The sequence below is a fragment of the Chelmon rostratus genome, chromosome 15 (assembly GCF_017976325.1).
Source record: "Chelmon rostratus isolate fCheRos1 chromosome 15, fCheRos1.pri, whole genome shotgun sequence".
Classification (NCBI taxonomy): domain Eukaryota; kingdom Metazoa; phylum Chordata; class Actinopteri; order Chaetodontiformes; family Chaetodontidae; genus Chelmon; species Chelmon rostratus.
In genome coordinates this window covers 1,874,895-1,938,261 of record NC_055672.1, presented here as the reverse complement: position 1 = coordinate 1,938,261, position 63,367 = coordinate 1,874,895, and the positions used below count along the sequence as shown (strand labels likewise).

The following is a 63,367-nucleotide window of genomic DNA, read 5'->3' as shown; positions in this document are numbered from 1 at the left end:
ACACATGGCTGACTGCTCGCTGCCACCGTTTCATGAAGCGCAGCGAGCAGCGCTTTCATGCCGGTTTGCATCTTCTCTCAACAACACTGCTGTTTACATGGTGTTTATTTTCAGGATCACGTTCTCGTGACTTCCTGATGTTTTCAGGGTACAGGGGTGAGGCCTAAAGCCCCAGTCACACCAGCGTTAAAAGCAACACAGCCTTATGGGAAAATCAGTTCATGTCAATGGGATCAGTGCGATCAGCGGATTCAGCTTTGGTGACCAGCGACACCACTTTGCTGTTTGCCAGCATGTTCCCAGTTAGCTAGCACGCTAGCAGTTAGCTCACCGGCTTGCCCTGTGAGTAGTCACTACATCACCTCTAGAAACACAAACTTCATAACATTCGCAGCTCAGTGACGTTGAGTTGAAGCATGTGTCCATCAAATACTCTGATCTCTTGTGCCAACATCAGGCCAGTGTTTTCATTCGGTTTGAGGTGGACTGTCAAACCTTTTGCAAATTCATATAAATGCACATGCAATTATAAGTAGAATTTTAAAATTAGAGCTGAAACAATTAGTCAGTCAGTTTCTAACGTTGTAAACAGAATGACTTCATTTCCAGAATAGCTAAAAAGCCAAAATAAGCTATTTGAAGAAATTACTTTGTATCTTATGAACATTGTTAGTCATTATTTTTGCCATTTTTTAGATTAATGAACACATAAAAATACAGATGAATTGATCATTAATAACAAATAGCTGCAGCTCTAACTCAGTCAATGACGTTTTATCTTAATTTGAATAGAAATCACTGAACTGACGTTTTGACTGAAGTCTTCATCGTCAATCCGAACGCCATCAGTGTGAATGTCTGTACATGAAGCAACCACAGTGCGGGGGTTCATGCAATGAGTCCAGAAACGTTTGTACTTTGAGAAGAGAATTTAAAAGCTGTTTTATTCCGTATTTTATAAAAATCGAAACATTTTTAGCCTCTTTGAGCTCATAGTTTTGGTTTCTCTGAACACTTCCTGTTAAAACAAACCCACCACAGTGCGGACACGCCCAGCAGCAAACAGCAGACGACACAGTTAGAGACTGTCCTCTCCCATCCACCAGTTCCACCTTTCCCAGTCACCTGATCCCCCACCTGCCTGCTTTTGCCCCTGGGCTTGTTTACCTTTGTGATCTTGCCTACTGTCAGACCTCGTGTCAGCTTCCGACCAGCACACCTCGTCTTAATCCCACCTGACCCGTCTGCCGAGTTTCCTCTCAGGTTCACGCCTTGGTGAAGTGGCCACAGGCAGACTAACCCCACCACGAGTTATTCAAAATCTTACTTAAAGAGCCGTCATCATGACATAACCCTGAGTCTGAGAAAATAACCCCTGATGATGTCATAGTTTTGTAATCAGTGTCTCTCTCACACTACACGACTGATTCACACATCATGCTTTTTTACGTATATAATTTGGTTACTTTTGTTAAATAAATGCTTTTATCTGATCCTTCCTTCCTCCACAGTTACGCTGTGACCTGAGTTAATAAAACAACAGTCCAGATGTTTGCAGTGGCAGCTTTGATTCAAGTGTCCAATAGAATCTTCACACACATCAATGAAAGGTAAAGACTGCTTGGAAATGGTGCTACAGGTGTGTGTCGGGTCTCATACATCTTGCAGGACAGACGGCGTCTTCAGAATCAGTGAGGACAGGTATTCCGGTCGTCATGAAGCCAATAACAGCTGGGTGTCCATCACAGCATGCATGAGCATTCATTACACAGGATTCCCAAACATACGTAAGGTGCTGCTAATGTTGACATAACACTTCCCAGTTGTGTTAAACCCTCCAGCAGACAAACTGACAGGACGCTTTTATTGTGAAAACCCTGCAGGCATGCTATAGGCTGCCACTGAGTTAGCAAAGCCTCAGTACAGGTGACAATACCTGACACGAGCTACTTCATGGTTAGCTCAACCACAAAACACGAACATGGTAAGTCAGGTGAGCCTCCGTGAATAGTTAACCAGATAATTAGCACAGTGATCACGTGGCGAGAACTTAAGCTCCTAATTCTCATCCACGTTAGCTAACAGCGTGCTGGTGTTGTTCCAACCACATCATAATTATGTTGCTGCAGGACCGACTGACCAATCACACTGTTTAAACACCTTAACTTTGTCAAGCATTTGATTAGTTCTGATGCCTAAACATGGCCAGACACTGACTGAAAGCTGGAAAAAAAAATATATGAACTCAGTCTAAAAACAATATGACAACAATTTAAACCCCCGTTTCCTGGGTGACCGCTTCCTCAATCATCCACCATGACCTGCTCCCTGTGGGGGCTTTGCTCAGCAGCGATGATGGTCCTGTAGAACAACACCATGACGAGGTTTTCCTGCTGTGACCAGCGCTCTAAACTTCATGGAAGTTCAATAAATAACTTTTATTAATTTTAATCACTTGTGCAGAATGGCCCCCTTCATTATCATTGGATTATTATTGGATGAATGTGTCAGCAGCACCTGAACGCAGCAGCTTCTCAGGGTGGAGCTCATTCAAATGACTTTATAAGCTGCTGGGTCGTTTCATCTCTAAGGATGTAATTTATTCTAAAAGTCATTAAATGTTTTCGAGGTAAAATCTTCATCTGTAAAGTAACGATGTGTCAGATAAAGGGAGTAAAAAGAAGCAGAAAGTGGAAATACTCGCGTACCGAGAATTCGTACTTAAGTAAACGTACTTCGTGACATCCACGTCATTCATTAATAAAGTGATTAATGAGCGGGAGATGAGCAGAAGGCGGAAGGCGCAGACGTTGCGTTCAGGACGCTCCGCTCGCGCTGCTCTGCGCGCTCAGGTCCAGGTGCGGCAGCGGGACTCGAGCCCACTCTGACGGCTTCGGGGCTCCGCTGACTCGGGTGACGGTGTCAGTGTGACGGCTGAGGACCGGGACAGTGCCTACCGACAGGATCTGAAAGTTGACATCTGAAGGATTTAAAGAGGGACGGAGAGACCCCGCTACAGGACGACGCTGGAAAACGGAACCGGATGAAAACGCAAAACTCGAAGGATCGTGAATAATAATTTATGAACCACGGGGACAGAAGAAAGAGAAGATTCAACTTACTCAACGTCTCATCGCCCAGATGTGGGGGCATTCATGCAGGAGCGGCCTGGAGTTCCGGAAGAAGAGGTTTGTTACATGAACTAGTTCCAGACCCGAAGTCTCGGAAAACTGGACGGTTCCAGTTTCTGTGAGCGATCACCAGCGTCTGACACTGAGGGAACAAAGACTCCATCCTCAGGTCGACAACAGGTGCGGCGAAGGTGAGGGCCTGACGTCACCGATCAGTGCGCTTCGGGATTGGTTTGAAAAGTTTGTTCCTATAGCGTCTCCATGGTGACGGAACCATATGATGAAACTGTCAAACTGGTTGATGTTGAGGATGACTTAACTGTTTTTTTTTTCATTAACTTCATGTCAGTCTGTCCGTTGCTGGAGGCTGAGTTTACACCGGTTATCATCACTGTCATTGTTATTAAAGTGACAGAGGACAGGTAACAGGTGTGTGTGCGCGCGCGTGTGTGTGTGTGTGTGTGTGTGTGTGTGTGTGTGTGGAGGACAGAGCGGGACGATCTCACACACACGCACTTTGACACGTTATCAGTGAAGAAGAAGCGCTCTTCATTGTGATCTGGACCTTTAGATCTTTTATTAATTCTTTAATGAGCTGCAGGATTTTGATGATGATGTGTGACTTTAACTTTGCTTTGAAGAGAATCCTCCAGTTAACAGTCACCATCATCATCATCATCATCCCTGTTGAAGATTTAGAGTCATGGTAGTCATTGATATTCGTAGCTTTAAAAACTCATGTCTGATTACAGTTGTAGATACTTTGGAGAACCCAAAATCAGGCCAGTACACTCAATTCCTTTCATTTCTTTTCCTCTCTAGAGAGGCTTGAAGTCGGGGACATGCAGGCAACAACTCCAGTGTTTGCAGATGACACCAGTTTCCTCATGAGTCCAAACTGGTCTCCAACTCTTAAACTCTTCTTGAACTTTTGGGAGTCTTTTATAAAGCATTCTGGTTTTAAAGCAAATGATAAAAAAAGTGTAATCTGCAGAACTGTGGGAATGTCAGTCACAAATTATAAAATATCACATAAACTAATGATTATCCTAATAATTAATATTTTAGGTGTTGTGATTCCAGAGAGCTCAGAGGACCTTTGTACAATGAATGATGATAATAGGCTGAGAAGGATGGATAGGACAACCACGGAAGGAGGAGGCATTCAGCTCATCAGTTAATTTCTTGGTAGTACCACAATTTATTTATCAGTCCTCCTTTGAGTGCTTTTTTAATGGGGTAACAAACCAGAGATCTAAAGAGGAGTTCTCTGTAATAATTCTGAACATGGTGGGTTAAAACTAGAACATCTGGAGGCTTTGTGCTTCTTTTTGAAGGCCTCCTTTGCCCAGAAACGATCACCTACTGGATTAAAGACTGGTGCTGGTCTACAGTTACTGGAGAGCACCGATGTATTGTTTCCAGAAGATGATGAATAATGCTAAACGCAGGGAACCACAGGGTGTCTTTAAACTCATCATGGAGTTACCACAGGCTCTCAGTGGGCCTCTGTTATAAAACAGCACAGCACAGGAAAAAACGGCAGATCACCATCATCACTGTGATGAGCTGCACAAAGAATTTCATCCCGGGCAGGAACACCTTCTGTTTTGGTACAGGAGACACAAAAATAGGTTTCCATGAAGTGGCCATGATGAGGCAACTATGAACTCTCCAGCCAGCACCACCATCCACCCTGCAGGAATACTGAAGGGACATCAGACAGATGTGTTCACTGGACACCGATAAAGGCCCTAAAATATCAATAAAATGGCTAAAATACAGAGCAGCAGCGGTGTTGGGTAAAAAGAGAATGAACTGGCCTACACATCCTGCCGCTCTCTGTGAGCCAAACCCCAAAACAGAGAGCAGGAGAGAGCCTGCAAACAGCATCCATCACCAGCACTGACACGGGAAAACCAGCGCCAGAGGCGGGCACAGGGGGACGAGACGGTCGTACTTACTGTCCGAGGCCATGGCTGCGGCGGTCTCCCTCACTCACAGCGGAACCGAGTGCACTACCAGCGGAGCAGAGGCAGCAGCGTCCCCGCCGCTCCTCATCCTCCAGACCCGCAAATCCGCAGCCACACAGCGGCGAGCGAAGACCCCTTCACGGACCGTGGGAGATATTTACAATCTCCGGCTTCATGCGCAAATCGTTTTCCAAATTTGATCACTTAATTTTTAATTTGATCACTGAATTAGTCGTTTGTGGCCCGAATTCTCAAAATCATTTGTCCAAATTGACTAAATTCAAGAAGGAATGGGCAAACATTTAGCTCCTCACATAGCCCACGGTCTTTGAACGTACCATGCATCCATCATCCATCCCTGCAAAACCAAAAGCAGCAACTGATAAATGCATAAGGTTCAATAAAACATTATACAAAAAAACAGTCAGATCCAGTTGACAGTAGCTGGTGAGGTTGCCACAGCTAGCCTTGGCTAATTAGGATGGATGTAATTGCATGCTACTTTTCATTCCTGGCTGCTTCCTGTAACCAAAACACATTGTGATGAACTCACGTTGGCATTTTATCCCACATGCGGAGTAATTTAGTCATGGAGAATAGAAATAACTAAAGCAGTCAGTTAAAGGCTACAGTTTGGCTCGTAAATGAGCTCGACGAGGTTAGCGGAGCTTTAGACTCCAGTGGAAATCACAATCTGACAGTTAAACTACTTTTAAATCAAATATTTAAATGAACTGCAATTGTCTACTTTGGTGTATCACAATAAAAAAAACAGAAGCAAATGTGAGTGAAAATAAGAACTGAAATCATAAAACAGACACAACAAATACAACCACGGAGCGATGAAACCAGGTTAACATTAACATTTCACTTCGGTTGTTAAATCTGAATCAAACGCCACACGAGAAAGAGACGCAGAACACAGCAACTGTAAAACCAGGTTTTATATAAAACAGTGAAACTTAAGATTTAAACAGTGAAACAAGAACAGAAATCCAGTTTCTACTTTTACACAGAAGACAGTGCACAGAGCGAAACATGTCACGTTTGGAGTCATTTTCTCTGCTAAACAGACACGAGTGATGTTTCCTTCACTGCACAGGACACGAGAGTCCGGCACAGACGCATTTTCAACAAGCGAAGGCTGTAAAACTGCACAAAGAAAGCTGCTCGTGTCTGCAGCTTTGAGGAGAAGCAGAATATTTTTTCTTTAACAGTTTAAGACTCATTAAAAAATAAAACCTTTTCACATGTAAAAACATTTTTTCCGACAAAGAACCGAAACAGAAACATTCAGGATCGCAGAAAATTCCCGACAATCATAAAAGCCACATGAACATTTTAAAACAGATTCAATGTGCTGAACAGCAGCTCCGGTCGGGATGCAGGTGGACTCCTGCGCCGTCTTCATCACCTCTTGGATTTTCTGTATATTCTTGGTTTGTCTGTGTGGAGGAAAAGGAAAGAACATAAATGTGGTGGCTGTTGAGTTGGCGTAAAGAGGAAAATCATCATCCGGTTGATGTTTTATGGCTGAAAGGCAGCGTGGCTCTGCAGGAAATCCAGAGTGAACTCACAACTATCAGAAATGTTGTCATGAAATGTGAGACGTTCAGGGCCCGCGTGCATGCTGACGCAGCATGTAAACCACAGCGGAGCTCCTCAGGAAAACGGAGCAGAGAACAGGGAGCAGTGTGACAGAGCTGCGTACCTTCAGGAACGAAGTCCAGCGAGGTGAGACGATTGATGTGAGTGGTCGCCACGGCTTCTTTCCACGCGTCACCTGACGAGACGGAGGTTTCAGTCAGACATGATCATTTCACAAAACATTCACGCTAATAGAAAAACTCCATCCTCGTCCCTCAGCCGGCCTGAGAGTCTCACACCTGCTTTATTTCTGTTTTCATTTCATTCTAACTGATGATAATAAACCGCTAACTGGTGTGGATGGATGTTTGTCAAAGCGTTTTTAAGGGGAAACATTCAGAAACTGATCTTTTTCATGCTGTTTGGTCACCTGGGAGGACGTCAGTGAGGAGGAACAGACGTAACCGTCCGGCTTTATTATAATTTTGATGGTAAATGATTCAAACGTGAATCCAGCGGCGCTGCCGTCGTCAGAAACTGACTGACTGAGTGGATTAATATTAACAGATAATTTAGAGATGTGAACAACCAAAAAATAAAAGCTGCCTTGTTGACAGCTGGTTGGCATTCAGGTCTGATTTCCCTCTGCTGTCAATGTCGATATTTCAACTGTGGTAGTTTATTTTTTGGGATTAAAGGACGGTTGAAGACAGGATTTACCTGAGATCTGTACACTCTTGCTGGATCTGGCTTTGAGTGATGGTTTATTTGTTCTGGAGTAAGCTGGCGAGTGGGAGGGTCCGGGCTCGGTGGAATCCACCTCCACCTGACGATGACGCCGGGACTTGGAGGCCTGACAGACGCATATACGCAACGATGATTTGAAGGAAACACATTCACCACATTGGCTTCATTTTTTAAGAAAACTACGGATCCTCCAAAGAAAATGTTCATTCGTGACACATTTAAAGAAAACATGAGTAAATATGAAAGCAAAAGAAAACCCCAGAAACAGGAAACACAAACCTCCGCTGCCTGTCCGTAAGCTTTTGATTTGATGGAGGCGAGGCGCTCGGCCCTCTGGGAGCACTGAGGACACAAAAGAGACAGACGGTCAACATCGGAGCCCTCTGGACAAGCTCGTTACGGTGGTCCTGGAGCTGCAGCAGCGATGCGTAACTCACCTCCACCTGAGACGACGCTTCCTCACCGCTGTCCTCACCCTCATCAGTCCCATCCTGACGAGACATGACAGCATCTCATCACACCGAAAGTGGACAATAATGTATAAAGAAGACAGACGTTTTGTCCAAGTCTCACCTTCCTCTGCTGCCACTTGTAGAAGTCCACCACAGTGCCGCGCAGCTGAGGGACCAGGTCTTTACGGATCAGGCTGGTGGACGAAGCCGCCTCTTCTGTCGTGGACAGGACAGAAGTCTTCAGCTTCTCGTAGATCTCATGGATGTTGGACAATTCCTGCGAGGGGACAAATGGCACGATGTCACACTTCTCAGTAAGTCTGCCGTGAAGGCGCTGGGGGTCGAGTCTCCGCTCACCTCCAGCAGCTCCACGCTGATTAGCTCCTGTGGACGAGACGCTCGCTCCATGAACTTCTCACACAGCACCGTCCTCTCCACCTTCCTCTTCTTCTTGTAGGTGAGCTGGCAGGAGAGGAAGAGGAAGAGAAGGAGGAGGAGGAGGAGACAAGGGTTAGGGTTAGCTCAGATAAAAACAATGTTTTCCACTGTCGTCTATTTACAATTTAATTATCCGCTTGATGAATGTGCCTGATATATGTACGCAGTACTGCTGTGGAAACAACAGAACATGATATTAAAGTTACTGCATGACTGAAGCATGACTGAAGCACTGCAGCTTCGGTCACCCACTCCTGGAAAAAGGATTATTGACACCTGCTGCACTCTAATGTATTAATGTTTAATGTTAAAAGGATCTTTCCTCCATCTTTTCTTATGTTTCAGTGCAGGTGCATCCAGGATCGCTCTGGTTTGTCCTCCACTTCATTATCAGCCCTGTTATAACCAGCCTGAGCAGGAGAAGGACAGACCGTACCTGCTGCCTTTCACAAGCAAGATATCGATGTTATTAAGAACATGTATTTTTACTGTGCAAGCTGTGCAAGCTCTGCTCTTTCAATAATACATTAAGATGTAAAATCAATCATATTCCTGCAATCAGTGGTGGAAGAAGAACTCAGATCTTTTACTTCAGTAAACTTTCTGCATGCAAAAAAGTTGCAAGTACCACAAGTACACATTATACAGAAAAATATCTGCATTACAGGATAATATATAATAATTTAGTGACTCGTTAATGTGGAAAAATGACTGATGTTGCAGCTGGAAATCACCCATAATAATACAACATCATTTATTAGTTGATTTATATTTTGTATTAATGCTCTGACTCTGCAAATAAACTCGCAATTAAAGCTGTCAAATATGTATTTAATATATTTAGATCATGCAATACAGTGGACTAGAAATATTAAGTGGCCTGAAATGTACCTCAACATTGTACTTAAGTAGATGTAATTAGTTCCATCCTGTTTCCAAAGCAGCTGGGACGCTGTTTAAAACATCACTCAAACAGAATGTGAAAACCTGTTCATCCTGTTTGACATAAACTGAACTGAAAACAGCACAAAGACCAAATATTTAAAGTTTGAGCTCATCAGGTTCATTGACCTTTGTAAATATCTGCTGATGTTTGTGTGATGAATCTGATGCAGCAGCACGTTTCGAACAGGTTGGGACGGGAGCAGAATGCAAATCACACATGAACGAAGTGGCTGCTGTTCCCCTTAATGCTGCTGCCAGGAGGAGACGTGGAGGGAGCCGAACAAACCACAGTCTGATCCCACTCCAGACTCCGGGTCAGAGCTCACCTTGTTTTAATGGCCTCTCAGTAACTGAATCTCCACTGTACACACATAATACTCCTCCATTAAATGGTATTTAGGGTTTTCAGTGAATATCAGTGTGAATGTGGATGTGAGGCAGGCGGCTCACCGGTGTCGGCATGGCGGTGAAGTGGAAAGCTTTGTGGAACATCAGCTGCCGCAGGATGTAAACGACATCGAGGTGCTTAGCGTCCACGGCGTCCCTCTCAAACTTCTTCACGTCCTCCCAGTCCTTCAGCGCCAGACGGATCTGCAGCCGGAAGCACAGGAAGAAGTCACCATCCGCCTCAGATCGAGCAGGACTTTATTTAAACGTGTGACCCCTTCACGTGTTGCGTTCCTGACCTGCTCTGAGGGCAACGCGGTCTGACACTGATACAGGCTGTACAGCAGGTAAAGTCCTCCGACCCTGATCTGGAAGCTGAACGGAGGCAGGAAGAAGCAGGAGGTGGTGTCAAGGATCAGACGACTGAACGCTCGCTTCTCCCGCTTCACGGTGCCGCTGCAAGACAATGACAACATGGAGCACGCTGTGTTAAACACTGACGATGATTCTGCTCAATTCTCTGCATTTAACTCATCCCCAGTGTTACCTCTGAGCCATGAACCATTACTAACCTCAACATATAGAAGCTTATGTGCACCGTGTGTTGAAGAGGAACTGGGTGTTCTGAGACTGATTATTATTTATTGTCTCATAACTATGTGAACTTTCTCAAATGTGTACTAAGTTAAAAATAATGAGAAATTTTCAAACAAATATGAGGTAATATCTGAGCTCATTGAATCCTAAATCACAATTATGAGACAAACATGTTGTTTAATGATTAAAATAATAATAACTATAATTTCTGTGTCAGATCTGTTTAACAGTAGAGAAAGTGGCCTCTGAGCCATCTGTCAAAGCTGAGTGGCAACACATTTAAAGAGAGAATAAATGAATGAAAATGAATAAATAACAACAGGACAAACACCTGAAAAAGATTGTAAAACGATTAGTCCTTTAACGATTAATGATTGGGGGAAAAAATCATAATCAACAATTGTGATATTCAATAAACTGTTTATGACAGTTCTGAAGGAAAAATGGCCTAAACGAGTATAACATCACTGTAAACTGAGTGTTTTGGGGTTTTTAAGTGTCATTATTAGACATTTGAGGACATCAGCTTGGGCCCTGGGAAACTGTGCAGGGCATTTTGTTGAATTGATAAATAGAGTCAATTGATTAATCACAAAAATCGGCTAATCGATCATGAAAGTATTCATTAATTCATTAATTATTAATGTAAAGATGTCAGTTTGCATTTATTTACAAAATGTCAAATTTCAAGACATTTTCTTCCCACTGCAACATCAACAATGTTTTCTCTGTTTCATTAATTGTTAATTTAACATTTCTTGAGCTGTTTTCTGTGTGTTTTATTAAGTTCATTAAGCATTTTTCCTGCTCACCACACATGAAACGCTGCTTACATAACAGTAGATAATAAAAGCGTCAGAGAATTTGTTTGAGTTAATAACAAAGCAGAAATGTAGAATATAATATTAATGCGTATGTGGTTTTATTTTGTCTTGAATTTCAAAAAATACAATTTGCAGTCACTTCACGCCACCAATGACTTGACTTATATCGTAAAATAACTAACATTTTGACTGATAGTATTTTTAAGGTGAAACCTACTAGAAAATCTGTGAGAACTTCATTTCCTTCCATATCTGGGAGAAAACCTCGAAGCGGACCGAGTCTGTTTGCTGGAAGCGGTCCAGCAGCTCCTCACAGTCCGATTTCACCTGTTTCACAAATGAATCCATCTTACTGCCGCTTCCAAGACACCCGAGCGTTAAAACACGTTTAAAACTGACTATCAGTGGTTCAATTTAAGACATTTTCTAGCAGAAAATGAGCTACAAAGAGACAGGTCCACAGTGTAAACACACGACTCCGCAACGACTGTCGACGGTTTTCTGCGTCATCAGTACCAGACGTCGTCGCCAGCGCTGGTGATGCCTTCAAATGTAATGGTGAATTGTAGCACTTACTCTCCATTATACGTGTTTACTTTTCTTTTATGCCAGACGTGTGTGTCGAAATTCTATTTTAATCTAATTATAATAGTATAAAGATGTATTTAAGATGCACGAGGGCAAAAAAATAACTTTATTAATGTCAAAGAAAAAATCTCTTTGGAAGGAAAACATTTGGATCTGATAACCCATTTGAAATAAAATATTGTCCTCAAATCACCATAATGTTAAGAGTGTGTCTGTGTTAAAATAAAAATGAACCATTATACCTTGATGAACAACTGTAATGAATGACTAACCTTAGGATTATCACCAACGGAGTTTAGTGAGTGTATGTGAACGCACCACCCGGATGTACGTGACTCACGTCCTGCGGAAGTAAACAATCCTCAGCTGACGTGGAGGAGCAGACTCTCGCCAGCAGCCGGACAGACTGGACCAACTGGAACTGAATTAAGTGGTTCAGAGGAACGTTTGCCGCCTCGGTCGGTGTCTTGTTTTAAAACGTATTACATGGGCTCCGTTTGTGTCGTCTAAACTCTCCAGTTATTTAACGGCTCTCGTTAAACTTTTCGCTCCAAAGTAAAATGGCGGCAGCGGAGGAGGCCAGCAGGCCGTTCGCCGGGCTGTCAGATGTCTCCATCTCCGAGGACATCCCGGTAGAGGGAGACATCTCTGTGCCCGTCGGCTCCTCCAGGCGGGATGATGAGTTCTCCACGCTGGACGAGCCAGTGAAGGAGACCATCTTGCGGGACCTGCGGGCGGTGGGGAACAAGTTCATCCACGTCCTGTACCCGAAGCGCAGCTCGGCTCTGCTGCGGGACTGGGACCTGTGGGGCCCGCTGCTGCTCTGCGTGACGCTGGCCCTGCTGCTGCAGGGCGGCGCGGCTGACAGCGACGACCAGGGGGGGCCGCAGTTCGCTGAGGTACCGCCGCTGTTCTACTCTCTGAGGGTTTAGGGTGGAGGCTGGACTGGGGCTGGATTACCAACTGGGCTAAATAGAGTAGGCAGCTGTCCAGAGACCCCCAGGAGCCCCAGATTCACTCACAATGTTTACTTTTATGTAGATTTGTTTTGCAATTAATTGATATGTAATTGACTACTAGCCATGTTAATGTGTTTCAGTTGATCAGCTCTTCATTAGGTCCTTATATTAGCTTCTATCTGTCAAGCTAATCTGAAGCTAATTTCAATGGTTGCTTATATTTCTGTATCTTATTTAAAATGATAAATTTGTCCTCTGACATGGTGAAATACATTTTTTTTCATTCAGGTCTTCGTCATCATCTGGTTTGGCTCCATCATCATCACCCTCAACTCCAAGCTGCTGGGCGGCACCATCTCCTTCTTCCAGAGCCTGTGTGTGCTGGGCTACTGCATCATGCCTCTGACGGTGGCCATGGCCGTGTGCCGGATCGTCCTGGTCGGCGGCTCGGGGACGGTCAGCTTCGCCGTGCGGCTGGTGGTGGTGACGGCGTCCTTCGGCTGGTCCACCTTCGCCTCCACGGCCTTCCTCGCCGACAGCCAGCCGCCCAACCGCAAGGCGCTGGTGGTGTACCCGGTGTTCCTCTTCTACTTCGTGATCGGGTGGATGATCCTGACGTTCTCGCCGTCGCAGTAGAGGAGAAACGAAAGGAACGGATCCGAGTTGAACTGACAAGGATGAGGGAGGTTTTTGTGGAGTGAAGGAACTCAAACAAACACCGGTGTCTGCCTTTGAGCGAAGACGAATGACTACTGAACTGACTGTGGGTGTTTCTGGGGCTCTGATGCGGTATTTAGACTCGAGAAACACCAAAACAGACTCTTTGAGGTGAAGCAACGGCTCGAGCTGTGATCCAGAGAGGTCCAGAGGACGCTGCGCTGCAGATGGAGAGTTAACAAGCTGATGAATATGTTCATATTTTCCAGGTCGTCTCCCAGGCATGTTTACGAGCTGAGTAAAGATAAAGTCCACGCTCTTGTACATAGAGATGCTCTACGAATGTTTGAACAGCAGGGCTACCGCTGTTACTTCTTTCCTCCTGGTCTCTCTGGGTGCGTTTGAAACTTCGTGCGTTCCTGACGACACTCGCTGACCCGACAGAGTACATTTTCACACTAAGTTATTCAGTTTTAGACATTTAGTGAAGCTTTCATGTAGCTTAACTCAGAAGCTCTTCAGCTGTTGTCGAGCAGCTGTCAGTTTGTGGCTCTAGTCGTCACTTTTCCAGATGTTTATTTTCGTATTTCGGGGGACGTTTTTGTTTTTATTAGATGGCAGGAAACAGTCGAGCTCTGTTGATATGCTGATCAGCTCTGCAGAAAGCAATAGTTTGGCAGCCAGTTAGCTTAGCTTAGCACAAAGACTGGAAGCAGGGGGAAACAGCTAGCCTGGCTCTGTCCAGAGGTAACAAAATTCACCTCTAAAGCTCATTGTTTGTTTGATTGTGCACCTGAATGTTTCTTGACCAGGTGGGGACACGAGAGCGGGATCACTCCTCTCATCCATCTCTTGGCATGAACGCAAATGACTGTATTTCCCAAAATAAATGTCGAAGCGTTTCTTTAAGGGCTGGATACAATCTAAAACTGCATTTGTCCGCTCCCTCACTGACATGGACAGATGGCAAAATTGACGTCACGTGGACCCTCGCGGTCAGATGGATGCAGAGGCTATAATTTGGATTTAAGTGTACAGCTACAGACTCCTGACATGATGTGTGTTAGCGTGGCTCTAGGGCTCATAATGGTTATTCACATCTCTGATTTCACTGAATCAAACACAATAACGGTGTGAAAACAAAGTCTGATTGTCAGACTAGTTATTTCCTCGGCCTGCAGTCAGCTGTGCTTTTTGAGTTGTGTTTAAGTGCTTTGATGTCGGTCAGACCGTCACATTACGAGAGAAGAATCTCACGTCTCTTTGCTGCAGACAGCTTGCAGTGACGAGGTCGGGGCTGTTTGTTTCTTCTGGGAAAATCCAACATAAAACACAGACGAGGTTGCTTTCTTTCCTTTTTCCTGCAGATAAATGAACTGACTGAAGCACCGACAGCAGCAAAAGTTTCAGCCGTCTGAACAGCAGCAGGCACATTTTAGCTGTCAGAGATTCCTCCTCTCTGTGTCTGCTTCCTGTTTGGGCTGATTTTTCACCTCCTAACCTGTCTGTAACCTTCGACCCCTGCTCTGTCTTTGATGTTTCCCAAATCACCGGGGCTTCTTTTGTTGATTTAATTTATATGTATTCATTAACATCAAATTGAAAAGATTAAAATATATTTGATCAGCTGTGATGGTTTGTGTATGTGTGCTCTCAGTCCACCCACACGCTCAGCTCTCTATAGATCTTATAATTTGCTGTATGACATTATTTAACTGTTTTTAAGCCAGTTTCAGCTCTGCAGACTAACCAATGAGATGTTTACTCTGCCTCAGCACAAAAAAGGCTCACCTGACAATTATTTGAAGTTATTTATCTGCCATCACATGAAACAGGGTTTTACTGCAGTGTCAGTTTTTCTCTCTTTTGCCTCTAAGATCATGAATTTATCTCAAATCTTCCACAAGAGGCAACAAAAAACCTTTGATATGTTCAAATGTACGCTGTGTTCAACAGAATAACTCACAGCAGTGTGTGTCAGGAACCCTTAAAGTACCTGTTACATTAAAAACAGTTGTGCAGTTTTCGGTGCGGCCCTTGAATGCAACATGAGGAGAATGAAACGAGGCGAATAGAAGCTGACACTTCAGCTCTGCTTCATCTGTGAGCACACAAAGACTCCAAGGCTACAGAGCACAAAGGCCTCACGTGGTCGTACAAAACCCAGCGTTTCAGCAACCACTCTGGCAGGTGGAAGCTTGAAGGTCGCTTCCTGGCTGTGTTACCATAGTAACCAAGGTCCTATAGATAAAGTATGTGTAGATAGAGGGGATCACTCAGCGAGGATTGGCCAGATCTTAACAGTCGAAGATAAGGACTCTGTGACATCAGTTTGTAAAGCTAAAGCGAGACGAACGCAGACGTGAGCTCAGGTTTAGATTTAGGCGTCCAATAGAATCACACGTACCAATGACAGATACAGAATGGCTGTTGTTTGGGGGGCGTACGAGGAGTTGTTGTTTTACAGCTGTGATTGTTGTGCTGCTCGTCAGATTCTCCTTAATGCATCAAACCTGCAATAAAAAAAACCTCTGCTGAAGACATCTGAGGTTTCCTGCTGAATTCCGTCCTTCAGCTCGCAAGAACCATCACGAATTACACATTGTGCACACGACGCTGAGTACGTGTCATAGAAGGCATTTAAAGATCCTGACACACCTAACCTGTCTGTTTGCATTCTGTGTTGCAGGCATTAACAGTGAACTGGCTGCTCACATGTTCAACACAGTAAATTGACGAATACGGAAAGAAAGAAAATACACTGAGCGGCTGCAGCCATTTGGAACCATCAGACTGGTGGATGATCAGAGGTTTCTCACGTCACAGAAAAGAAAATCAATTCTGCATTCAATTTCTTAATACTTTCAAATCAGAATATCTGCATGGATGTGAAATGATTTCTGGCTTTTATTGTGAAGGTTATCAGCCATGCTGCTGAAATGCAGGGAAGGTCGGAGAGGATAAAGATGGTGCAGGACGCTGCCAGGAGATTCTTGAAAGGTGTGGACAAATCTGGAGAAGATGTAGATCAGGGTTCACAAACTTTTACCCCTGGAGGGAAAAACACTTAACTGAGGCAAACAGACCCTGTTGTGCTGTTGTTGAGATGCAACAGGGACCAGAAGTTCCCGAAACTGCCTGACTTCCTGTCACTCTGCACGCTGATTAGGAAAAATAATGAATAATTAGGGATCCTGCATATTTTAAGAGCATTTTAATCTAAAAAAATAAAACTGTATAAACAAAGATTTATATTTCTTAAAATTAATTTTTAAGTTTTTGCTAGAAACACCTGTTGGACCAACCCCACTTTGGGTAACCCTGATCCAGATGCTACACTGAGGGACGGATCCGCACCAGCGCAGATGGATGGGTCTGGGTATAAAGTGAACAATGTGAGAAGAAGAGGAGGAGGAGGAGGAGGAGGAGCAGCAGCAACACGCCTTCATCCCTGTAGTCTTTTTTTTTAATGCTCATAGGCTGGTCCACTTTTTATTTTATTTTTTTTTTCCTTTATTGATAAGTGTCCACCATATATACATTACAATATACATACAAACACCAGTGTATATACAATATATACATTATATACAAATGTACATATATACATAAACGCTTAGGGTACCATACCTGAGAAAATTAATTAAACATATTAAAGGATTTGCAAATATCCAGAGTCTTCATTGCTCTTTTATCTTTTACGTTGTGTAAGGAGGTCATATAAAACTCTACTTCCTTTATAAATTGTTGTATTTTTGGAGGTTTTTGACTCCACTTGCATTTGTGAATATAATACTTGCCATACAGTATGAGTAAATTCAGGATGTAACTCCTTTGACGATCGCTAGTCCTATTTTCATAAAAAAAAAAACATCATTTTTCCTCAGTCTGTACATTGTAAAACAGCTCTACCTTTGACCAAAATGTTCGACAAAAAATAAATGGCAAATAGATTCCGTCTCATGGTTACAGAACACAGTTTCTCTCCACAACTTTCTCTCCAAATCTTACAAGAACATGATTTATTTGGGTAAATTAAATGTAATATTTTGAAGGCTACTTCCTTGATTTTATCTGTTACAAAGAATTTCTGATTGAAAGTCCACACAGATTTCCATTTAATATTCTCAAATTTTGAATTCCAGATGGATTGTGACTGAGGGGTTGAGGTTTGGTGGTACAATTTCCTAATATGTTTATTTGTAAATTTGTTACTTGTTAATTGTACTCCACCTAAATAGAGCTCTGATGAATATTGTGTGTTCTCCTCCCCTCCCCCTTGCAGAAGTGTTAATAGTCCAGTAGGAATTGCATCAAATACTATTGCATATTCTTCAGGAATGACAGGGATTTTATATGTCATTAGAAATTCTGTATAGCTGTACAGGTGTTTGTTTCTATTTAATAATTGCGTGACAAACAGAATGTTGTTTCCAACCCAACCACCAAAAAACCTTTATTTTTATATTTGGTGTCTTTGTTGTCTCAAATGTAGTCTGCCGCAAATTCATCTGAAGAAGAATGACGTCATCACAGCGCGACGGCTGGGAGGCGCTGTCAATATGCGCCGAGTGTGATGGCAGATGATGAATCTGTAGAGATCACAGCTGAATAAACGCTGCTGGCAGTGTTCACTCTGCAGTAACACACCGGGGAAGTGACGGCAGCTTCAGTCCTAATGACGGTTATTATTATTTCTCCCGCTTTCTGCTCTCTTGGAGCGCTCTGAGCTTTAGCTTTTAGCCGTTAACGGTTCGTTTACTGATGGAGGAGCTGCAGCGCCTTCCTCCTGAAGTTTGGGTCTACGTGTTCAGCTACCTGACCACGGAGGAGAGACACACGGTCCGCACCTGCTGCAGGTACCTGAAGAAGCTCATCGACCACCCGTCCCTGTGGAGGGCCGACGCGGTGGTGCTGTCCGACCTCCGCCGCTACACCTACGGCTTCTGGGACACCCTGCGCCACCGCAAGCTCACCCGGGTGGCGGTGCGACACCTGCGGCGCAAAGAGTGGCGGCGGCTCGTCACGTTCCTGCCGTCCCTCACCGCCATCGTGTTCGTGGACGGAGGGCGGCTGTACAAGGAGAAATACCTGGACAACCTGTCGCGGTTCCCCGATTTGAGGGATTTGGGGGTGCGGAACGCCACCTGGGACGAGCCGATGCTGGGGCGGAGCCTGAGCGAGCAGCTGCAGGAGCGGCTGACGCACCTGAGCGTGTGTAACGTCCGGCTGACGTGCACGGTGGAGTTCATTAACACCGTGTCGCACCTGGTCAATCTGCGGTACCTGCTCTTCCACCAGCAGGGGGAGGGCTACGGGCTGGACACCGTGAGGCCGGTGCCCCGCAGCGTCTTCCACAACCTGCTGCTGAGCCTGAGGAAGCTGAAGCACCTGTCCTGGGGCATGAGGGGGGAGCCTCCAGAGCCGCTGCCTGATGACTACCTCAGCCCCCCGGACCCGGAGCAGCCAGGTCAGCCAGTCACCTGCACCAGGCACCTGTCTGTCTGTCTGTCTGTCTGTTAGACTCTGCTGTGGTTCCACATCAGACCAGTGCATCTACGCATTGGCCCTTTATTGACAAAGCACTTTTTCACATCTGGCAACCTGAAGGTTTTAATAACTAATAACTGATCTATAATGCATTCATATAAGCTTGTTTAACCTTTCATAGAACCAGCAGTTAGAGCATGAAATCAGTTTATAGAGGGTGGCTCATTAGAAAGTGGTACCACAAAGAAGATGTGATCAGCCTCACTCACCCCTAACTGATCTGTGAAATGTCAGAAACGTCATAAACCTTCTCCTCCTCGGTCCCGCAGCAGCGTCCCGGTACGGCGGCCCGGCGCTGACCAGCCTGGAACTGGTGGATTACCCGGAAACCATCCTGCCAGAGAACGCACTGAGGAGTCTGACCTCGCTCAGGTCTCTGACTGTCCGCTACAGGTACATCAGAGACGGCATCGAGTGTCGCCTCCCGTCCTGGCTGAGTCCTCTCCAACAGCTCGAGACGCTCAGCATCATCGGTGAGTCGGGCTGCTCAAAGCTTCTCTTTTGTTGGGATCCAGACGTGGTTCTTATTTAGGTGAATGAGATATAACTAATGCAGAAGGCTGTCTGCCAGAGCATCCACATGCACTGTTTGAGCCAATCAGCAACAGGCGGCATTCGTGCACAGGATGGGGGGAGGGGAGGGGAGATGGACAGATGAGACGTGTGATCACATTGTGAAGGAGCAGAGATGGTAATATTAACAATCTCTCTCCAGAATGCCTCAGCCAACCTTTACCCACCTCACATATTTTATGGTTATTTCATGGTGTGTGGATGTAAAACCAAGCGGTGGTGAGACATTTTTTTCGTCCTACCAGGTGGTAATTCTCTGGCTACGTATACGACCACCATCCCATCCAGTGTGACCCGGCTGACACTGCGAGTCGCCATAACTCTGAAGGACATGGACTCCATCGCACCTAAAGTCCCGGCGCTCGAGCACCTCGACATCGAGCAGAACCGCTCCAGCGGCAGCCTCTGCAGGAGAATCCCCATGTTGTTTCCTCAGCTCAGGACACTGAGGATACGGTGAGCCAGACAGGAAGTTATTGTACGTTTGTTGTCAGGAGTCACAAAAACAAGCGGCGTCTTACTTCTACCCAGAATCCTTTGCATTTTGCATATTATGAGATCTGAAGTGAACATGCGTCCACAGATTCAGTTCATGCTGCGTTCATGCACTTAAAGTCTTACTCAGCTTCTCTCTCGCTTTGCAGGTTTTTCCGCAGAGAACCAGAGAAAGACCTTCTGAGCCTCCACCGGCTGCGACACCTGGTGCAGCTGGAGCTGCTGGTGGAGCGCTCCTTCATCCTGAGGGACTACCTGAACGGTCACCCCTGGCCCAGCCCCTGCGTGCAGGAGCTGATCAACCAGCTCCGAGAGCTGTCCGAGAACAGGATCACCGTCATCACAACGATGCGTCAGAGAAACCCGCTGCGAGAGTGTGACTGTGTGTGGGAGGGGGACTGACGGGAGGAAGAGGAGAAAACCGGGAAGGTAGATTTTAATCAGCCCGAAGAGAGGAGAAGACAGTGTCGCCACCAGAGTCGGGAACAGAAGCAGGACAACACATCGAAAACCTGATGTGACTCCTGCTGTTGAGGATAGCAGGTGGTGCCACTTTTCTTCTGAGATTAAAGGTATTAAGACGGCCCTAAATGAGGCTAACGAGGCACTGAAATTCACAATCGTCCAGGGTACAAATGAACTGTGAGCAGTTCAGCAAAATTTATTTTAGCAAGGAGAAAGCTTGAACAGACAGAACGACTGTCAACTGAAGCTGCTTATCAGATAACGGTCAAGTCTCACAATAACAAGCATGACCAGCACGAACAAATGAAGGACGGTTGGAATTACCTGTAAACCACTTCATCAGCAAAAAAGCCCTTCAACCCCCCCCCGATTTATGAATGTGAAGCATCTGCAGTAAGTGTTGAGTTTCGCTCATGTTAGCTCAACATCGATGGAGAGACTGGGATGAACCAGAACAGGAACAGAGCGGTGAATCTGACATGACGCTGTCTTTGCACTGACGGGATTAGATTAGAAAATGTAGATTATAGTGAATTTATGACAACAGGTAAACATGAAGGACGTTTGCATTAACCTGGAAATGTCAGGAATCAGGGACCTCATTGATGAAGCTGAGCGGAGGGTTCACGTCAAAAGGTTGCGTACGGACGAAACCCACAATACACATGCGCACATTCAGATTTCTAAAAGTGAGTACGCAGATTTCTCGTTGATTTGAGGACGAACACTTTGTTTTAAGTTCATTCGGTTCAGTTTTGTTCGTTTCTGGATCTTTGAATCGTTATCTTACATGAGCACTTAATCGAGTGTCACTTATTTTGCTGAAATTCGAGCCAACATCCCCCCAAAAAAGGTATTAATGCACCTTGATTGTTTTAATTTTTCGGGATAATTTATTGAATGCAGACAGGATGGAAACAGGTGCGTACATTTTAATGGTGGCATTCGTTTTTCTATTCAAAGAATTAAATTGTCACTTATTTTATGTAACGAAAACGATGTAAAGCTAAATAAAAGCTAAACTTATGGCACTAATTTGTTTGGTTTCTTCAGCAAAATAAATTCAGTTGATAATTGAAAGTTATGTATTTTGTGTTTGCTGAACTTAATGATGAGTTGAATATTAAACATTAATGATGATGTAAATTCTTTGTGTAGTTTATTTTCTGTTGATTTGACTTTCCTCCAAACTAAAAGCGAATGATTTTGGTCCCAAACATTCATTTAAATTCTCAATATACATATAAAATCTCACAAACACCATTAATAATAAAAAAAAGGTACCTCCTCCAGAACTTTCTGATGTTTCAGGAACTGATGGGATGAAGGTCGCAGGGCTGAAACCTCGATGTTACAGCAGCTAAAGCTTCTGTCCCGCTTCATTCACAAAACAAAGAAGTGCTCCAGGATGGACGAGGGTCGACTTGTCTTTGGTTTATTACTCAGAGTACAAAGATGAGCTTCGTTTTGACTTCCTGACCAGTTAAAAAAAAAAAGAGAAAAAAAGAAGCTGATGAACAAGAGAAATAAAACTTGATTTGCTGATACTTTCACGTTGGCGATGACGATCAAACAGCTGATAGTTGACAAATGTTTGAGCCATTTTCCACTTCTGCAAGTCTCCTTTTTATTCCTTACATTACATTCTGGTTGTTTCTTGTCCCTTTTTAAAACATCTTATTTCCCTTTGAGGTTCTTCAGATGTGGCAGAAATGCACAAAAGGATTTTTATCACTTTAGTAATTTTGGTTTGCCATAAACCGTAAAGCTTTCTGCAGGAGCGCTCTGTAAAACCAAGAACCTTCACATAGAAGAAAAGCTTGTAGAAGTTGTAGAAGTGAAAATGAATGAGACTGGACTCAAGTCTTCACAACCCCCCCTCGTCCCACCTCAGAACTCCAGCAGGAGCGTCAGAGAGTTCAGAACAATCTCAGCAGCGTTGATCCTGCTGAGTGTCCTCCTCACACCCCTGACAGTGTGAGGAGGACACTCAGCAGGATCAACGCTCGCAAAGCTTCTGGTCCTGACAACATTCCTGGTCGCGTGCTGAGGGACTGTGCCGGAGAGCTCACGGATGTCTTCACAGACATCTTCAACATCTCGCTGAGCCAAGCTGTTGTCCCCACATGCTTCAAAACCACCACCATCATCCCTGTCCTGAAGAAGTCGTCGCCCTCCTGTTTCAATGACTACCGTCCGGTAGCACTCACCCCCATCCTCATGAAGTGCTTCGAACGGCTAGTGTTGAAACACATCAAGACTGTCCTCCCACCCTCCCTGGACCCCTTACAGTTTGCTTATCGGCCCAACCGCTCGACCGATGACGCCATCTCCACTGCCCTCCACTCAGCCCTCACACATCTGGACAAAAAAGACTCTTACGTCAGAATGCTGTTCATAGACTTCAGCTCAGCATTCAACACAATCATCCCACAACAGCTCATCACAAAACTGGACCAGCTGGGACTAAACACCTCCCTGTGCAACTGGCTGCTGGACTTCCTGACTGGGAGACCTCAGGCAGTTCGGGTCGGCAGGAACACATCCAGCACCACCACACTGAACACGGGGGCCCCCCAAGGATGTGTGCTGAGCCCCCTCCTCTTCACCCTGCTGACCCACGACTGCACACCGTCCCACAGCTCCAACCTCCTCGTCAAGTTCGCCGATGACACAACTGTGGTGGGTCTCATCAGCAACGACGACGAGGCAGACTACAGGAGCGAGGTGAGCCGCCTGGCCTCGTGGTGTGAACACAACAATCTCTCTCTGAATGTGGAGAAGACGAAGGAGATTGTTGTGGACTTCAGGAGAAGACGCCCCCAGTATGCCCCCCTTACCATCAATGGTGCTACGGTGGAGAGGGTAAGCAGCACCAAATTCCTGGGTGTGCACGTCACTGAGGACTTCTCCTGGACCACCAACACCACATCGCTGGCCAAGAAAGCGAACCAGCGCCTCTACTTCCTCCGCAAACTGAGGAAAGCTAGAGCCCCGGCCCCCCATCATGCACACCTTCTACAGAGGCACCATTTGTCCTGTACATACTGCAGAATTGATAATAAAGCTGACTTTGACTTTTTGACTTTGACTTGTTTCTGCCCGTAGGCTCCCGGCTCCACCTTCACGCCTGCTTTCGTGCACTTCACCGAACTGGACATCAGCTCTCTGCAGGCGGACACCAGGTCTGAGAAGAGCTGGGCGCCCCACCACAGCTCACAACCCCCCCCGCGCTGCACCCTTCTCTGGGACATCGGCTCCCGGAGGAGGGAGTCCTGGGGGATCAATAAAACGCTGCCGGGAAGGTCGAGAACGGAAACACAGTGCCCGGCGTCTTTTCGGAAAAATGTGGCGTTCATCAGACTGCTGGCTGTCGAGCAGAAAAAGACACGAGGTGGATTTAAAATGAAAGCTTAGAAAACGAAATGAGAGTCATGATAGTGAGAGTGAAACCCTTCAGCACCTTTTAACTGAAGTCCATAAAAATCAAAGCAAAACACACTAAATCACATGTAAGCATCAGTTTGCATGAAACCTGCAGAGGAAAACACATCGAACCCATCTCATGAGCGACGTCCTCAGTGGCTCCGTGGAAGCAGCACACATACACAACCATCCCCTCCTGGATCTGAGGACAGAGACGCACGTCAGCATCACACTTTCTCCACATGCCTGCAGTCGCATGTTAGCAGCTACTGGATGCTAATATGAATAAACAACAAATGGACATCCTTAGCTTCCTATGACAACAGTTAGCATGTTAGCATAGTAACGTTAAGTCTAGGTTACTTTCTTGGACGTCTTTGATGCGTCGGCAGAAAGCGTTCCTGCCCTCACAAAAAGCTCCACCTGATCCAGAAAGTCAAAAGAAGGCATCTGTAATAGAAGAGGTGAGAGACAGAGACTCTTAAATTAATATAAACCAAATGATAGTCAGTCAAACACATGAACTTTCGCCATAAAGCTGAAAAGATTAGTCAGTGTATTGCTTAACTGTCGTAACAGCAGTTCTTTCATATAAATTGAGTTAGACAACAAAGTTTGTCTTTGTTGCAGCTAATAAGCAAATGATGAATATTTGCTGACTTCATTTCATATTGAAAACCCTGAAGTATTTGATGTCAGTGTTGACAACGCATACAAATAATCAATGAGTTAAATATTAAATAAGAATGCTAAACTTAAACATTTGCTGACTTTTCTCCATTTCTAAATTTCTTTATTTCTCATTTCTCACCTTGAGCATCAATAACGTGGACATTCAAGTTTATCATTACTGTTGACAATTTAGAAACAAATGCTTAATTGATTAATTGAATACATGAACAGCTAACTTGATTAACAATTAAGATAATATCCAATACTATAAAGTCTCTATTTTCGGTAAACACACACGTATAAACACAACCATCATCACCACAAACGTATCAGCATCATTTTCAAACAACACCTTTATGACGAAAACAGCTTCTGTTCCCGAAGTGAACCCGCTTCCCCCCGCAGAACATGTTCCGTCCGGTAAACACAAATCATCGTTACACCGTCATCAACTTTCAACGGGAACTTTAGTTTCTCTGAGTTATTTTTCATCTGAACTCTTCGCATAAACAACTCAATTTATTTTACTTCATCTTAATGCACACACACATTCAACAAAGTGATACATTTTAGGTCAAATTTGTGCCTAAATGTGGCGTTTGGTGGTGTGCACATTTAAGCTAGCAGCTGGAACCGTGTACGTTCCGGTATCTGGATTTTCAAAATAATGGCTTAAATTTGGCTTGTAACGCCAGCTTGTCAAATACATTCATACAAACGTGAACTATTACGTGACACACTGTTTATATTGTGACCACATTAATAAATCTGTCAATTTCTTTTATGATGGACTGAAACTAGCTTGTTAACTTTTCCATTTAGAAATATGTGGACATTTTAGCATTTTATCATCAACAGAGAAAATATGCAAGATTGACAATATCTGAACGGCTTAAACAGCACGTAAATTTGTTTTTGGTATATAAACACAAATATTATCAAAGCATCATGTCTTTTTAAATTACCATGTTTGTAATGAGTAGGGCTACGGACTAAGCACCTTATCATACGACTTTAAGTTCAACCAAGAAGGCCTTATGTTACCTCTACTCTACTACTACATATCACAGACAGATCAGCTCAACTGTTTAAATCATTGATCCCCAACAAGTGGGCCGTGTTTTTATCTGCTACACCTTTAGACTGGGCCGTGAAAATATTGTCAGACATTAAACTGTGCCATGGTACAGAAAAGGTTGGGGACCACTGGTTTAAATAGTCACTTATTTATTTTATTTTATTTTATTTTATTTTATTTTGTAAACGCGCTCACTCACAGCACAGAACATAATTTATGTACTTTTATTTTGATGGCGAAATCGTTTAACCAGAAGTGTTTTAGCTGCTATTTGACTGAGGAGCAGCTCCTGATGCAGGTGACGCCCCCTGCTGGCCCGGAGGAGCCATCTGTGGTCCATACATACATGCAGACGGTGGACAAAATAACAAAAACCATTTTGTTATTCTTCACTAAATTAGGTAAAGTTTATATTTCTTTGTTAATGTTGGAATTGTTTTAAATGATGATGTGCTTTGATCCATCAATACCATTTCATCTGTATAATTCAAAACTTTCTTTTTGTGTTGACTGTGGTGGTTTGTGCAAAGTAATTATGCTGGACAGGATGACTGCAAAAAAAAAAAAAAAAAAAAAAAAAAAAAGACTTGAAAAAGTTGAATAAGGTCAGATAAATGTTTTTTGACCTAAATTTCACTTTGCAAACGTGCGAAATTATGAAATTTTGCAAGATGAAAAGCCTCCAGGATCGTGATGATGGGCTGTAAACCTTAACTAGCTACACCATAAAGTATGCGGACACCCAAACATCTCAGTTGACCATGTGGTTCCATCATGATTATGGGGAATTAATGTGCTGCTCCAACAGCCTCCACTCTTTTGGTTTAAATTGGTCCTCCAGGTGTTGCACCTGCTGGAGGAATTTGCTGCCATTCAAGCACCAGAGCATCAGGGAGGTCCAGCAATGATGGTGGTGATCGGGTCTGGATCACAGTCAGTGTTCCACTTCATCACAAAGGTGTTGGATGGGACTAAGGTCAGGGCTCTGTGCAGCAAGTCAAGTTGTTCCACACCAAACTTCAAAAACCATTTCTTTAAAATATCATTGTATGGTGGAGGATTAAGATTCACTTCACTAGAACCAAGGAAAACTACACCAGGCCATTATTCTGCCTTCACGAAATATTTTGTGGCCTTGTGATCACATTTTTAAGACTCCTCATACTCAGAAATTTGACTTTTCATGTTGTTGTGCACATTCAGAACAGTTTTGTATTCTACTTACTCAATAACATACTCCAAATCTTTGTATTTCTGTTTTTTATCACAAATATACAAATTAAACATCAATACATCAGTAATTGCCGGTGACTGTTCGTGGTCTTGTTGGTGGATACTCAGACGCTGATTAAGAGACAAATTCGACCTCCACGATGACACAAGCAAAGCCTCACTTCTCGTCTTCCCCTCCTGTTCAGAACTCCATCAGATGGGTGTACGGTCCGTTGGTTTCGAGCTTCAGCACTTGTCTGTTTCCATATGTGCCGTGTTTCACCGTCACTTGAGCTGCGCCCCCGGCTGACGCAGCAGCAGCAGCCGTCAGCTCCTTCTCGCACAGAGAAACGAAGGTGGTGTAGAGCCGCAGGCCGTCCTCCTTGCTGATGTTGTTGTGGTACTGCATGGCCCTGCCTTTGGACTTCCCGCCCAGCGTGGCCTGAGGGACGATCAACAGGCTGCCGGGAAGCTCCAACACCGAGACCAGCTTCCCCGAGTCGGACTCGCACAGCCGCAGGTTCAACAGTGTGGACGCTGGAAGCGAGAGACGAGGACGCAGTGTTTACATCTCACACTGAGGGATTTACAGTAAAGAGTTAAAGGTTAAATGTCACTGACCCATCTTTGGCAGGATGTCGTCTGTGGCTCCCTTAAAGAAGCAGATGTAAATCACCATTCCTCTGTCGATCTGACAACAGAAAAACACAGAGTTCAGTGAACATGTCATCAGTGATGTGGACCAATAAGCAGCCAGCGTATCCCATCCATGTCAGTGACATACATCTGTACTGTGTCTCTCTCTCTGAAACAAGAACAACTCTCCGCTGCTAAACTCAGTTCAAAACGGCCTTAAAACAACAAATATGTCACAATTTTAACTCTGATGAAACAGACACAGTGAGCACAATCACTCTGATTTAATTGGCTGATTGATCTTGGGGTTATGTTTGATAGCAACTTAAACCAAGCTTCATGTAGAAGGCTGGCTCTGTACTTGGACTCAGACTTGAGTCTTTTCAGACTGTGGTGGAGAGGAGGACGCTGAATAAACTGCTATCCATCATGGACAATGATCAGCACCCTCTCCATCACACAGTGGACAGACAGCGGAGCACCTTCTCCCACAGGCTGCTACAGCTCCGCTGTCGAAGGGACAGATACAGGAAATCTTTCCTGCCACATGCCATGACACTGTACAATAACAGCTAAAAAATATATATATATATATATATATACAATACTTCTTATCACTACTGCTCGCTATTTTGATATTTTATTATATATAGTTTGTTCTTTATAGTCCTATTTCACAATTTTTCACTTATTTCACTGTGTGTAATGCTGTTGCTGCTGCACTGCAATTTCCCAGCTTGGGATAAATAAAGTCTGTCTGTCTGTCTGTCTATCAATCTATCTATCTATCTACAGCTTCAGTCAGGAACTCGTCCTGCTCCTTCGGTCTGAAGATTCAGGTAAAGGTCGTCCAAGTCTTCTGTAACTACTCGAATGAACTGTTACTGATCAGTCCTGCAGATCTGGATCAACTGAGAAAAGTCTATCTGCTGATGAAAGCCACAAGCTGTAGCTGAAAGCTCTGGAAATAATCCTTTGTACACGTCATCCTCCTGCTTGTTTCCATATATCTTCTCCTTCTCTAATGTACTTTCATTTCCTGCTTTTTTACTTCCTCAAGAGTAACTTCCTATAGTTTGCTAACTCACTCTGTTTTTAACTGAAATTTATTTTTCATTTTTTCTGTTCCCCTTCCCTTTTTATCACTTGATTTAATTTCTTTCATCATTACAGTGAACTGTAGTGTATTTATTCACATGTCAGAGAAAAAACACATGAAAACATTGTATCAGCGCTTCAGGTGCGGCAGATGAACACCATGAAACGGTCACCTGTTCTCACCTGGACGAACTGAGCCTCTGAGAGCTCCTCTGCTGGTTTCACCTGCAGTCTGGCCTGCAGACACTGCTGCAGCACCGCGCGCGCCGCAGGAGCCCTGCCGGTCTCCGACATCACGTGCCGGTGCTTAAACTGGTCCTCTTCACTGGTTAAACTCTGTCCTCTTTGTACAACAGAGGCCGGGACAAAAGACAGAATCAGTCCGATCCAAGCTGACACAAACCCTCAATGAACAGCAAAGACAAACCGAAATAAAACTCACGCAACAAACTTCCGTGTTGACGTCACCTCACGTTTCCCGAAGGAGCTCAAAGCTGCGCATCATCTTCGCAGATCTATTTTCCTTCTTTTCTTTCCTTGTGTCTCTTTTATTACTTTTTTAAACGATCATTTGGTGGGTTTTATTTTTTCCAACAGCTTTTGTCAAGCAATACAAAAATAATAAAAAATAATTACGATTTTGAAACAAAAAAGAGACAATTGAATAAATCATCAGGTATGATCTTATATTTCTAAAAGAACAGATGAAAAAGAGCAATGATTAAGGCAATGATCAGAAGAACAAAATAAATATACGTCTTTTAGGATAAAAATACGAGACAGTTAAAATGAATGATAGTTTGATATGTCAGTATTTTATCATCATATTTTTTTTAACAGAATCAAGCAGAAATAGATTAAAGGACACATTAAGCCATTTGTAAGTATTGATTATCTACCCAGTAAAATGATCACATTAAAATCCAGATCATGTTAAAACTGGACTGAATATTAAATCGACAACACGCGCAGGCGGACTGCGCAGGATTGATGCGCATCGAGCTAAGCTAAACTAAGCTAGCGAGCAGAGGAGCAGCTAAACGGCTAAACATGGCTCAGCTCACATACAGCAGACTGTCCCATTTACTGAGGACGTCCCTTCATAAACCTCCAACGTACCGAACGGGGACAGAAATCCAACGCGGAGCTGCGTGTTGTCTTCAGTTCATACGCTGCCAGGTGAGATTACTGTCTGTTTCTGTTAGACAACAGTTCAGCTAGCTAACAGCGTCAAGCTAACGTCAAGGTAGACAGAGAGCAAGACCAGGACCGGAAGTGATTAAAATAAAGCGATAAAGAGAAAACCAAATAACCTTACAAAACCATACATACACCCAAAACATCACTGAATATCAACATTTTCAGCACTTTAATTTGATAATATGTTGTTTTTCATATATGTAGTGTCGCATGCACTCATGTTCTGTCCATCTGATGCGTACATTTTTTTAAACATTAAAGATATTATTTTGAACCCTACGACCGGAAATGCGTTTTGTCTTGTCTCGTCGTTGACTTAATTAATATTGTAAATCGGTCGGATAGTGTTCCAGTGAGCTGTTATTCATATTTTGTTATTTTTACTAGAAAAGTAAAAGTCAGTCTCTATGCGGATACAATCTGGACAAAGGGTTTATAAAATATAACCAATGGCTGCATTGTGTCAGCATGAACGTCATCCATCAATTAGCTTTTATTTTATTAAAAGTGATGCTGAACATTTTGAGGTTATACATCATCAAATAATTAAACCAGAGCAGTTTTTGTTCATTTCAGCAGTCTGAACTTTCTGAAACCCACAGACAGACTCATTTTCATCATAGATGATGAAGGTCAACAAACAAACTGAAAAGTCAAGTATTTGGTTTTCTGATCAGGTGTGGAATAGAAACCAGCAGCTTTGAACCTTCAGGTTGTCTTATTGTTTCTCACAGAGGTCGGTGGACAGTAAGACGTTACAGGAGAGGCAGAAGCAGCACATGGCGAGAGGCCTTCCCAAACAGAAGCCCATCGCCGGCGTCAAACAGGTCATCGTCGTGGCCTCAGGGAAAGGTGGCGTGGGCAAGTCCACCACCGCAGGTACAGCACGAGCATCCTTATTCTTCTTCAATGTGTGTAATAGATATTTTGAGTTTATCTTAAAATGCTGGCCTGCAGTGCAGCACTGATCACAGCAGAAATCACTCCAAAACAGAACAACTGTTGAAATACATTTCAAAAGCCTTGAAGTCTCCAGTCAGAGGTCTTAATGTCTGCTTTTCTGTCTCTGCAGTGAATCTGGCTCTCGGATTAGTGGCCAACAATCCGGTAAGGAGTCATTTCTCATATCACATTCAGCACATTGAGCCTGTTGAGCTGCTTACGGTCCCAGATATTTTCAGATTAAACTAAGATTAGAATAGAATACGAGATATAATTACCTTCTCACGTCTGCAGTATCTGTTCAGGTACTATGATCTGTTGTCACTGCTTTGAGTCAGATGTCTTCCTCTCATATATTCAACGTCCTCCTTCTTTGTCTCTCAGTCTAAGTCAGTCGGCCTGTTGGATGCTGACATCTACGGTCCGTCCATTCCCAAACTGATGAACCTGAAGGGAAACCCGGAGCTCTCTGACAGTACAGCACATTGTTGATTTTTCTCTCTGGATCCATCTTTAGTCACTGATCAGTGCTTTGTAATGTGGTTTAATGGTGGCTGGAGGTGACAGTTAATATTTGTGTGTTTTATGTCTCTTCCAGACAACCTGATGATCCCGCTCACCAACTATGGGATTCCTTGGTGAGTCCCTCCTGTCCAAACAGGAAGTCGTCGCTCTTAACTCTCCACATTGTAGTTCAGGGTCAAACCAAAATGAAACTGCAGCTGGAGCTCTGTCTTTGTCTCCGTCTTTCCTCTCTGTCAGCATGTCGATGGGGTTCCTGGTGGAGGACGTGGCTCCCATCGTGTGGAGGGGCCTGATGGTGATGTCAGCGATAGAGAAGCTGCTCAGACAGGTGAGAACACCTGCCTGAGGCTAACGTCCAGGTCGACCACCAAGTTCAATCAAATTATATTAAACTGAGGTGTGTGTGTGTGTGTGTGTGTTTGTGTGTGTGCGCGCGCGTGCGTGTGCGCGTAAAGGTGGACTGGGGGTCATTGGACTATCTGGTAGTTGACATGCCTCCTGGGACAGGTGACGTCCAGCTGTCAATCACGCAGAACATCCCAATCGCTGGTTAGTCTCTCACACACACACACACACACACACTCTGGTGTCGGTGTAAGGACGGTCATTATTATTATTATTATTGTTATTATTATTATAAAGCCTTACCATAAAAGGGGAAGTGGCGAGTGCAGAGTTAGCATGACCCACAGTCAGAATGGCCACGATTGTGAGTGGAAATACTGTATTTTAATAACGACAATAATAATAACTTTATTTATACTCGACTATTCTATTTAAAAAAAATATGAAACATGATCAAACAGCTACAAGAAACGTTGTTTCAGTTCAGAAAAAGACAAACGATGAAAGTGACTTTTATTCTGAAGGAGTTTCTGTGTTTCTGGCCACCAACACAGGAAGTTAAACTTTCAGTGTAAAGTCACGTCTTGTGTCTGTGTTTTGTTCCGGAGGCGCCGTCATTGTGTCGACGCCGCAGGACATCGCCCTGCTGGACGCTCGCAGAGGAGCCGAGATGTTCAAGAAAGTTCACGTGCCGGTAATGTGTGTGCGTGTGTGCGCGCGCGTGTGTGTGCGCGCGCGTGCGCGCGTGCGTGCGTGCATGTGTGTGCGCGTGCGTGCGTGTGTGTGTTGAAGTTCCTCACGCTGCAGACGTCATGTTTGTGTTCCTGCAGGTTCTCGGTCTGGTGCAGAACATGAGCGTCTTCCAGTGTCCCAACTGCAACCACCAGACTCACATCTTCGGCTCTGATGGGGCCCGACAGCTCGCAGATACGCTGGGAGTCCAGTTCTTAGGTGTGTAGGAGGACCGGCGGAGCATCGGCTGCTTCATTCTCACCCGGCTTGGTTTGAATGTGGTTGAGACTCACGTCTGTCGGAGCAGGTGGACGTCATCTCGTCATCAGCTGTTACGTAGGAATGGAATGGCTGTTGGTGGTTGCTGAGCTGCGTGTGGGACAGGCATGTTTCTCTCTGCCTACACACAGCGCCCCCAGCTGCTCATCTGTTGTAGATGCATCACCACCAAGCAGCAACCTCCAGGCTGAAAAACGAGCAACTGCTTAAAGGATTACTTATTTGTAGCATTAAATACGCCCATTCACTCACCCAGACAACTTTGGTGGCATTTGGAGTCGTTTTGAAGAAATTAGCCCCAGAGGAGCGGCGCGTATATCCGTATAATGCGAGTACTCTGGGCATCCATGCGCAGCCTCTATATAACGCATAATCTGCAGCGAAACTCGTTCATAGTCCAATATTTTGTTATGATATGCTGGTGCTATTCCCCTCTGAGCCCGTGGTGGCATGTTATCAACATCCGGCGTCTCTAGGCAACTACCTCTGACGTGGATGATGTCATTACCGAACGCCGGGCGCTGCGAGCAGCCAGCCACAACACGGCTGACTCTGCGGCGGTCGGCTACGAATACGCAATAACGAACCATAGCTGTGCCAAACTACAGCTAAACTAGCCGACCGCCGGCTCAGAGGGGAATAGCACCAGCATATCAGAACAAAATATTGGAATATGAACGAGTTTCTGCAGATTATGCGTTTATAGAGGCTGCGCATGGATGCCCCGAGTACTCGCATTATACGGATATACGCGCCGCTCCTCTGGGGCTAATTTCTTCAAAACGACTCCAAATGCCACCAAAGTTGTCTGGGTGAGTAAATGGTCGTATTTAATGATAGAAATAAGGTCCAGGTTGTAAAAAACGAAAGTTATCCTTTAAGTGCCAAAACCTGCAGTTCCTCAAATGGCCACACAAGGCTCCAAAAAGCGAGTCAGTCCCCATAGACCTCCACATTAAAACTTTACTTTAGAAATAAACATGTTTACCTCTTCTATGTTTAAGCTTTATATACAGTTTTGGTCTCTATAGGTAATTTCCTCAACTGTAACTTGCTTGTTTGAATTATATTAAGGTTAAAAATGATGCATAATTATGGTCATGGCCGCTTTGAGTGACAGCAACTTAAGACGAAAACAGCAAATAAAAGTCTTTCATTTCCTGTTTAACGCTGCAGAAGAAACTAGCTGGATGGGTTTTTTAAATTATTATTTTGATGGGTTTCCCCTTTGATGTTTTACCTCTGTCTCCCTCCAGGTGACGTTCCTCTTCATCTAAACATCAGAGAGATGTCAGACAGAGGAAAGCCAGTGGTCGTGTCCTCTCCTGACAGCTCTGAGGTCTCTGCTCTCTTCTGTTCAGCTCTGTTCTACGCTGTTCTGTTGTGTTCTCTTCTATTCCTGGTGGCTACATTCATTAATGCTTTAGTGTGTGTGTGTGTGTGTTGACTCTCCAGGCGGAGGCATACAGGAAGGTGGCGTCTGCTGTGGTCCAGAGACTACAGGAAGTCAACACTTGATTGGCAGCTTCAACAGGAAGTCAGCATGTGGACTGTGGACACACATGAAGACACTCCAGGACATCTTCACACGTGACACACGTGAACATACGCACACATCGAACAGAAACGCACACTGAGTTCAATCCAAAGCACTACTAGTAACAGTACACACTTTGTACTAATATTACAGTATTACTGAATAAATGTAAGTCATTTAGTTGTCTGAATATTATATTTTTAAATATTTAAAATACTGTTTTTAAATAGTGCCCCAAATGGCAGCGTGAGACTTAATATATTTAAACTTCATTACCCAGAGTTCCAGTGGAGTCTAAATAAAAATAAAAAAACAGATGAGAGAGGACAAAAAACTTCTGGATGCGAGTCCTCAGGCTGGAAATAAGATTTCTGTTTGTGCTGCTTTAATATGAAAATGAAATGAAACTGAATATCTAATTTATCCGAACAAACAGAAAGTTTAACTGAATTCCATTTTGGTCTTATAAAAATCCCATCATGTGTTTTTTATAACTGTCGCCATGAATGTGTATATAATTGTGTATTTTCACAGGATCTTAATGATTAAAATATGACTTTGGATTCATTCTGGATGTTTGCTTGTTTCTCAGACGATTCAAAGAAACGTGAAAGTTTCTGTTCTGTCGATGAGAAATGTCTCTTTGCTTGTTTCAGAGACACGAAAATATGAATGTAGAACTGTAAAAATAAATGACTACAAGCCAAACGAACAGGATGTGTCACTTCTGTTTGGATTAGGAAAAATAAGATAAGATAAGATCAACTTGATTAATCCCCAGCTGGGAAAATTTGGAGTTACAGGCAGCATCAATAAAAACAGCAAATAGCAAAGGTAATGGAAAAAATGAAAATTATAATAGCAGTTTGGGAAACTTAAAAATAAAATGGCTTCTTTCTAGAAATGCATTGGAAGCAGAGGTCAGCAGGGACACATCTGACATCTGTCTGACTTCTGTTTGACAGAAGACAAACTGAAAATACTCTGGATGATCCTTTAATGCAGGAGGAGTTCCAGCTCTGTGCGCTTCCAGGCACAAACAGCAGAGGGCGCTGGCTGCATATTAAATAATTCATCAAGTTGAAACGTCAGATCAGTGTCAGGATTTCATGTTTTGCATGTTGTGTTTTCTTAATTTTCAAATGGGTTACTTTCTATTATAAGTTTATTATTTACATTTTGTCTTTTTGCAGAATTGTCCAGTTTCAGCTGTTTCATGTTTCTTTTTTTGTTTTGCTTTTAATTAGTAAAAGTATTTCTTTATCAGTGGACACCCAGTCAGGGTCACTGGAGCTTTCTGAGACAGATACGCTGACATTTGATTTATTTCACACTAAAACACTTCTTTAACAACCAGTCTGAGTTCCCATCATGCTCCTGAAAACAGGACACGATGTGTTTTGATGTGAGTTTTGGGGGCCAATAATCAGACACAGACCCTGTGTGTGTTTGTTTGCTACTGAATTAATCAGTTAAAGTAACAGTTAAGAGGAATTTAGTTTTTCAAGAAATCAAGTTTGAAGAGTTAATAAGTTAATGTGTAGTTTGTTGGAATTACTTTGAACTCAGCCCGTCTACTGTAATGCAACCTGCAATGTACCTGTTGCATTAATGTGGATGTTGCACTTTACTGCTGTAGATGTTTCAGCTTGAGCTCATTTGAACTACTTTATATCCTGTTGGCTGGTTTAATCTACAGCGATGCATCATATTCTACAAGATCATCATATGTTTGTAGCGTGGCTGTCCTGTGAGAACCTCGTATCTCATAAAAACAGCCTGTTTTCAGATCCAAGAGGCTTTTTAAACAGTTTACTTAGCTGAAGATGGACGAGAATTGTCTAAAGACATGAAGGAAAACGTCATCCTTCAGTTTATCACAAACGTTCAACTGCAGCACATTTGGAGATACGAGCTTTCCACTGGACAGGAAGAAATCTGAAGAGTAACTAAAGCTGTCAGACAGATGTAATGGAGTAAAAAGTGCAATATTCACCTCTGAGGTGGGGGAGAAGTATGACGTTATGAAGTAAATGTACTTAGTTACATTTTTTAACTGTTTTCTTTTGTTGCCAGTCTGTACTGGTTTGTTTGTTTTGATCAGGACGGGGGTCACATGACTGCAGGAGGAGGAGTCAGTGATGTCAGCAGACTGAGGCTTTGGGTCATAGCAGCCATTTCTTTCACACACTCCTCGCCAGAGTCTGTTGACCACAGCTGTGAAATGTCTCACCGTGTGGGCGCTGAACAGCCCCCGTAGACTGGAAGCGCGCGCACACACACACACACACACACACACACACACATACACACACTCAAAGAGGAGGGAGGGTTCTCTGGAGAGACAACAGGACATGTTCATAACTTGCTTTATCAGGGAAAATCTCAGTTTCAGTCTCAATATTGAACTAACAACACACACACACACACACACACACACAACACACACAACACACAACACACTTATAAAAAGAAGGATGTTCACTCAAACTTGGACTTGTGGTTTCACAAAACAAGCCCACAGCTTCCTCTGAACTGGACACACATTTGCAGAGCGAGGGTTTAGGCCTCCATCTTTCTGAAACAAACAACAAAATAAAGTCATGCTGAAGATTTTCATCTGAATCGAAACTCATCTTCAGCACCATCTGACGGATTTGCATTCTGTACCTGCCTCTCTGTGAAGTGCTTTCCATTGTTACTGTTCTCTGCTTCGCCTGAGTGGGATTCAAATTGAAAGCCCACGCACGAGGGATTCACGGGAAATTACATTATGCAGAATGTGGAAGACAACATTTGATCAGTGTTACCACGTTGTACGACGCCGAGGACTGTTTCCTGCAGTCTTCTTCATTAAAACTGCAAAGCTACGACAGCCAGGGGTGGAAGAAATACTCAGATCTTTTATTTGAGTCGAAGCAGCAACACTAAAGTGTGGAAATATTCTGTTACCAGTAAAAGGAATTCAAAATCTAATCTTAAATTACAACGATATATCATCACCTGTCAGCTGATTTATATTTTGGATTAAAAAGCTAAAAAGTAAAGCTAGCAAATCAATGCTTGGATGAAAAATAGTCGTAAAAAGTTGCATGAAATGGAAGTACTCAAGTTAACATGAGTAAATGTTCTCAGTTACATTTTGTTTGGCTCCACTGACACCAGCTGCTTTAAATGGACTTTGCTGCCCCCAGTGGTCGGTAAACATCATTGCACTGGTGCATAAGAGATCTCAGTGAGACACTTTGCTAATTTAAAAGGCTCTAATTGGTATTTTCATGCATGTTTTCATAACGGAGCGACAGCGTGAAAACAGTGTGAGCAGCTAAAGAGCAGATATTTCCCTCAGGAGGTGGAGGAGACCAAAAACAGAGCCACACAAGTGGCCAGGGGGGGAAAAAAATCCGTTATTGCAGCTTTAAATAAGGTTTTCTGTACTTGACAGCAAGTCGAGCTTGTGTTCACATGAAAATAAAAGATGTTATTTGTGGTGTGAAATGATGAGTTGACAGAAAACTATTATACTTAACTATTATCATTCATTATGATTGATCGTTTCTCAATCAACCCTGCTGATCATTAGCTCGTTCAGCTGCTTCTCCTCCTGTCTGATAATAAACTGAACATCTTCAGGTTTGAACTGTCGGTCAGACGTCACCTCAGGCTTTGGGAAATAATAAGATTTATGCTTTAATTCATTTATTTTCACATTGTATTAACCAGGTATCCATTCAGGAAATAATATTCAGATTCACTGATGATGAAAATAAGTGTCAGTTGCAGCCATATTATTGGTTCAGGAGTAACGTGGTCGACTCACCTGAGTTTCAGCCTGAGCTCACAGGACGTCTGCGAGCGACTGCGTGAGCGTTCACCTGCTTCTGCACGCAACACATACACACGCGCGCGCACACACACACACACACACACACACACACACACACACACACACTCACACACACACACACACTCACACACACACCTGCCAGTCAACACGTTCATTTTACCTCCCGCTCGCTCTCCCACCGCACAGCACTGACATCAAACTCATTTAACCTTGAATCAGGAAGTCAATTCTATTTCAGCTCGGGAAATGAACCAGATAGAGGAGGAGGGGAGGGGGAGAGGAAGAGGAGAGGAGGAGGAGAGGAAGAGGAGAGGTACAGGAGAGGAAGAGGAGGAGGAGGAGGATAGATAGATAGATAGATAGATAGATAGATAGATAGATAGATAGATAGATAGATAGATAGATGAGTTTAATTACTTCACCTCCTTCAGTTTTCCTGCATGTGAGTCACCGCCGCTAAGAGCAGAAACATGAATAATATAACAGACTGAAATATATTATTGATTCAGGCTTTGTTCAGAAACTTTGTTGGACTTCTTCCCTCACGAGAACCAGCTGAACAGACGTCCTCAGAGATCACATTTACATTTTAATCATTTAATTGATTACGGTGAGTTTAACGATGAAAGGATAATTACATCAATTAAACTTATTACTTTTACTCGTATTACAGCAAAATCAGCGCTTTTCTAAGAAGTTCTGGAGTTTTTTAGACCTCCGGTCAGAACGCAGCAAACGCCCATCTCAATGAATACACATCGACCGACACCAACCAGCCAACCCATTTATATGAATAATGAAATGGACTGGACGGACAGTACAAAAGCTCCATATAAGAGGGTCCAGAGCAGACTGGATTTGCTGAGGAGACTGGGGTTTTTTGGACTGCAGGGGGCGCTCCTGTGGTTGGTGAAATATCAAATAAACATGTTAATCATTCTTCAAAAACTGAAGTTTCAAATGTCGATGAGATTCTTAAATGAGATTTTTTATTTCTATAAAGAAGTTTCTCTCCTGCAGGTCTCACCTTCACGACGAAACGCCTCTACGGCGACTCACGGTGAGAGCAGACAAACATTCAGATGAAATAATGACGATTAACGAATGTCATCGGAGCACGTGAACGCGCTGATTATAAAAATAACCTCAAAGTGCGTCAGATCACCGCTGCAGTTCAGCTGCAGCTGAATCACGTCTGTCACTCATCTCATCCAGCAGCGGCTCTCATTTCCATTTTCTTCTTTCTCCATCTTCCTCCTCCTCCCTGTGTGTGTGTGTGTGTGTGTTAGGTTGGCTGCCTTCATGCCTGTGTTCAGTCATTTGCATAATATGGAATACACATGAAATACACACTAGTGCAACGTGTGTGTGTGTGTGTGTGCCTGAGTAACGAGCAGGTTGTTGTGTGAGTGTGAATATTATTTGGTGTGTTTGTGTGCATGTGTGTATCACTGTGAGTGTGTGTGAGTGTGTGTGCATCTCTATGAATACCTCACATGTGTGCGAGTGTGTGTGGCTGCACTGTCTCAGTGTAACGACGCCTGTTTGAGGCAGATTTGTGTATCTGTGTGTTTGTGCCTCCGTCAGCACTGAAATGAAATATTTCTCCTCGCTGTTGCGAAAACCACATCCTGCATTCCCGAATTAGAGAAGAAGAAAGCGAGAATGAGTGGGAGGGTCGACTTTACAAACATAGACACAAACACCGCTTCCCTCGTCCTCCTCGTCTTCTTCTTCTGCTCTGCTCGGGAGTGCAGGTGAAGATTCGGCTTCGTAAACAATAACAGAAAAAAAAAGTTTTTAGGGAAAATGGAAGAAGACGATGACGGCTGTCGTGCCGTGAAACCATCCAATGTATGAAAATAAGGATGCAGTGTACGAGATATCGTAACGAGGCGCTTAGAGCTTCAGTTTCTTTCACCTTTGTCTGAAAATCGAAATGAAATGTTTAATTTGGGCAAAGGAGAGCGAAGCTGAAGTGATCAGATGACACACCCGTCAATCAAACGCACGCTTTCCTCACGACTGAACATCTGAACAGAACAGCAGCTTTTTAAATTGACACCAAAGAAGATGTGAAGCTACCCACTGAGCTCCCACTAGCTGGGTCATCCCCTCACCCTCAGTTTTTAGTATCACCATCTAGTGGCCATTAGAGGAACTGCATCTTAAGACACTTCCTCAGGAGTCACACAGCTGCAGCATCATCCTTTTACTTACTTATCTAACTTATTAGCATTATGCTAGCTGTGCTAATTGCGTTAATGTTCTACAGGCAAATGTCCCTCCAGTGGATGTGGAGTTATAAATGGGAGCAATCAGATTTTAACTGCTGTTCATTTCCTGTTTCCGACCAGCAGTGAAAGTTGTTTTTAAAGTGCGACCGCAGTCTTTCCTGAACCATGACCGCGGTTTATTTATGAGAGTGATTTGTGCAGCTTTCCGAGGCTCAGACAAATAATGCTGTTCTGCCGATGGAGGCGTCAGGTCAGGAAACACTTCTCTGTGTCTAATTAAAGGACAAAAGGACACTTTTTGTTAGACAACCTGGAGAACACGAGTGCATTAGTCCACGTATGCAAAGAGCACAGACAGCTGCAGCTTTCTGTCTCACTAATGGAGACTCATATATGTAGATTAATGTAAATGGGTGAGCATTTGGATTATATCCAAATATGACCATGAAAACTGTGAATGGGCCGTTTAATTCAGGGGAAGTGACACCAAAACTTGATGCTTTTGCTTTTTGTTTTCGAAATTAAACCTCTGACATTCAGCCAGTTATCCAAAAATAGTAATTCTACTACACTACTAAACACAAACAGCAACGAAAACGTGCATCACAGCAGCTGTTTTATGACTTTTATGATTATGACTGACGATATTCTGAGTGTCGCTGCCAAAGAAGCAGAACTCGGTCAAAGCTGAAACAGTTTGAACTCTTGGAGGACGTCTTGGACCGTTTCCTGTTTCCAGGAGGAGCATCTCATGATAATGATATCATAATGCAGACACTTGAAACAGCTGTGCTATTCACACACAGAATGGGACTGTGAAACCTGCTCAGACCCACTTTAACTCACTGCCGTCAGTGCGGTGTTGTGGTGTTGCCAGTGTTGGTGCCCCCTCTGCAGCACCACAGCGGATAAAGTGCTATCTGATGGCTAAATCAATAGCGGATCAGTTTTTACTGCACACTGCACCCTAAGCATGCATGGCCTTTTGCTACATTTCTAAATGTTGCTTCTAAATGATGCTCACTTGTGTCGTAGCGTTACTTTGGTTGAGGCCTCTTGTTTATTTGGATCCAAGTTAGATTCGGAGGTGGTTTGAAATGTGAGTCCAGTCAGATTTGGTCTCAAATTAGACTTCAAAGTGCCTTTTGTGTCATTGGCTGCACGTCGACACACAACAAGGACGACCAATCCAGAGCAACTGAGCTGCATCAGAGCTGCGATGAGCAGAGCGAGACGCAGAACAACACAGAGTCTCCTGCTTCTGCATGGAGGCGAGAGGATGCGGCTTCGTTTCTCCTCCATTTCTGTTCACAGTTACTGAAGCCTACGTCGTTACCGCAGCAACGCACGCGGAGACGCTGGTGATGTCTGGACGCACAAATCTGGAAACACAGTCGGTCTGAAAGATCTGATCTGAGAAACAAATCTGATTTGCCCGCAGTCTGAACAAATCCATCATCCCACACACTTTCCTGTTCCCTCCCTGGACACGCACACACACACATGTACACACACACACACACACTCCTTGTTGACCTTGGGATTGCAAGCGTTGCCTCGTTAATAACGATAAACAGCAGCAGCTGGTACCAATTGTGCTGTGTCACTGAGTGTGTGTGTGTGTGTGTGTGCATGTGTGTCCTCTCATTAAGGCAGCACCCCCACACTCCTCCAGTCATCTGTCTTCTTCTTCTGGGAAAACGAGGTGAAGCCTCCCCGTCTCCTTTTGCTCTTCCCACCTCCTCTCTTCCCCCCCCCCCCCCCCCCCCCCCGTCTCTCTGTTTGTTTTCGCCTCTTCTTCCTCTCTTTTCTTTCTCCCCTCCTCTTTCGTCTCTCCGTGCTGTTCCTGCCGCCTCCCTCTTCTCTCTCCCCTCCACTTATTTTCTCGTTTCACGTCCTCCTCTTTCGCCCTCTCTCCTGGCAGAGGACTTCTCCTCTCGTCTCGTCTTGTCTCTATGATTCACGTCACAGGGAGGGAGAAGTCATGTTCGGGGGAGCAAATAGGATAAAAGTGCTGTTTTTCTGGAGAGGCGATGCGTGTCGGCGCTGGGAAGCAGAACTGGCCGAAGACGAACAAACTCAGATCCTGCTGGAACTCCTTCACACCCTGCTGAAAAAACACAGCAGAGGAACAAGTGACTGTAGCAGGCGTGGCCTCGTGGCTATGTAGCGTGTCAGACGGGGGGTCAGGGGACACAGCTGACCGCTGGTCAGTGATGTAGTCAGAACTAAGCAGCCATGAGCAGCTGTTGTCAGAGTGTCTGAGTCTCCTCTGCGTTGTGTTTACCCCTGCAGAGGAATAAATCTCATGTAGGATGTCGTTTTTCCACCACTTCTTATCACACTTGCTAATGCTAACGCGGCCAGCAGGTTTGTGTGAGAGGCTCAAACTGGGGCTGCAGATCTACCCGACGAGGCAGCTGCTACACAGCGGGGGAAGAAGTACTCAGATCCTTTACTGCAGTAAAACTATCCATCACACTGTGGAAATACTCCACTACAAGTTAAAGTACTGCGTTCAAAAGTTACTGAAGCAAAAGAAAAATGCAGGTATTATCAGTAAACGTGTTGATGTCGCAGTAAAATGTTCCTGTCAGTGTTAAATCATATAAACATCATATGTTTTGTAGCGTGGCTGTCCTGTGAGAACCTCGTATCTCAGAAAAGGGGGGCAGCCGTGGTCGGAGAAGCGGCTTGTGGTCGGGAGATCACCGGTTCGATTCCCCCACCGGATCGGCAGAAAAATGTGGGTGTGGTGGAGTATTCCCTCCCCCTCCTTGAGCAAGGCACTTAACCCCCGCAATATGCTCCCCGGGCGCTTGATTGCAGCCCACTGCTCCTGTGTGTGTTTCACTGCATGATGCATGTTGCATGTGTGTGTGTGTTTCCCCAGTGATGGGTTAAAAGCAGAGAATAATTTCCCAGTCTTGGGATCAATAAAGTGAATAAACTTAAAAACAGCTTTGTGATGATGCATTTTCAGCTGATCCAAGAGGCTTTTTAAACAGTTTATTTAGCCGAAGAGTGACAACAATTTTCTCCAGACATGAAGGAAAACTTCATCCTTCAGTTTATCACAAATATTCAGCAGCAACACATCTGGAGATACGAGCTTTGCACTGGACAAGAAGGCAGACAAACGCTGTAATCTATAAAGTAACTAAAGCTGTCAGACAAATGTAGTGGAGTAAAAAGTACAATATTTGCCTCTGAGGTGTAGTGGAGGAAAAGTAGAAAGTGCCATAAAATGGAAATACTCAAGTGAAGTACAAGTACAGGACAGAGGTGCAGTACTTTTTTTTAGCTTTTTACATACAATAATTATTTTGCTGCATTAACATCATATGGCAGCAAGAATCTGTGAATATAGTTTAATGTGTTCTTCATCTGTTAGACTAATTTATTCGGACGCATCTGTGTTGCCTGGAGGAACCGCGAGGGTCCCTGTGACGTATCAGAGTCTGGACGCGCTGACAAACATGATGATACTTCAGCAGAGAGGAGGGTTTGTTAGAAACGGAGGTGAGCCGCTTCCTGCATGTCAGACTCTGCCTTCGCTCAAAGCTCAGCACTAATGAGGTGGTTTGCTGTTGGTCGGCAGCTCCGAACTGACTGAGAGTCCGTGTTTGAAACGTGTTTGCGACTGCTTCACTCGGCTGCTAAAGTTGCAGACTGATTGGCTGAATTAACGGGGGAAACTGGACGTCGAAGCCCTTCCCCCATTCATTTCCCATGATGCTCTGTGCTCCACTGGTTTGAAACGGAACAAAGATGGAGTACAACTCTTCAATTCGCCTGTCAAAAGATGGAGCCCCCCTTTGTCTTGTTAAAGGTCTGTGTGTGTGTGTGTGTGTGTGTGTGTGTTGGAGGGTTAATAAGCTATGTGGTTCACCTGAGTCCCTCAAGCCTCGGGCCAGACGGCCAGACATGTGTGTGTCTGAATAATTTATGGCTGTAAAGAAAATCCGTGCAGTTTAATTTCTTTCTCTCTATGATTGCAGTTTCTCATCAATAACAACGAATCGGCACAACGAGTGATGAAGATGTTGCCGAGTTACGTGCAGGAACAGCTGTTTTTTGTGTTTTCTGCTTCCAGTCTTTATGCTAAGCTAGGCTAACCACATCTAGACTCCAGTCGGTTGTGCTAGCTCCGGTATGCTAATGAGCAACATTTCCTCATTGTGATGATACAAAACGTAATCCGGTCAACATTAGCAGCATCAGCTAGACCCCAGGCTGACCCCACCCAGCATATAAAACCTCACTCCATTAGCTTGGAGGGTGTAGAAGCTGGCAGAGGGAACTCATGAGTCATGTTGGATGCAGGATGTCAGTTAGTAAAAACTTTGGCTCACTTTCCAAACTTATGCATGTGTGAGGTGCTGTGGCTTAGCTGGTTAAAGCACCTGTCTTGTAAACAGGAGATCCTGGGTTCAAGTCCCAGCAGCACCTTAGGCTGTCTTCTCTGGTTAACTTCATCAAAAAGCTGTTGGTGGAGTCCTTATTTTGGGTGGATGTCTTCATACTCAAGCTCTGCCTCAACTTCTTATAACTAATTTTTGTAAAATGCAGACTCTTAAAAACCACCTTTAAACCGGAGTGGAGCTGCTTTTTCTCAAAGCTCCTGCAGAAACACAGGTCCTGCATCATCAGGAGCTTCAGCTGATCATCAACGGAAGGAATTAAAATGTTGCTTTGCTTTGATATTTAGGGAATTATCCATCAAAAAGTCCAGTCAGCTGTGCAGGTACTGTGGCTTAGCGGGTTAACGCACCTGTCTTGTAAACAGGAGATCCTGGGTTCGAGTCCCAGCAGTACCTTCCAGCCCTCGTTCCTGTGAACTTCAGACCTGCAGCTGCCAACATCTGTTTCCACTTGTTCTCTGCTGATTAAGCATCATCACCGGAGAACAGCTATGAATCAGCTGCAGGTCATGAAGTGATTTATTTAGCAACACAACCGATATCAGTAACGCTCTGTTCCAACATGTGTTTGCACCACTGTGAACACGAGTTATGACACCCGCCCATGTGACTAACTCTTCTGCATGTAACGTGTGTGTGTGTGTGTGCTGACTGGAGAGATGATGCAGTTTAGTTTCTGAGCCTCATATTCTCACAGCTGTCAGCCCGGCTGTGGTTTGATGTTAGCAACACGCTGCTGTGTCTCAGACTGTCTGTATTTGCACCAGGTTTACACACACACACACACACACACTCAGACCTCCTGTGTTCAGACAGGTAGGAGTCGGACAGGTCTGATAGTCTTTGTTGTTTTATTAAACCCTGTTGAAACTCTTCAGTTCAGAGTCCTCTTTTGGTTGTTGAGGTCCCCTCTCCCGTCGAGAGCTCGGTGGAAACAGTGTGTAAGTGGAATATTGTGCTGCACCATTTCTCAAACATTTTTACAGTTTCCATTTTTCAAAGCCTCTTTGCGGCGAGGACACATTTTTCATCCATCTCTGCAGGCTGTGGGGAGTTTGCAGTTAATGGACACACAAAAAAATGACCTTTTCAACAGAGTTTTATGACAAGATGTTCAACTTTCAGTGTGAAGCTAAACTGGCGGATGCCACAGAAACTTCAGGAAGATGCCTCGGATTCACCTCTCAGCTGGGTGCTATTAGCACTGCTGTCTTTAACAAGTGCTGGCAAGAAAAATTAGCTAAACGAATCAGGTTAATTGCTCTTTTTTGAGCTAAACATGTGCCAGATAAGAGGTACTGCTTCCAGGAAATAGCCATAGCCCTCTGCTCTCAATATGACACTGACAAAAGCTCTCACCTGCGACCACCTGTCCGACTTTCCTGTAGTACCAGGTTAGCATCACAGCGTCAAAGAGCGAGTTTCACTAAAACAAACACATATTTTTTTATATTTTATATTTTATCTGCAATAGAAATAATAAAAAATCTGGTTAGACTTTCAAAATAAAACTTGTTCAGAAACATTTCAGGTGATGTCGTAATTTGTGACGTTATGGAGGTTTAGTACCGGTAGTTACATACATACATGATGCTACATATGTGACGTAAATGAACTTCGGTACTTAAGTTAAAAGCCATCGTTTGGCTTCACATGGGACACAAACGCCGCTCTCCTGGGTGAAGGTCCTGCGTTTGACCCGTCCATCCACCCTGTCCTCCTCCTCCATACATGGACTCGAGCTATGTTTGTGCTTTGCTGTGTTCATTATCGCCCCCTGCTGGTACTGCAACTTTTAACACGTGTATACGTTTCACAGCTAGGCGAGCCAAGCGTGACGCTGATAGCTGCCCTCTAGTGGGTCGGAGGGTCTATGAAGTGCTTTGGCGTGACGCTGAGCTGTGGAAGCATGTTAGGAGGACATCTTTTATTGGCCAGCGTGAACAGGAGGAATGTTTCCAGCAAGTTAAACCTGTTTCAGTGTTCACACGAGCCGCTGACTTGTTTTTAGACTCGAAGAATAGGGAAGAAGTCGTTTTATGTTTGTAACTGTGACAAACTGACTGACACTTGTGAACCAGATTTGAACCTTGAACATCAAGAGCGATGGCTGACACACATCACTCCATCCCACTGGGAGCCAAGGCCTCAGAGCAGGGCGTGTGTGTGTGTGTGTGTGTGTTATAACAGAAACATCAGTGCATCTGTATGTGTCTCAGTGAGCATAGATGCATACAGTGTGTCTTTGTGTGTGTGTGTGTGGAAGATGAAAGGGATGCAGTCTGGCCTCAGGCTCCAATTAAAAACGGCTGAGGTTGCTATGGCGATATAGGTGAACTAAGGTACTTTATGAAATATTACTGACTGGTTTACACCTCCAGCAGGGAACAAACTGTTCTGCGGATGTTTCGGGTGTTAATGTTTAAACTTCACTGTTTGTTCTGCTTCTAAACTTCTCACTTGTGTTCTTGTAAAACGTTTCAGAATAACGATCATCTGATTTCATTGAGTTCAGTTTCAGGTAATTTAACGTTTAAGAATATCCACCCAAAGTAAAAATGAGGTGAAAGAAATTAAATTAGAAAAAATAAGAAAGCAGAAGCCATCATTTACCATCTGTTTAAAAAATAAACTTACATTTCAAGAACAAAGCCGCAATTTTAAAGAAAAAAGTTGTCATATTTTCAGATTTGAAAATGCCCTTTCCATGTGGTTGCTATTTTGTCATTGTAATATTCCAAGACTTTACTAATCAGGCTTTTTCTCATCTCGAGTTACAAATTTATCCTTATAAAAATGTTAGAACATTACAGCTTTCTCTTCAAACTGTCACAAATCTTAATTTTCAGCTGTGCTGGCTTCATGGCTTCATGGCTCCGTGGCCCTGTGCCTTCATGGCTTCATGGCTTCATGGCTTCATGGCTCCGTGGTCCTGTGGCCCTGTGGCTTCATGGCTTCATGGCTTCATGGCTCTGTGGTCCTGTGGCCCCGTGGCTTCATGGCTTTATGGCTCCGTGGCCCTGTGGCCCTGTGGCTTCATGGCTTCATGGCTTCATGGCCCTGTGGCTTCATGGCTTCATGGCTTCATGGCTTCAGGGCCCCGTGGCCATGTGGCCCCATGGCTCTGTGGCTCTGTGGCTTCATGGCTCCGTGGTCCCGTGGCTCTATGGCTTAATGGCTTCATGGCTTCAGGGCCCTGCGGCTCTGTGTTCCCGTGGCTTCATGACTTCATGGCCCCGTGGCCCCGTGGCCCTGTGGCTTCATGGCTTCATGGCTTCATGGCTCCGTGGCCCTGTGGCTTCATGGCTTCATGGCTCCGTGGTCCTGTGGCCCTGTGGCTTCATGGCTTCATGGCTTCATGGCTCCGTGGTCCTGTGGCCCTGTGGCCCTGTGGCCCTGTGGCTTCATGGCTTCATGGCTTCATGGCTCCGTGGCCCTGTGGCTTCATGGCTTCATGGCTCCGTGGTCCTGTGGCCCTGTGGCTTCATGGCTTCATGGCTTCATGGCTTCATGGCTTCATGGCTCAGTGGTCCTGTGGCCCCGTGGCTTCATGGCTTTATGGCTCCGTGGCCCTGTGGCCCCGTGGCTTCATGGCTTCAGGGCCCCGTGGCCATGTGGCCCCATGGCTCTGTGGCTCTGTGGCTTCATGGCTCCATGGTCCCGTGGCTCTATGGCTTAATGGCTTCATGGCTTCAGGGCCCTGCAGCTCTGTGTTCCCGTGGCTTCATGACTTCATGGCCCTGTGGCCCTGTGGCCCCGTGGCTCTGTGGCTTCATGGCTTCATGGCCCTGTGGCCCCGTGGCTCTGTGGCTTCATGGCTTCATGGCTTCAAGGCCCTGCGGCTCTGTGGCCCTGTGGCTTCATGGCCCTGTAGCTCTGTGGTCCCGTGGCTTCATGGCTTTGTGGCCCAGTTGGCCCCGTGGCTCTGTGGTCCCATGGCTTCATGGCTCCATGGTCCCGTGGCCCTGTGGCTCTGTGGCTTCATGGCTTCAGGGCCCTGTGGCTCTGTGGCCCTGTGGCTTCATGGCCCGGTGGCCCCGTGGCTCTGTGGCTCCAGGGGCATGTGAGACGTTCATGTTCCTTTTAAATGAACTGGAATAACTTTGCTTAGCGCCATCGTCAGGTCAAAAATGTAAACTGTCCAGTGGTTTATGAGCAGAAACCTGCCAAACATTCACATCAGCCTCAGCTGTACGTTAGCGCTAATTAGCAAATGTTAGCATGCTAACACACTAAACTAAGACGATGTTCATAGTAAACATTATCCCGGCAGAACATCAGCATGTTAGCATTGCACTTGTTAACTGCTAGCATGGCTGGAGACGCTACACCATTTAACCGGAGGATGACTTGTGTAATTTGTCCTGTCGAACAGCTTCATCGGTGGAGTGTCGAGATGTCTGAACTCTGTAAACGTGGCACATTTTAGCGCAGCAGACGTTTTCAGAAAGGACGAGGACTCGTCAGAAGAGACGCAGCAGACCAGCTCTGCTCTCTAACTGCATTACAGGAACAAACCAAATGCACCTTTCCACCAGCGCTGCTGCTGCTGCTGCATCACCAGCTCTTTTATTTTCCAGCTCTCTTCTCATTCTGTTCCTTCTGCTAATAATTACATCTTCCTCTTCTTCCTCCTGAAGCACTTTCCCGCAGGAAGCAGCAGTTTAACCGCAGGCACGAAGTTCACGTTTCAGATTTAGTTTATTCTGTGTGTGTGTGTGTGTGTGTGTGTGTGTGTTTGCCGTCTCTCATGTTTCACTGTTGATGATGAAAAGATGGAGTTGTCTTCTTCGTGATCTTCCTCTTTTTTATACTTAAAGCTTCTTCTTTCGCTTCCTCATTCTGCTCTTTTTGTCTTTTAAAAAAAATATTTGAATGTCTATAAAATACTGAAAAATGCAGGATTCCTCCTGATGTTGACATGATGACACGTTAAGAAGAAGAAGAGCTACATCTCAGAGTTTTGTGATCAACACCATATGATGGTTTTTAATTTGCACTTTTAAAAATACTCTATTTTTTTATTCATTGGCATTTCTTTCTTCTCTGATTCACACATGCAGGACAAACACTGAAATCTGTGTGTCTCTGCTGTTGTTATTTTTAGTGTTGTGGGACATATGTGGAGATCTACAGTTTGCAGGGCATGGCTACAGTTGGGGCTGGGCCTCCTCACCTGAGCGCAGCTGTGCGTCATCAGGGAATCAAGAACCACCTACTGCAACAGTATGTGAGCACCGGCCCCTCACTCAGTATCCGTGGTAATGACCAGGCCTCGACTGAGCCTGAGTGTCTCCCTTCCTGCCTCCTGTGTTTTCATCCTCAGGTGTTTGCCTCCATGCCCTGTTTGAGTCAGGACTGGATCTCCACCTGTTTGGCCTCCTCGCCCTCAAACCTCTTCATTACTCTGGAGATGCGTAGACTCTGCCTGTTGATCCTAGATTCACCTGTGTGCTCTCTCTACCTAGGTTTGGCATTTTGGGTCCAGTTTTGCTAAACATAACAATTTAAACTGCGTGGATTTTGGGAAATGGAAAAAACAGCAAGTTTATAGTACTCTGTATTATCCCACAGTCCCACAGTCCTACAGTCCCACAGTCCCACAGTCCCACAGTTCTACAGTCCCACAGTCCCACAGTTCTACAGTTCCACAGTCCTACAGTTCCACAGTTCTACAGTCCCACAGTCCCACAGTCCTACAGTTCTACAGTTCCACAGTCCTACAGTTCCACAGTCCCACAGTCCTACAGTCCCGCAGTCCTACAGTCCCACAGTCCCACAGTTCTACAGTCCCACAGTCCCACAGTTCTACAGTTCCACAGTCCTACAGTTCCACAGTCCCACAGTCCTACAGTCCCACAGTCCCACAGTTCTACAGTCCCACAGTCCCACAGTCCTACAGTTCTACAGTTCCACAGTCCCACAGTCCTACAGTCCCACAGTCCCACAGTCCTACAGTCCCACAGTCCTACAGTTCTACAGTTCCACAGTCCTACAGTCCTACAGTCCCACAGTCCCACAGTCCCACAGTCCCACAGTCCTACAGTCCCACAGTCCTACAGTTCTACAGTCCCACAGTCCCACAGTTCTACAGTCCCACAGTCCTACAGTCCCACAGTCCTACAGTTCTACAGTCCCGCAGTCCCACAGTTCTACAGTCCCGCAGTCCCACAGTCCTACAGTCCTACTGTCCTACAGTCCCACAGTCCTACAGTCTCTCTGTCTTCACCTTTAAAGAGACTCAGTAACATGAATTAATCTGTTCAACCTGAACACAAACAGAAGTGTGGTCGTGCTTTTAGGTGGAGCAGCGTGTTGGAACTACTTCTTGTTGAACCGTCGCTGCAGAGGCTGTGTGCAGCGCCCTGAAGTCGTGACAGTGAAGTCTGGTTTTGTTTGGTACCACATTGTCTGTACGGAGACCAAAACCTGAGCTCACCAGCCGGCGACTGCAGCCTGGAGATGCGATGACTCTGCCTGTTGATCCTAGATTCACCTGTGTGCTCTCTCTACCTAAGTTTGGCATGTTGGGTCCAGTTTTGCTAAACATAATTTAAACTGCGTGGATTTTGGGAAATGGAAAAAACAGCAAGTTTATATTACTCTGTTTTGTCTGTCAGAGAGGCGAAAAGAATGAAAAGGGCAGCAGCTGCTGGTCTTGATCCAAACTCTGGTCAACATTGACATACTATATTTGTGAGTCAGATTTAGTATTAGTACAGTATTAGATTTAGAAGTATTACAACGACAACTGCAATAAAAGCACACAGGGAACCATCAACGATGTCACCAACTCATGTACCTGCACGCAGAGCAGCATGTACGACACTGCATCATGTGTTTACACAGGAGAGATCCTGACAGAGGTCATCATCATATCTTCATCATGTTTAATCTACCACAGAGGCAACCAGGAGGGCAGCAGAGGCTCCGGTCCTCACCTGGAGCTGTTCATGAGTCAAGCAGCTGTGAGTGACGGAGCTGCTGGTCGGTCGATTCAGGAGAGAAACAAACTGAACTGATGGAGAGAGAGAGAGACAGAGACAGAGACAGAGAGAGAGAGAGACAGAGAGAGAGAGAGACAGACAGAGAGAGAGAGACACAGAGAGAGAGGGACAGAGAGAGAGACAGAGAGAGAGATAGAGGGAGAGAGGTGATTCATCACAAGCTTTTGTTTCAATTGTAAGGTTGTTTCCTGGACACACACACACACACACACACACACACACACACACACACACACACTCTTTTCGACTCTTCCCGTATGTGTTGACTGAATCGGTCGTTCCTGTCAGTTTGTTTTCTTTCTGAATTCATCGTCCTGCTGAGAAACCGTCAGCTCTCGGGGGGGAAGCTTCCTGAAGTGTCTCGTCACCGTTAAGAGGAAGAAGAAATGAATAAAGATAGAAAGACGGTTCAGCATCGAACGTTACAAACCTTTCTGCTTCCTGTCAGAGGCAGACCCACAGTCCTACTGTCCTACAGTCCTACAGTCCCACAGTTCTACAGTCCCACAGTCCCACAGACCTACAGTCCCACAGTCCTACAGTCCAACAGTCCTACAGTCCTACAGTCCCACAGTCCCACAGTCCTACTGTCCCACAGTCCTACAGTCCCACAGTCCCACAGACCTACAGTCCCACAGTCCTACAGTCCAACAGTCCTACAGTCCTACAGTCCCACAGTCCCACAGTCCTACAGTCCCACAGTCCTAAAGTCCCACAGTCCTACTGTCCCACAGTCCTACAGTCCCACAGTCCTACAGTCCTACAGTCCCACAGTCCCACAGTCCCAAAGTCCTACAGTCCCACAGTTCTACAGTTCCACGGTCCTACAGTCCCACAGTCCTACAGTCCTACAGTCCCACAGTTCTACAGTTCTACAGTCCCACAGTCCCACAGTCCTACAGTCCCACAGTCCAACAGTCCCACAGTCCTACAGTCCTAAAGTCCCACAGTCCTACTGTCCCACAGTCCTACAGTCCCACAGTCCTACAGTCCTACAGTCCCACAGTCCCACAGTCCCAAAGTCCTACAGTCCTACAGTCCCACAGTCCTACAGACCTACAGTCCCACAGTCCCACAGTCCTACAGTCCTACAGTCCCACAGTCCTACAGACCCACAGTCCCACCATCCTACAGTCCCACAGTCCAACAGACCCACAGTCCTACAGTCCTACTGTCCTACTGTCCTACAGTCCTACTGTCCTACAGTCCCACAGTCCTACAGTTCTACAGTCCCACAGTCCCACAGTCCTACAGTCCCACAGTCCAACAGTCCCACAGTCCTACAGTCCCACAGTCCCACAGTCCCACAGACCCACAGTCCTACAGTCCTACAGTTCTACAGTCCCACCGTCCAACAGTCCTACAGTCCCAAAGTCCCACAGTCCTACAGTCCCACAGTCCTACAGTCCTACAGTCCCACAGTCCAACAGTCCCAGAGTCCTACAGTCCCACAGTCCCACAGACCCACAGTCCTACAGTCCTACAGTCCTACAGTCCCACAGTCCAACAGTCCCACAGTCCCACAGTCCCACAGTCCTACAGTCCTACAGTCCCACAGTCCAACAGTCCCAGAGTCCTACAGTCCCACAGTCCCACAGTCCTACAGTTCTACAGTCCTACAGTCCTACAGTCCCAAAGTCCTACAGTCCCACAGTCCCACAGTCCTACAGTCCCACAGTCCTACAGTTCTACAGTCCCACAGTCCTGCAGTTCTACAGTCCCACAGTCCCATAGTCCTATAGTCCTGCAGTTCTACAGTCCCACAGTCCTGCAGTCCTACAGTCCCACAGTCCCACAGTCCTATAGTCCTACAGACCTACAGTTCTACAGTCCCACAGTCCCACAGTCCTACTGTCCTACAGTCCCGCAGTCCTACAGTCTCTCTGTCTTCACCTTTAAAGAGACTCAGTAACATGAAGTGATCTGTTCAACGTGAACACAAACAGAAGTGTGGTCGTGCTTTTAGGTGGAGCAGCGTGTTGGAACTACTTCTTGTTGAACCGTCGCTGCAGAGGCTGTATGCAGCGTCCTGAAGTCGTGACAGTGAAGTCTGGTTTTGTTTGGTACCACACTGTCTGTACGGAGACCAAAACCTGAGCTCACCAGCCAGCGACTGCAGCCAGAGAAGCTCCCGGAGAGGAAACAGATGTGTTCACTGGTGATCTTAGAGGCTTCCCCAGGACTCTCCATCTCTGTGAAGCTTTGCACTGGCCTCCACCTGTCCACCAGATGCCCTCAGACCTTCCCACCTGTCCCAGTGACCTGACTCCCACACACACCTGCTCACCTGTGTCTCATTCTCCTATCACCCAGTTAGCATAGATTCTCTTGCCTCTTTTGACGACGTTTTAAAGCTCATTTCGTCTTCGCTACCTCGTACAACAGGGATCTGGCCAATGTCTACCACTTTTTGCAAACCGCTGTTTACCAGATTGATGCTGCTACCACCAAGGTGAATCCCGGGGTCAAAGAGATGAGGGCTCAGATGCTGCACCGGTTTTGTCTGCAGATAAAGCAGGATTTCAGTCTGATGTTTGGTGATGACATCTCTGCAGAGTTCCTGGAGAAGTGGCCGACTCACTACAGGCAGAAAGTCCTTGAACAAAGCCGTGGCCTCACCCAGACAAGCCACCTTGAAGATCTCCTTCATAACGCTGATTCCACAACAGAAGAACTGGAACATGGTACACTGGAATTAAAGAAATAACAGTAATGGACGAGGGAAATGGTTTTGGAACATAAATATCAACATTTTAGTAAAAATGTCTTTGTGAATTTTCTTTTATTTTCAGGATGGGACCGTGAGATGACCTCCGTCTTGCTCCTTATCCACCTCATGCCACCATCACCTGATGGCCGCAACAAGAGACCAGGAAAGCTCTCCGCCAGACAAGCCATTGACCACCTTGTGAAATTTATCAAGGTAATGTTACAGTTTAATGAAAGTTTAAGAAGGCTCACTGCTCTGTCCGTAATATTAAACCTTAAAACTCTACTCTTGTGAAATCCTGCCATGACCGTGCTCATATGTAATCAGGGAGTGCCCTGTGATATTTATCTGATTTGGCTCCCCGCAGATCTATCACCATGGGCCTCAGATACGCTGATATGAATAAGTTTATTCGTTTTACATTTAGCAGAATAAAAAATATAAGGCTGAAAATGTTGCGGTTCATCTTGCATTTTGTGGCAATAAGTGATTCTGGTGAAACGCACCACCGGGAAGGAGTGAATGTTGTTTGTGCAGAGGATCATGGGAAATTACCGCTGTGCCCCTGATACAGAAATGACTTTAGTCTTCACTGGATGAAGTAAAACAGCTGCTATACACACAAACACACAAACACACAGAGTCACACATCTTCCTCTCTGCTCTCTCTTCTTCTTCTCTATTTTTAAATGTCACTTCTCTCTCTCTCTCTCTCCTCTGTCTCTCTCAGGGTCTCTCGCCCTTCTCTGTCCTCTTTATGCAAACTCACGCCTCCCCTCTCCCTCCTCTCTCTCACCTCTCTTCCTCTCGCTGGCTGTCACCTCTTTCTCTCTTTCACTTTCACACTCATTATTCTGCACTTTTTCCTCTCTCTTCTATCTGACTTCTCTCTCCTAACGCGACACTATTCGGCCAAAAGTATGTGGACAACCCCTTCGGTCCGCTCGGCTGTAAAGAAGCTAAATCTCCTCTGTAGAAAAATCAGACAGCATCAGTCATGATATTTGTTTGCAAAGTATGTTCTGTAGGAATACTTCAACTCCCTCAGGAAGAAAGGCAAAAAGGTGCATAACTATCAAAAGGATTCTCAGATTTGCACAAGATTTTTTTGGGAAGGTTGGTCATGAGCTAAAGGACAGCTGATTAACTCATGAGCACATGGGTGCATGGTCACAGCTGTGAATTCTTGCTTGGTCCTTACCATGACCACAATTGTCCCCTAACCCTAACCCTAATCCTTAACTCCAACCACTAATCTCTAACCTCTAACCCTTTAACAAAATGGTTAATTTATCCTAAACCATCATCTTTTTATGTACCTAACCGAGGAGGAACTCTAACCAAACCTTCATCCCAGCGTCACCTCCTGAGACAGAGTCATGCAGTGATCTGGGAGGGTTTTTGAAGGCTCGTCGTCCCGCTGATGAAGGCGTCAGGTCAGAAAACACTTCCGTGAGTCTGACCAGAGGTTTTCTCTCCCTGCTGCATTCCATTCTCATCACACCCTGAACCCTGGACGGCCTTTTTATCGGACCGTGACTCAAGCTGTTTCCAGTCCCTGCTCATCCCGCCTGTTTTGAAATCAGCCACGATGTCGTGAAAGCGCCTCCTCGTTCCCACATGTTCTTTAATCATCTCGGGTCAAGTTTTTGTTCCTGGCTGTGATCCCTGCGAGCTTCATCAAACTGAACTGAGCTTCGCGTCTGGCACTTCTCAGTGCTCTCCTCCTGAAATCAGCCATCAAAGAACAAACCGATAACTGATGAGATTATCGATCACAGCAGACGTGGACAGAGGACGTATTTGTTCACTGACTTGGAGGACTTGTTGGGACAGGAATGTGTCCTATCTAGTAAAGGAAAACCAAGATGGCTGCAGTCTTGTTTTCATAAAGAAGATTCATGAATGCAGATTCAGGGTAAACATTTGTCTGTGGATTCGATGCAGATTTGAGGTGACACCAAAACTTGATGTTTTGGATCCCTGAAAATATGTTTACCACTAGACTTAACAAGAGATGCTATTTTATAGATATTTCTATTTGGAAAAGCATCAAATGATTGACATTCAGCCAATTTTCCCCGGAGAGAAACTGACACTAAACTAATGAACACTAATGAAAAAGTGTATCAGCTGTTTCATTAGGCGCTTTCACAAAACAACAGTTTGAGGTCTGCGTTGAGCTCCGTGTGAGGAGCGAGCGCTGCCAAAATAAGTCAAACTCGGTCAAAGTTGAAGCAGTTTGCAGCGTTTCCTCCATCAGGAGCAGCGTCTCCGCCTTGCTGCGTGGTTAAAAGTGACTCTCTAATGAAAATGTAAATGAGGCATTTGATTCGGGTCTGACTCATTCCAAAACTATGACAATGCCCCCTGTGCACACAGCCTCACATACAGTATATACTGTGCTGTAGTCCTGTATGCAGCCCCCCTCCCTCACTGCCTCCCTCCCACACATCTTTTCTTCATGAACTTCACATCATAAAATTAAAGTGGAACTCTGTTTCTGCAGCACACACCCTTCATATTCAGAATTTGCCAAAATGTTTTTTTTATTACAGTACACACACACACACACACACACACACACACACTTCTGTTAATAGTATGAGGGGCAGCCAGCTGCTCTCTGCAAGACCCCCTATGGAGGCCTGTTAAAGCTCTGTCAGTGTGTGTGTGTTGTCTCCACCCTCATACTAAGCAGATAAAGTCATCATATCCTGATGAAAATGGCCAACTAGGTCACCTAAAGTGTTTTTCTCTCTCCTTCGTGTGTGTGTGTTATTACTGCAGGAAAGAATGCATTGTGATGAACGAAAACTGAAGCGTGTTTTTGTTGTTGTTAGCTTAGCAGCGGGCGTATTAAAAATCCATGGCAGACCGAAGCTGCGAGCATGCATCGGGGTGAACTTTGAAGTTTCAGAGAGCGGGAACATGCAGAGCAGAGCTGCTGCCACCGCCTCCTCTCAGCATTAACGTGATTATCATCAGACTTTGTCATCTGCGGGTCGTACATCTGCGACTGTGACGACCGGAGTTCAGTCTGTGAATCACTGCAGGAGCTCCTTCTCCAAACTGCTGTCAACTCCTACGTTTTCTCCAGAAATAATGTATTCAATCTATAACTGCTCGACCTAAACATTCGTGTTTTTGACCCTTCTGATTTCTGTCAAATTAATTATAATCACTTTAAGTGCTCCCGTCATTTGGTGATAGAAGAACACGCTGAAGTAGAAGGTTTAATATTGCCATGCAATGCAAATAGACGTCTGCAGATGACTCTATCTGCGCCTTATTACCTGTAAAATACAATGAGGCCTTGGCATGAAGCCTCACACAAGTCCAAGTTCAGTCAAAACTGAAAACAATACCGCCGAATATTTTAGTTTTTTCTAACACAATTGGTTTCAATTGGCTCAATTTTCAAATGAAAGAAGAGAACAAGGTCCTTTCTTTGTGTGTCTGTGGACGTGACATGGAAGAACCTCACTGGTCAAGTGAGGTGTCAATCAAAAGGTCAAAGTGCAGGGGGCATTTTGAGACCCGCATATTGCCTGCATACACGTGCTTAGTGGAAGATTAGCATGTTGCTAATTTGAATTGATAAAACAACTTTCCATTGATTATTATAATGTTTTGGAGTAAATATTTTCCTGGATTGGATCATCTGGACCTTTTCCTTTGCAACTGTGCTCGAAACCTTTTTTTAAAGTTACTAACTCCGGGAAAAGATAACGTGGCAGCAAAGGGAGGTTCATCAGGAACAGAAGATGAAGCACTTCCTGGACCTCAGAGACATATTTATGTTACAATAGTAAGATAAATATCCACAGTCGTGTGTATGAAGTGAATATCATTGCTCCAAAATATCAAAATCTGATGATGATGATGATGATATAAAATTCCTCCTGGTTTGAGGATCCTTTCCATGAAGTCGTATCATTATTATAATGACATTCATGCCGTGATACATTGTGCTCGTCGTCGTCGACTTCAGAGACTGTGTCCTGGGTGGAGGGTGTGGTTGGTTGTTTTTATCTCGCTGTGTATTTTACAGCTCCGGTGCGTCACTGCGGAGTTCACCGGCAGACTTTAACCTCTGGAAATGAAACACAGTCTACTCCACTCTTTGCTCTGTTCGTGCGATCGCTCCCAGCATGGCGGCGGCTTCCCGGCCTGCTTTGCATATGACTGCGGGGTTTGGGATCAAAGAGGGGGAGTTATGAGGCAGGCAGCGGCGGGCCCGTCTGATGAAACGCTCGCTGCTGCTATCAGGAGGCCTGGGAGAGGTTTTACTGTACAGCCTGCACGCTTTGCATTTCCACTTCAGATGCTCGGCTGACGCGATGTTTCAGGGCGACTCGCAGGTGGGGGGTCGCTGTATCGCTCAAGGACTCGTTGACAGAAGTCGAAGGAGCTGACGGACTCACGCTGACTCCGACTGGCGACCTTTTGAGCTTCAGGAAAGACTCTTCGCCGCTGCAATCTAACGAACCCTCTCACATCAAAATATCTCTTCATCCTAAATGAATTTTAATCAACCGAAAAGAAAAACGACGTTCAGTTTCATCCACCTTTTTGCTGGGTGGGTCTTTCATACGTCCGCAGGCTTCAGTTGGAGGATAATTCAGTTTTTGCAGTTAGAATTCATTCATTCAACATTCCCGCTGGCGGTAATAAGACTCAGTCAGCTGCTCAGGTCTCTGAACATGATGGCAGGAATCAGAAAACAACATGAATATGCAGCAGTCAATTCAAACCATGTCTGTCTCCACAGTCACTCTTTATTTAACTATATAATGTCAAATATTTCATCGCCGCGAGAGCGTCTGAATAGCAGCTGTCTCCTACAGATGACTTTTATATACATCTACCAAGATCCATCTATCAAGGAAATGTTGCTAATTAACATATCTGTAAAGCAGCTGTAGAAGTAACTACATACATTAACTCATGAACTGTACTTAAGTGTAATTTTGTGGTACTTGAACTTCACTTGAGTGTTTCTACTTTATGCTTCTACTCAATGTTGTCTGAAATGTTTGTGAAATGTTGCATTTTGACCCTCAGGGCCACCGTAAAAGAGGTTTACATAAGTAAAAGTACTTGTAGCTGTCCTGCAGACAGTGTTGTCATTTTAGTTTTGCATTTATAATATGCTGTTTTGAATTCATTAATTTTGTGATTTGTTTTAAAAAGATGTGATTTCATGTATGTTCTAAAAGGAAATTATTTTGTACTGTTAAAAATACATGCTCTCTATGCAGCATTGATTGGTGGTAAGGAAGTGACGTGGGACGGATGTATTGAACAGAGGATTATGGGGAAAGCGCGGGGCAGATACTGAACACTCTTGTGCGCTGCTGTGCATTTCTTCGGAAATTAAGATGGACTCTGCACAAGGTTAAGGCGCTAACGTTGTCACGATGTTTATGATGGTTCTAAAGTTTGAGAAAATAAACTGTCAAGTAAACACCTGTATGAAGCGTGGCCATTCTCTTAACCAGTGCAGCTACAGTACTAATACCACAGTGTAGAACGCTTGGTTACAAGAAAAAGTCCTGCATTCAAGATTTAGATAGATAGATAGATAGATAGATAGATAGATAGATAGATAGATAGATAGATAGATAGATAGATAGATAGATAGATAGATGGGAAATTGCAGTGCAGCAGCAGCATTACACACAGTGAAATAAGTGAAAAACTGTAAAATAAGACTATAAAGAACAAACTATACATAATAAAATATCAAAATAGCGAGCAGTAAAGAGGTTATATACATAATAATAAAATAGCCAAATAGTAAACAGTAGTAAAAGTATTGCACAAAAAGAATATCAAATGCAAATGAATATCAAAATAAGAATATCAAAAGCAAATGGCAGTGAAAATAAAGTGTACCGTGACTGTAAGAACAAACTATATATAATAAAATATCGAAATAGCAAGCAGTAAAAAAATTATGTACATAATAATAAAATATCAAAAGCAAACAGTCGTGGTAAGAAGTATTGTATTATTATTATCATCTATTATCTTCAGCTGTTATTGTACAGTGTAATGGCATGTGGCAGGAAAGATTTCCTGTATCTGTCCCTTCGACAGCGGAGCTGTAGCAGCCTGTGGGAGAAGGTGCTCCGCTGTCTGTCCACTGTGTGATGGGGGGGGGGGTATTAGCATCAAATATACGTAAAGCCCTCTTTCTGCAGAAATGATCGATGCATCATGTGTTCATCGCTTTAATGCTGCAGCTGCTGAATGTGGAGCTCATCTGAATTATTTCAGAAACTGCTGCACAGTCTGTGAATTTCCCCTGCGGGAACCAATTAAGTCTTTTATTGATCGTCATGATCATCATTTCATCACATGATCCCTCATTTGTTCATTATATTTTGCATTATCATTCAGAATCTACAAAGTAACCAGTAAATAAATGTGGTGGAATAAAAAGTGCCGTATCTGCCTCTGAGATGCTGGATTCAAAGTATTCAGTAGCAGAAAATGGAAAAACTTAAATTTGTACTTCAGTGTGACCTTTGCATTGATGCTTAAACGTACGTGACAACCTGCAGGATCGCTGCTGTAACACTGGCTGTGTCTTCTAAAACCTACAACGATACTATCATTATTATTGTTGTTCTTCTTCTATTTTATTCCTTTATTTCATGTAATTCAAAGCGTCTGATTTTACTCGCCTCAGTCCTGAAATGTTTCCGTCCTGCTCCAACCAGCTGAAACACTTTATGAGTGTGTTTTGAAAAGTGCTGCACAAATAAAGTTTATTTTTACTTTTACAATTATTACTTTGGCTTATTATTATTATTTATGTTTTGTCTCTAATGAGGTGCTGGTGTTTGCACTGACTTGCTGTTGGTTAAAGCGCTGATGCCAAGTCTTTATACTGCCTGGCAGCCGGGCTTTCTGGAGCCCTGAGTAGATGTAAAAGAGTAAAAAAATGATCCTTTCTGGCTCCAGTTGTTGGAGTGAGCCATTAAACCAGCAGTACGGCTGCTGTGGCTGTACTTAAAAATTCACTTTGCTCAGTGAAATAAATTAAAGGAGTTCATAAATGTTGAATTAATGCCAAAAAACTGTAAATTTAACCAAATTTGCAACTTCAAACCAGCCTTTTCTGCGCTTGTCTGCAGTTTGTCAGAAACTCTGAATCGAGCTTCTTTTCTGTCTGCTGATCAATTATTGATCAATAATCAGCTTTCACACTCAAACTGAAAAAAAATCAACTAATATTAGTGCATGAAAATGAAACTATAGCTATATACGTTAAAAAGTGGACATGAACATCTAAATAAATCCAAATAAAATGATTAAATCAATCATTCTATAAAGAGCATTTAAATTACAAAGAAAAGTTGTGTGAAATCACAGTTTACATGATTTGAGCCTTTTTAAATGTGACGTTTCTTAATGAAACTATAAAAAGTTTTAAACACAGAACAAAGTAAAGATCCATTCAGCGATCGACATGTGATTACTGAATAACATCTTCCAGTTATAGAAACACAAAACCAGAAGAAATATAATTAACCACAACATGAAATTTACTTCTGTTTACTTCCACATTTATGTGTAAACTCTGAAAAAATTTTTACTCTGAGCAGCAGAAGAAAGAAATGATGGCGATAAAGTGTGAAGATAATACGGGTGTGAAACCAGAGCTGAGTCTTGTGATGGTCTGAGGTGAGTCAGTGTGAGATCTTGCTGGACTTGGCGCGTTCACAGCTCGGTATTGTTGGACAGGAGGGAGATATAAATACCCAGACAGCTTCCTGCTTCTCCCTGCTGGGGTTCAGTATTACAGCCGTCCCAGCTGAGCACACACCGAGACACAATAGGCCGGCCTGGACCGCTTCGTGAAGCCGGGGCAGACTGAAGGAGGCCTTCGTGGAGGATTAACCCACACGAGTCTCCTTCATAGCTGTATTCAGAGCGTGACTGGAAGACTGAGACATGCTCAGAGTCGCTTATATTTTAAAATCACACGAGTTAATGATCATGTGGAAATGTGCAGAGAATAATCTGAATAATTTCTACAAGGCCTGTTACTACGGTTACTGCTACATCCACAGGAACTACTGCTGCTGGTAGATTTACAATCCCACTACTTCTGCTCCTTCAGTACTTTTACCAATACATCCACCACACCAGCACCTACAGTTCCACTACTATCCTGCTACTGCATTATTGCTATTGTTAATACAACTTATTTGTACTCCCGGTGCTGTACACCAATACTACTGCTGCTAAAACTGGCCCTGCTGTGCAATTACTGCCATACTCCTTTCATAATGAGTATCTGCCCATACAGAGTCGGATATATTCACTGATTCTTCTTAGTTGTTTTACTGCACAGTGCGTTTTTAAACTGCACTAAACCTACTTAAAAATTAGTGAAGCAGCAGAAATGATGGCCTGTGCCTGGTTTTCTGTAATGTTTTGCACGGTGTGCTGTAGTATTTTGTGGAAGCTTTGAGCAGGAGTGAGACAGTTTCTCCTTATTTCAAGTTTAACCAAAACGCTGAAGTTCAGCTCAGTTTTCAACCGACAGCAGCACACACAAAAAAAAGCACACAATATTTTCTTTTGAAATGCACAAGAGTGGAAACATGAAATGGCATAAAATGAAATTCTTCAGTAAAGCACAAGTACTTCGGATTTAGTACTTGTCATGTCTCGTCAGATCTGTTAAGTGTTTTTGTTCACGAGCGTCATGTCTTGTCTTACACTTCCTGTTTTATTGTGAAACCTAACTCTCCTCTCATTTCAGGCCCCTTGACTTCCTGTTGTTCTTCCCGCCTGTTTGATTGTCTCCACCTGTTCATTGTTACCTCGTGTATATATAGTCCGCGTCTCCCTTTGTCCTGTGCCAGATTGTCTCGTGCCATGTCTTTGTACCAAGCTGTGATTTATCCAGCATTCCTTGATCCTTGTCTTCCTGTTATTGCCTTGTGTTTTCCGTAAGTAAGTCATTGTTGAACAAGTATTTTTCTAGATTCTAGATTTGATTCATTTGTTACTTTGTATCCTTGCCATTTGAGCCTTTTTGAGTTTTGAAATTGACCTTCTAAATTATC

The 63,367-nt window shown here is 44.4% G+C and overlaps 5 protein-coding genes and 2 non-coding genes across 8 annotated transcripts; 5 read left to right on the top strand and 2 right to left on the bottom strand.

The window, feature by feature from the left end:
- Positions 1-6,040: 6,040 nt before the first annotated feature.
- Positions 6,041-11,565, bottom strand: snapc1b (small nuclear RNA activating complex, polypeptide 1b). The gene is made up of 10 exons (XM_041954254.1): positions 11,299-11,565; positions 9,960-10,116; positions 9,724-9,864; positions 8,248-8,352; positions 8,012-8,167; positions 7,876-7,929; positions 7,718-7,780; positions 7,412-7,544; positions 6,816-6,887; positions 6,041-6,549 (listed from the first exon to the last, which is right to left on the bottom strand). The coding sequence occupies exons 1-10, from the start codon at positions 11,427-11,429 to the stop codon at positions 6,515-6,517; spliced, it is 1,047 nt and encodes a 348-aa protein (XP_041810188.1). The 5' UTR covers positions 11,430-11,565; the 3' UTR covers positions 6,041-6,514.
- A 465-nt stretch (positions 11,566-12,030) lies between these two features.
- On the top strand, positions 12,031-14,918 carry yipf6 (Yip1 domain family, member 6). Its single transcript, XM_041954189.1, has 3 exons — positions 12,031-12,127; positions 12,226-12,568; positions 12,917-14,918. Exons 2-3 carry the CDS (start codon positions 12,230-12,232, stop codon positions 13,262-13,264), a joined length of 687 nt encoding a protein of 228 aa, XP_041810123.1. The 5' UTR covers positions 12,031-12,127; positions 12,226-12,229; the 3' UTR covers positions 13,265-14,918.
- A 2,915-nt stretch (positions 14,919-17,833) lies between these two features.
- Positions 17,834-21,508, top strand: LOC121618983. Of its 2 annotated transcripts, none has more exons than XM_041954649.1 (4): positions 17,834-18,755; positions 19,108-19,308; positions 19,654-19,864; positions 20,053-21,508. In XM_041954649.1, exons 1-4 carry the CDS (start codon positions 18,050-18,052, stop codon positions 20,303-20,305), a joined length of 1,371 nt encoding a protein of 456 aa, XP_041810583.1. In that variant the 5' UTR covers positions 17,834-18,049; the 3' UTR covers positions 20,306-21,508. The 2 variants fall into 2 exon arrangements, with proteins under 2 accessions (XP_041810583.1, XP_041810582.1); XM_041954648.1 differs by having other exon boundaries at positions 19,105-19,308.
- A 4,665-nt stretch (positions 21,509-26,173) lies between these two features.
- On the bottom strand, positions 26,174-29,087 carry dtd2 (D-aminoacyl-tRNA deacylase 2). The gene is made up of 4 exons (XM_041953670.1): positions 28,933-29,087; positions 28,674-28,833; positions 27,378-27,447; positions 26,174-27,293 (listed from the first exon to the last, which is right to left on the bottom strand). Exons 2-4 carry the CDS (start codon positions 28,782-28,784, stop codon positions 26,959-26,961), a joined length of 516 nt encoding a protein of 171 aa, XP_041809604.1. The 5' UTR covers positions 28,785-28,833; positions 28,933-29,087; the 3' UTR covers positions 26,174-26,958.
- A 431-nt stretch (positions 29,088-29,518) lies between these two features.
- Positions 29,519-34,748, top strand: nubpl (nucleotide binding protein-like). The gene is made up of 11 exons (XM_041953669.1): positions 29,519-29,669; positions 30,425-30,569; positions 30,763-30,797; positions 31,017-31,107; positions 31,231-31,270; positions 31,395-31,485; positions 31,613-31,706; positions 32,111-32,196; positions 32,333-32,453; positions 33,770-33,852; positions 33,969-34,748. Exons 1-11 carry the CDS (start codon positions 29,541-29,543, stop codon positions 34,029-34,031), a joined length of 978 nt encoding a protein of 325 aa, XP_041809603.1. The 5' UTR covers positions 29,519-29,540; the 3' UTR covers positions 34,032-34,748.
- Positions 34,749-44,512: 9,764 nt separating this feature from the next.
- Positions 44,513-44,586, top strand: trnat-ugu. The gene has a single exon. It is a non-coding gene; the product is annotated as a tRNA-Thr (tRNA).
- Positions 44,587-44,880: 294 nt separating this feature from the next.
- On the top strand, positions 44,881-44,954 carry trnat-ugu. The gene has a single exon. It is a non-coding gene; the product is annotated as a tRNA-Thr (tRNA).
- Positions 44,955-63,367: the final 18,413 nt, after the last annotated feature.

Coding starts and splice junctions, on each gene's coding strand:
- LOC121618983 (XM_041954648.1), top strand. CDS start 18,050: ATGGAGGAGCTGCAGCGCCTTCCTCCTGAAGTTTGGGTCTACGTGTTC. Junction 18,756..19,104: donor CCCGGACCCGGAGCAGCCAG/GTCAGCCAGTCA, acceptor TCGGTCCCGCAG/CAGCGTCCCGGTACGGCGGC. Junction 19,309..19,653: donor CGAGACGCTCAGCATCATCG/GTGAGTCGGGCT, acceptor TCGTCCTACCAG/GTGGTAATTCTCTGGCTACG.
- nubpl (XM_041953669.1), top strand. CDS start 29,541: ATGGCTCAGCTCACATACAGCAGACTGTCCCATTTACTGAGGACGTCC. Junction 30,570..30,762: donor GGGCAAGTCCACCACCGCAG/GTACAGCACGAG, acceptor CTGTCTCTGCAG/TGAATCTGGCTCTCGGATTA. Junction 31,271..31,394: donor ACCAACTATGGGATTCCTTG/GTGAGTCCCTCC, acceptor CCTCTCTGTCAG/CATGTCGATGGGGTTCCTGG.
- dtd2 (XM_041953670.1), bottom strand. CDS start 28,784: ATGTCGGAGACCGGCAGGGCTCCTGCGGCGCGCGCGGTGCTGCAGCAG. Junction 27,448..28,673: donor CAGAGGCTCAGTTCGTCCAG/GTGAGAACAGGT, acceptor TTCTGTTGTCAG/ATCGACAGAGGAATGGTGAT. Junction 27,294..27,377: donor CGACATCCTGCCAAAGATGG/GTCAGTGACATT, acceptor TCTCGCTTCCAG/CGTCCACACTGTTGAACCTG.
- yipf6 (XM_041954189.1), top strand. CDS start 12,230: ATGGCGGCAGCGGAGGAGGCCAGCAGGCCGTTCGCCGGGCTGTCAGAT. Junction 12,569..12,916: donor GGGGGCCGCAGTTCGCTGAG/GTACCGCCGCTG, acceptor TTTTTCATTCAG/GTCTTCGTCATCATCTGGTT.
- snapc1b (XM_041954254.1), bottom strand. CDS start 11,429: ATGGATTCATTTGTGAAACAGGTGAAATCGGACTGTGAGGAGCTGCTG. Junction 8,168..8,247: donor TCAGCGTGGAGCTGCTGGAG/GTGAGCGGAGAC, acceptor GTCCCCTCGCAG/GAATTGTCCAACATCCATGA. Junction 7,545..7,717: donor CTTACGGACAGGCAGCGGAG/GTTTGTGTTTCC, acceptor TGCGTCTGTCAG/GCCTCCAAGTCCCGGCGTCA.